The 62,820-nt window shown below is 44.9% G+C and overlaps 1 protein-coding gene across 1 annotated transcript; it reads right to left on the reverse strand.

Annotated features, from left to right (window-relative positions):
- Positions 1 to 11,358: 11,358 nt before the first annotated feature.
- bcas2 (BCAS2 pre-mRNA processing factor) lies at positions 11,359 to 27,911 on the reverse strand. Its single transcript, XM_056282008.1, has 7 exons — positions 27,681 to 27,911; positions 18,446 to 18,538; positions 18,215 to 18,285; positions 15,726 to 15,887; positions 15,539 to 15,589; positions 15,363 to 15,443; positions 11,359 to 12,389 (listed from the first exon to the last, which is right to left on the reverse strand). Exons 1-7 carry the CDS (start codon positions 27,771 to 27,773, stop codon positions 12,263 to 12,265), a joined length of 678 nt encoding a protein of 225 aa, XP_056137983.1. The 5' UTR covers positions 27,774 to 27,911; the 3' UTR covers positions 11,359 to 12,262.
- Positions 27,912 to 62,820: the final 34,909 nt, after the last annotated feature.

Raw genomic sequence — 62,820 nt, forward strand, 5'->3', positions numbered from 1 at the left:
TGGCAGCATCATTTCTCAAAGCAGCGCATCTAACTCGAACCAGGCATGCCCACCAGGTCACTGTCTTGACACTGCACAATCTACAGCAGGAGGCTTTCAGGCTTAGTGCAGGCCCCAAAGATGAAGAGTCTCTCCTGGCTTGGAGAAATTACATGCTGAAGAAGAGTCCTACTTTTATGTTCTGGGATCTGATACTGAAATATGAAACCCTCATCCTCATCTTCATCAGGGCACACAGAGAGAGGAATTCCTACTGTATATAGAAGTGCTTGAAGCACTGGTCCCTCTATTCTTTGCCTTGGACCATGTGAACTATTCAAGATGGATGTCTTGCAGAGAGCTCATCAGATGCTCATGTAAAGGGGATTGTAGCTCTTGCAAATGCAGCACTGGAAATTTGGACTGCTCACCTCTTTGCAAATGCAACTGTAACAGATAGACACAACAAACAGTAACTCACTTCTTCTACCCCATGTTTTCACATTAAGATGCATGTTCATTTGTATTCATCATTGCATTAAATGTGTTGTTGATAATACTTAATGTTTGGGGACTTTATTTCTGTAAAAGTTGGCCAACTTTATCACATTTGGAAATGATTTGATGATTTTATGATGCATATTGTCTGAAAAATACTAGGCGGATTTTCAGATACTTCATTGACATTGACAGTATTGCAATTTGATATTTTAAATTGAGATTTTCCAGGGGCTCCTACCCTAAAATCCAATAACTGACCCCATGGAACCATCCTACCAAAAATGGCGCTTTTATCCGCTCCGTAACGATCATTTCACTAAGCCACCGGACTACTAAGGGAACAACAGAGATCATAAAAAGGGTTAACTCCGCTGTTACAATCTGGTGCCACTAGAGGGCGAGATTGGAGAATTTCTTCTTGTGCTCAGGGGATTCTGGTCCCTTTTCCGGTTGAGTAAGCTGAGAGATGCAGGCGAAATGCATTCTGAGTCCATCTAATGAAATCCATGGGTGCAAATAGCGCGATGAATGTCGTGGAATGTACAGACTGTTTGAGGAAGTCCAAACGTGATTAGCAAGATATTAGGATTTTTGTACAAAGCCAGAAGCTCAACTTGGAGGTCCCTGTGAAGGGAAATGGAATTGATAAGCCCACGGCCGTATTTTGATTTGTGTTTGAGGTTTTTTTTTATTTGTTTGAAATCTTTCTGCCTAAACCATTCAATTTAGAGTGATAACACAAAAAAAATAAAGAACCCCAAAAGTAGTGATTGTGTCCTGTGTGGTACATATTTCCACGAGTTACATATAATTGTAACAGAATACATTTATAAACTAACTCTCCCAACTCTGATGTTCTTTTGACGATGTGCTGTTGTTTCTGCGCTAAACGCCTTTTGGAATTATAGCCAAAAAGTTCAACCTCTTATCAGACCATAACATTTTCACATGGTTTTGGGAGACTGGGTCTATCTTTTTTCAAAATGTAGCCAGGCTTGGATGTTGTGTTTGTCGCCCCCCCATGTGAAAATGCTTCAGTCTTGCCACCCTACCCCATGCTAAGACAGGTGAAGAAATTGTTGTCACACGTAGGGCGCAACTCCTGCAGCTCCTTTAGTGTTGCTGTAGCAGTCTCCCCGACCAGTTTTCTCCTTGTCGTCTCATCAATTTTGGAGGGACGTCCTGTTCTTGGTAATGTCACAGTTGTTTCATATTTTCTCCACTTGTTGATGGTAGTCCTCACTATTGTATTTTAAATCACGTCAGGACACAGCGCTGTCGCTCGACACAACCTCTCCGTGGCATTCTTTATTTCGACTGACCCAGCATCAAAGGCAGACCCGATCAAACAACCCAGAGCCCGCAGGCATCACCAATCGATCCCAGCACAATAGAACAGCACCAAATCAAATGCAGCACGGTCGATGTGTGCATACATAACATCCCCCCCCCCCCGGCAGGATTTCAAACATGAAAGGTTGACACAAAGTCCTCTAGGTGGCCAGGGCGTAAACGTGTGCGAACAGGTCGCGGGGCGGCCTGAGGCTGGGCAGGCCGAGGTGGGGAGGGAGATGGCAGGGGAAGCTGAGGCCCAGAAATGTCTGGGGCCCGTGTAGGAGCTGCATGAAGCCCCGGGGCGTCTCGCCATGCTGAGAGAATGGCTATGGTTGTGTCACCAGCTGTGTGTGGCGGAGCTGACACCTTCCGTAGACGACTGGAGTGCCACCGAGTGCCATCGCTGAGGAGGTAAGTGGCTGGGCCCAGCTGACGGGTGACTTGGAGAGGAGAGGACCAGTATGAAGCCATTTTATTGTCCCTGTGGGGCCTGCGGACCCTGACCCAGTCTGACACATTGATGTCTGGCACCCTGGTTCGTTTTGACTGGTCAAACCGTTGCTTCATCCGCATCTGCTGACGAGTGACTGAGGCTCTGACCCCAGAGGGAGGTGCCTGAGGTGTGGAGGGGCGGAGCCTGTCAAGGGGCATGCACAGTTCCCGGCCTAGCATGAGAGAGGCTGGGGAGACGCCTGTGGTCGAGTGCTGTGTGGCCCGATAGTGCAGCAGAGTGTGACGGATGGCCTGCGTGAAAGAGCACCCTTGGGCCATGTGTGCTCTGAGGCCGTTCTTCAGTGACTGGTGAAAACGTTCAACGCCGCCATTGGCCTGGGGTTGGTAGTACGCAGTGCGTATATGACGGATGCCCTTGCTTTCGAGATAAGCAGTGAACTCAGCAGAGACCAGCTGAGGGCCGTTGTCAGTGGTGATGGCCTTTGGGAGGCCCCAGCGAGAGAAAAGAGAGTCCAGGAAGTCGATGATGATCTGTGAGGTCACAGTGCCGGAAGTGGTGAGTTCCGGCCATTTTGAGTGTAGATCGTAGGCGACCACCATGAAGCGTTGGTGGTGGGGAACTCCATGGATCTCACCACAAATGTCCAACTGCAGGTGTTCTCAGGGCTGAGAGGGCCAGGCGAGAGGTTGCAGGGGTGGGGGAGCCTGGTGGCCAGTCTTGCCACTCACAAGGCAGGCAGAACAGTCCTTCACCAGAGCCTCAATATCTCTGTCTATCCCAGGCCACCACACCAGGTCTCGGCAGCGCTGTTTCAGTTTCACAATGCCCAGGTGGCCTTCATGCGCCGTATTCAAAACACGTGCATGGAGAGCAGCTGGAACCACTGTGCAAAACCATGTGCCACGCAGGTGTCGTTCCAGCAGGAGAGCTCCTGTCTGACTTGGGCGAACGCAGCCAGCTCCTCTGGGACCTTGTGAGGTCAGCCGTTCTGGATGTAGGTGCGGAGCTGGGAGAGGACAGGGTCCTGTTCGGAGGCTGCCCTCAGCTCCTGCAGAGAGACAGTGGCCTGGAGGGGTGTGTGTAGCATTTGGACAATGTCCTTTTCCACACAGTCAGTGTCCGTCTGTGGAGCTGGGGTGGAGACAGAGCGAGAGAGCAGGTCGGCGACAACATTGTCTCTGCCTGGGGTGAACTGCAGGCTGAAGTTGTACTGGTGGAGGCGGTCAGACAAGCGGTGCAGTCTCAGGGGTTTGTGGCCTGTCCCAGATGTGGACAGCAGCGCTGTCAGGGCCTGGTGATCTGTCCTGAGGGTGAAGGAGCGGCCATAGAGGTAGAGGTGCCACCTTTCACAAGCCCAGATACAGGCTAACGCCTCACGCTCACCCACGGAGTACCGCTGCTCGGTCAGGTTGAGGGCACGGGAGGCGAAGGCAATGGGCTTCTCCACACCGTTCTGGGTTTGAGACAGCACGGCCCCTATCGCTGTGGCTGATGCGTCACAGGTCACAAAGGTGGAGCTGGAGATGTCGAAGTGAGCCAACACTGGTGGTGAAGTCAGTTGAGTCTTGAGATCACGCGCAGCGTCACTGCATGCCTTTGACCACACCCATGGCTCGTCCTTACGCAGCAGCTGGCGCAGGGGGGCTGTGGTCGCAGAGTACTGGGGAAGAAACCTCGGGTAGTAACTTGTCATACCCAGGAAGGAGGCGACCTGGGCGGCCGAGCTGGGCTCAGGGATGGCCTGAATGGCGTCCACGTTGGATTGTAGTGGAGTTACACCGCTCGCTGACAGCCGGAACCCCACGAAGTCAATGGCTGGCACAGAGAGGACACATTTCTCAGCATTGAGAGTTAGCTTGTGCTTGGACAGGGCTGCGAAGACCATGTTAAGGCGCTTGTCGTGGATTTCACTGGTGGGCCCGTGTACCACTATATCGTCCAGATAAATGGCCACGCCCAGTATGCCAGCCAGCACGGAGACCATGATTTTCTGGAAGCAGCTAGGGGCGGAGCTGAGACCGAAAGGCATCCTGGTGTAGCGAAACACTCCTGCATGTGTCACAAAGGCTGTGAGGTTTCGGCTGCTGGGGTGGAGGGGCACCTGTAAGTACCCCTGTCTGAGGTCGAGCTTGGAGAACACCTCAGAGCCATAGAACTGAGCAGTGAGTTCTTCTGAGGTGGGCAGTGGATACTTATCAGGGACCACTGCCTTATTTACTGCACGTAGATCGACGCAGACACGCAGGCCCCCCGACTTCTTCTTAGCCACCACGAGGTTTGAGACCCAAGGTGACGCGTCCACCGGTTCAATGATGCCAGCTTCCAGCAGTTGTTGCAGCTCGGCGGAGACCCCATCACGGAGAGCCAACGGGATGCGGCGCAGTGGTTGGATGACAGATTTCACAGCAGGGTTGAGGAGAGGTTGATGGGTGAAGGCGGAGAGGCAGCCCAGCCCCATAAACAGCGATGGCCACTTCTGCTGCCAAGGTGTGGCGACAGTCAGGATTGCTGCCCCCCTTGTGTCTAAGAGGGAGAACCCCAGAGCGGAGAACAGGTCCAGGCCCATCAGGTTGGCCCCACGGCGTGCCACATGAAAAACTGCATTGGGCACCAGCTTGGTTCCATAGCGGACAGTCACTTGGAGAGAGCCAACCAGATCGATTTTGGAGTCACCATACCCACAGAGGACAGCTGAGGGTGCGGACAGTGGCAGTGAACCGAAAAATTGACTGTAGGTATCAACATTCAGGAGAGACACACTTGCACCGGTGTCCAACAGCAGGGGGATGCACACATCATTAATATTGACTGTGCATGATTTGAATGACACTGGCCCAGAGCTCACCTTGTGAATGACGGCGGTTGAAGACTGGGGGGTGTGGCCCTCTGACCCAGCCGGGGAAGATCGACAGACGTTGGCAAAGTGATTGTGCTTACCGCAGCTACGGCATGTCTGGCCACGGGCAGGGCAGTTCTGAGCCCTTGAAACATGAGACCGAGACCCACAGTTACCACAGGACTGTTGAGGGCGGGGCCGAGAACGCCGTCGTTGCAGTTGCAAGACGTCCCCAGTGGAGTCGGCGCCCGCCTCGCTCTAGTTGGGTTGCGTCCCGAGGGGCAGCCGTGAGTAGAGGGAGGAGTCGTTGGCAGCTTGACTGGAGGTGGCCACTTGCTGTGTATTTAGCATAGCAGCACACTCAGCTGCTCCCTCAACCTGTAGTGCGATGGTAATTGCTCTGGACAGCAGCAGATCGTCTTTTTCCAGCAGGAGAGTCTCACGCACCTTTGCGTTGTTGGTGTGTTCGATTAGCTGGTCGCGAACCATCTCGTCCTGAAGCGCCACAAACTTGCATGAGCTAGCTAGCCCTCGCAAATTAGCTACGTACTGCCGCACAGACTCACCAGGCAGTTGGTGTCGCTGACGGAATATAAATCGCCGAAGGAGGGCACTCTGTGGAGCAGCGAAATGGGTGCTCATAAGTCCCACAGCTTCGGCAAAGCTTGTGACGTTCCCCAGAGACCCGAGCACACGATGACCCTCTGCTCCCAAGCAGTGTAGCAACAGAGCCGTCTTCCTAGCCCGGCTCACGTCGTCGAGCCCTGAGGCGATGATGTAATTTTCAAAACTATGTAGCCAGCGAGTCCATGGTACCGGAGGCTCGCCAGGTAATGCCAGGAAGGGGGCAGGTGGTGGGAGAGAGATATATCCCATCCTCGTCGCCAATATTGTATTTTAAATCACGTCAGGACACAGCGCTGTCGCTCGACACAACCTCTCCGTGGCATTCTTTATTTCGACTGACCCAGCATCAAAGGCAGACCCGATCAAACAACCCAGAGCCCGCAGGCATCACCAATCGATCCCAGCACAATAGAACAGCACCATATCAAATGCAGCACTGTCGATGTGTGCATACATAACACTCACTGTGTTCCATGTTCCATCTAATGCCTTGGACATTCTTTACTACCCCTCTCCTAATCGACACCTTTCAACAATGAGCTCCCGTCCATGCTTTGTGAGCTCTGTGTGGACCATGGCTTTTGCAGTTGGATGCAACCAAGAAGATGTCAGGAAAATCCTACAGGAACAGCTCAACTTTATTTGGGGTTAATCACAGTCACTTTAATTGATGGCAGGTCTATATTTACTACTATTTAACATGGCTTTGAATGTGATTGGTTTATTCTGAACACAGCCACATCCCCAACGATAAAAGGGTGTGCACACTTATGCAACCAGGTTACTTAAGTTTTGTATTTTTTTCCCCTTGAAATGTTTTTCACTTTACTGTTATAGGTTGCAATTTTATATTAAGGGTGAAAAAAGTTCTGACCTGATTTGTCTTGATTTCATTTTTTACATAAAAACTTGTCATTTTAACAGGGGTGTGTCGACTATATATATTCACTGTATATATATTAATTTTTTGTGTTAAATCAACAGCACAAATACAAAAATATAAATGTATGAAAGCAAAAATTCCCACAAAACATTACCACAACAACATGGACATAACGTTCTAACCACATACAAAGCATAACATACCATCTTCCAAGTAATAGGAACTGTAATGAATGAAAGGTCACGTGTTTAACTTGACCTACTCACGGGTGTACGTGCAGTGCGCGTGACGTATACAGGAAGGGAGACGCGCATGTGATGAAGGTTGTATGTCGGATGAACGCTAGTAAAAGCTACACAGTTAAGAACCTACGAAGTCGGCTCGTTCTTGAATTATTCTTATGTCAGTAAGACAAGGCGTCTACGGACATTACATGGTGTCAGAATAGTCTGTGTATCGGAACACGAGCGGTCATGCCGAAGTTTAATCCGCCGAGTGAATTCAAGTTTGACTGCCCCGTTGAATGGCCGGAGTGGAGACAACGGTTTTCGCGCTTCAGGCTCGCGACAAAGCTGGATAAAGACGACGGGGAGATTCAAGTGAGTTCGCTGATTTATGCAATGGGCAGCGAGGCTGAAAAGATATTCAGCTCGTTTGACTTCGCGGCGGAGGGTGATAAAGTGGACTATGATATCGTACTGAAAAAGTTCGACGGCTACTTTATTCCCCGCCGTAACATCATACATGAGAGGGCGTGCTTCTATCAACGTAGCCAGCAGCCAGGAGAGACAGCGGAGATGTACATCCGGACATTGTATGAGCTGTCTGAACACTGTGAGTTTGGGGACAAGAGGGATGAACATATCAGAGATCGTCTGGTAGTGGGCATAAAAGATAAGGTGCTCTCCCGTCAGTTCCAGCTCACAGCGGACCTTACTCTGGTGAAAGTCATTGAACAAGTGCGCCAGGCGGAGGCAATAACAAAGCAGCTCAGCCTCCAAGCTAACCAACCAGAGGCCCTGCTGGCTAACGTCAATGTTGTCCGATGGCGGGACGAACGCCAAAACAAAAAGGGCGGACAGCGTCATGGTGGCGGCAGTCCGGCAACCAACAAAGTAGATGAATGCGGGAGGTGCGGCAAGACGCAGCACACCGATGAGCGGAAGTGTCCTGCAACGAACAGTAAGTGCAACAAGTGTCATAAAAAGGGACATTGGGAGCGTGTATGTCACTCTAAAGCGGTGAGAGAAGTCACTGAAGAGGTTAAACAGCTGTACTTTCTGGGAGAAGTTGGCAAAGAGAGCAGTCAGGAAGATTGGACTGTTAGTTTAACAATAAGTGATGTACCAATAACCTTTAAAATTGACACGGGGGCTGACGCTACTGTTATCAACCAAGGGACATTTAAAAAGCTGAAGCCAAACATAAAACTGGGACCTCCTGACACATGCTTCATAAGCCCAGGTGGAAACATCAGCTGCATAGGACAGTTTCAAGCCACAACCAACTACAAGGAGAAACAATACTCCTTTCCAGTGTATGTGATCAAGGGGAGAGGCAGCTGTCTGCTGAGTCGTCCAGAGGCAGTGGAGATGGGTCTAGTGAAGCGGATGAATGAGGTCAGTGGAGTTTTCGGTTCAAGTGGACTGCTGAAAACAGACCCAGTGAAGATAGCTCTGGTGGAGGGTGCCCAGCCATACGCGGTGCATACAGCCAGACGGATACCGCTGCCACTTGTACCACTGGTTAAGAAAGAACTGCAGCGCATGGAAAATGAGGGCATTATTGAAAAAGTGACTCAGCCCACAGAATGGTGCGCCGCTATGGTGCCGGTGCTGAAACCGAACAAGAAAGAGGTTCGCTGCTGCGCTGACCTCAGGAGGCTGAATCGAGCGGTGAAACGTGAGAAATACGTGCTGCCCACTATGGAGGAAATAATGCCAAGGCTCGCAGGGTCAAAGTTCTTCACAACGTTGGATGCAGCAAGTGGGTTTTACCAGATCCCCTTGCATGAAGACAGCAGGGGGCTCACCACTTTCATCACCCCATTTGGGAGGTATGCTTTCTGCCGCCTTCCATTTGGTATAACGAGTGCTCCAGAGATTTTCCAGAGAAAGATGGCGGAAACTCTGACCGGGCTAGAGGGCACAGAGGTGTACATGGATGACATCCTTATACATGGAGAGACTGAGGAGGTTCAGTGAGGATTATGATTTCATCCATGTGACTTCAAGCCCACACTACCCCCAGAGTAATGGACAGGCAGAGAGGGCTGTTCAGATAGCCAAAAGCATATTAAGGCAGGAAGACCCTCTCCTCGCCCTGTTGACATACAGAGCTACACCCTCTTCTTCCACTGGAGCCAGTCCAGCGGAATTGCTCATGGGTAGGAGACTCAGAACCACCTTACCCACATTGCAGCATAACCTGAAACCGGCCTGGCCTAAAGAGGAACTGATCAAAACCGCTGACGCCGCAGCCAAATCGAGGCAGGCTTTCTACTACAACCGCAGGAACGGCGTGCGGACACTGCGCCCACTGAACTCGGGTGACGCAGTACTCACCAAACCTGATGGACAGAAAACATGGACAATGCCAGCAGTTGTTCACAGTCAGAGCTCCACTCCCAGATCCTACATAGTGGAGACAGCTCAAGGTGAACATTACAGAAGGAACAGGCGCCACCTGTTGGCCACACCTAAAACACTCACCTTTGTCAGCAGGGATCCTGACCATGTCACTCCAGGGGAGAGTGGAAACACGGATGAGTCCCGAGCAGCAGAAAGGCCAACTTCCACACCATATGTTACTCGCTCTGGCAGGGTGAGCAAGCCAGCAATCCGGCTGGATTTGTGAGGCGTATGGACTTGTGTACTGTGGGGGATTTTTTATTTTTTTTTGTGAAAAGGGGGGTGATATACAGGTTAGAAAATCATCTTAGAGGGGGAGATGTAATGAATGAAAGGTCACGTGTTTAACTTGACCTACTCACGGGTGTACGTGCAGTGCGCGTGACGTATACAGGAAGGGAGACGCGCATGTGATGAAGGTTGTATGTCGGATGAACGCTAGTAAAAGCTACACAGTTAAGAACCTACGAAGTCGGCTCGTTCTTGAATTATTCTTATGTCAGTAAGACAAGGCGTCTACGGACATTACAGGAACCTAAAGCAATAATTTGAATTAAAAAAAATAAATGAAATTGATTTATATGGGATGGCAAAACCCCACGTATTCATAAGTCATTTCTACAAAGGCCGAAAAGGTTAGGAGGTATGGCCACGTCTCACTTTCTTCACTATTATTGGGCTATCAAAAACATTATAATGTGGGTCAGGGATGGTGCAGAAGCTCCAGTCTGGGTAGAATTGGAATCTTTTAAATTGAAACTCCCGTCCTTCATCTCAGCCCCTTTACCACTTAGTGCTGGCTCTTTTGAAAATCCTGTAGTTAACCATACATTAAAGATCTGGGTACACTTTTGCAAACATTTTGGGTTGCAGAATGCTTCCTTTGGGCTCCTATTTTTGCAAATCATCTTTTCACCCCCTCAATGTCAGACCTGGCTTTTCAGACCTGGCATGGGAATGTCATTAGAGTTGTTAAAGATTTATATATAAACGGAGTATTTGCATCATTTGAACAATTGTCAGAGAAGTATGCCTTGCCCCACTCCCATTTTTTTCAATACCTTCAGGTTAGGCACTTTGTACAAAAAGGCTATCACCCTTTCCCAGAGCAACCTCCAAGCACCCCCTTAGATGCTCTTTTAGGGTTTAATACTAGTCTCCAAGGGGCCATCTCCTGGATATATGATGTAATTAACACTATTAACCCACAATCTCTAAACAACTGAAGGACAAGACCAGTGGACTTTAATTCTCGACCTAGTACACTCCTCATCTCCTTGTGCTAAACACGGTCTAATACAATTCAAGAAAGTTCATCATCTTCATCTCACTAAGGAGAAACTGGCAAGGATATACCCAAACACTGATCCCACCTGTGATCGATGTAAGACTACTACTGCAAACTGGTTGCACATGTTTTGGTAATGCTCAAGCCTTCAGACTTTTTGGGAAAAGGTATTTGAATCCCTGAGTGACATGTATAATATGACAATTGTAGCTCAGACTATTATTGCCCTGTTTGGATTGAGGCCAGAGGATGCAGTGTGGTTGAGTGAAATGTGCAATGTGGTTGCCTTTCATATTCCGTTAAATCAACGTCTCATTCTCCTCAATTGGAAGATAGTGGTGCCACCATCCTGTACAAGATGGCTTAAAGAGATTTTTACCTGAAGCTTGAAAAAAAATCACATTTACATCGAAGGGGAATGCAAATAAATTTGAAAGAGTCTGGAGGCCTTTTCTTACCTACTATGATAACCTAACCCAAATAACAGACTGGGATAGTTCATAACCTAATCATTTCTTGGTTGGAGCAGAAATGTAACAGTATAATTAAGAATTAGTTTAAAAAGATAAAAATGAGTGTATTTTTTTTTCTTCCCTTGTCTGTTTATGTGAATGAGGTAATTGTATATCTGTCATATATCTATTTGTACTTGATGTCATTTCAGAGGATTGGGGGGGGGACGGTTGGAGACATGTTAGGGAGCAGGGGAGGAATGGGAATTATACTGGATTTAGTTCATGTTGAGTCTTTGATTTGTAAAATGCAAAATCCAATAAATATAAGTTTAAAAAAAATAAATGAAATCCACAATACCAAACTTTTTACTTAACATTTTATTAAAATAGCACGTCACTGCAGGCATTCCAATTTTGATATCTTACTCCTAAGCATGCACAATGCTCATATATGAACATGTTTGTATCTAAACCAAGTGTCTTCGAGAGATGTACAAGCAGAAAAGTGTTTCATACAGCTTAAGAGCCTCTGGATAAAAAATGTCTCTGCTTACATGAATTTTTGTTTTCAATTTTGAATGTTTGAAAGGGTGTTTGTTAACGAGTTTCTGGTGAGGTGCTCTTGTCTGTAGTTCCTGGCCAACTCCTTCAGTCTTCAGGGGCACTTAGTGAGATGAAGATTGAAAAATGCTGCAACTCTCTTGCCCGATATAGGTTACTCACCCCAACCTTTCCAGACTCACATTTAAAGCTGCATTAAGCAATATTTGATATTAAACGTGTATAAATGATACCCTGTAATGTTAAACGATTACTTGTACTTTCAACTGCAACGAGAATCGACGCCACAGTCTGAAGTTTTCCTTAACCAGAGACAGACTTCACCCTTCACCTTCAGCTCGTTGTTTAGATTACCCAGCCTGAAGATGGCACTGCTCTCCCAACCCCACTATGGAGGTGGGGGGAGGGGGGCAACTCCAGGCCGGCTATTGTCAACAAGATGAAAGTGTCGGCAAAGCCTCTCTCTGGTTAAGGAAAACTGTAGACTGTGATGTTAATTCTCGGTGCAATTGGCAGTACAAGCAATCCATGCACATTACCAAAGTCATTTGTTTCACTTACATCAAACATACTGCTTAATGCAGCTTTAAAATAAAGTTCAACATTCTCATTAGTTTCAGCTAAAGTGTCTATAAAAAATAGGATGTAGGGATGACTAAGAAGTGAATGCAGTCGACGCTGTACAGAGTGAGGCTCATGCTTGATGTGCTGCTCTAGAAGTCTTGATTGATGTTCTCCTTGTTCTCCTCCCCCTGCTGCTGCCTAAGCTGGCTCACCTCGTTCTCCATTTGCACAATAGCACGCTCAATCTCATAGTTCTTACTTACCAGGGATACCCAGCTATTGAGAGACAGATAAAAGGTGACATATAAAACTCTCTTATAATCATTACTGACATTTATCACAAAACTGTTGAGAACTGTTGCTCCACTGCTGTGTAAAAAGACACATGAATGGTATGTTAATCATCAAAGTACAGCAGTAAATGAATTACATTTTTTTCCAAGCTAATTTCAATTACCTGGCCTCCTATGCAGCTTTTAGAGTAGACAAGACGAAGCGAAGCCAAACTGGCTAGTTCCTTTGAAAAACCTCTAAGCAAAAGCTTGGATTTACCAGCAGTTGTATAGTGACCAGAGGCCTCATGTATAAAAACTGTGTACATAGCAAATGTTGCAATGCATATGCAATTTCCCACTCACCAATCGCAAGTGTAAAAAGTAAACTTGAATGCAGAATGTGTGTAATGCTAACTTTAATATGCACATTTTAGGCCCGCCTGCTGCCCAATGACTGCTAGGATAGGCTCTAGCATTCCCGCGACCCTGAGAGCAGGAGAAGCAGTTTGGATAATGGATGGATGGATGCATATTTTAGAGACAGGGGGAAACTGCAACTCCAACGGCAAAGTAATAAAATAAAGCTTAATGGCCTTTTCACTCAATACATTTCACTCCATCAAAATACTGTTTGTAAACAAGTCAAGTATCAGACAAAACTTATATACAGTCATAGCCTATAAGCAGTTTAAGGTGTTCCTTAGATGAAAAAAAAATTTTGCCATCCCAACTTGCAATGTTTGGACGCTTTTTAAAATTGTGTCTAAATTACCAGGCACAGTTACCACCGCATTTTATGTAAGGTGACCTTGAGTGTGATGAAAGGTGCCTTTAAATAAAATGTTTAGTCTTGATGCAGGCTCAATAATCCAGGTAAGAAAATCAATGAAGGTTGAATCAGTTCATCTGGACACAACGTTTATTGACAAAAATGTTTCATCACTCAACTAAGTGACATCTTCAGTCTAAACTGATTGCACGTACCCTCACCCTTTTATAACCAATACAGTTGCCTAACGACTGAAACCAACGACCAGTTTCATATGCAAATATGGTGCGACCATCTTACAATGCTGTGATTGCAACTATTCCCCAATCCTCTAGGAATAGTACACATGGCCATTGAAACTCTAGTTAATGGGCACACCCATATTTGCATATGAAACTGGTCGTTGGGTTCGGTCATTATGCAACTGTATTGTACTGTATTGTTTATAAGGGGTGGGGATACCTGCAGTCAGTTTAGGCTGAAGATGTCACTTAGTTGAGTGATAAAATGTATCTGTCAATAAACGTTGTATCCAGATGAACAGATTCAACCTTCTTTGAAAATGTTTTATTATCATTATTTATTATATAATTATACAAAACGGACGATCCGCTGTGGCGACCCCTAACGGGAGCAGCCAAAAGTAGTAGTAGATTATATAATTATACACCTATATGCTTAAAACGTATATGCATATGAGGTTTCCCCAACCTTGTATGCAACCATCCCGCTGTCTGCATTTTATGTTAATGTATTATTCATCCATGCTAAAAAATTCATCAACTGTGATGACAGTGGTGATACACTAATGAGCCAAAATAATATGACCACCTGCCTAATATGCTGATGGTCCTCTGTGTGTCACCAAAACAGCACTGACCCGCCAAGGCATGGACTCTACAAGACCCCTAAAGGTGTCCTGTGCTATCTGGCACCAAAACATTAGCAGCAGATTCTTCAAGTCCTATAAGTTGCAAGGTGGAGCTGCTGTGGATCAGACTTGAGCATGGGTAAAAGTGCTGAAAAAAATCACAATGACCTTTTCGCTAAACGCATTTCAAGGGAAAATTGTTTTTAAACAAATGTCAGATAAAGCCTACAACCAGATTTAGCCAATTGGCAGTTTATGATGTTCCTTCTATGAAAAGCATTATACTTCTGCCTTCCCAACATGCTTTGATGTGTGTCTGGGTAACATAGTGGTCTATTCCGTTGCCTACCAACACGGGGATTGGTGGTTCGAATCCCCGTGCTACCTTTGCTTTGTCGGGCGTCCCTACAGACACAATTGGCAGTGTCTGCGGGTGGGAAGTTGGATGTGTCCTGGTCGCTGCACTTGCGCCTCCTCTGGTCCGTCAGGGTGCCTGTTTTGGGGGGGGGACTGGGGGGAATAGCTTGATTCTCCCATGCGTTACATCCCCCTGGCGAATCTCCTCACTGTCAGGTGAAAAGAAGCGGCTGGCAGCTCCACATGTATCGGAGGAGGCATGTGGTAGTCTGCAGCTCTCCCCGGATTGGCAGAGGGGGTGGAGCAGTGACCAGGATGGGTCGGACGAGTGAGTAGTTGGCCGGGTACAATTGGAGAGAAAAAATGGGAAAAATTAAAAAAAGAAAAAAAAAACACCCATGTTTTCATTTTAACTCAACAGTGCAGGGTCGTTCAACACATTCCATTTTTGTTGATGACAAACCACCAACTAATTTTATATTAATTTTTCTACCAGCATGAACCAGCATGTCTGGGAAACTGTTTAGGTTTTTGTTCAAGCGTTCACTGAGAAACACAGGTAAATGATCTGGATTTAAAATACCCCCAAGAGTGTTTCAACATCTATTTATAGTTACTTTTTGGCAGTAACAGGGTGGAACAAGAGGCTCGTGTACATCTGCAAAATTCCAAGTTGCTTTGGGATTTATTTAAGGGAAACAGCTCAAGATCTGGTATATGTAAGATTTTATAACTAAGATTATTAGAATGTGTGTTTTCTTTTCTTCTTTTAAGCATACGCACCATTATACTATAAATCTATTTAAAATTTCATACATGAGGCCCCAGTTTTTTTTCATGATTTCTATTGTTACTTTTGGTGCTGCAAAGACCTAAATTCCCCTTGAGGATCAGTGAAGATCAATTTATTCTACCAAGGATATATTTCTACATATTAATGAACATATTTAACACAACATATAGTTTTAAAAACTTACTTTGACTCAAGCTCTCGCAGTTTGGCCCCTCCTGCTAACTGATCATTTTTACGTTGCCAATTTAAATCTTGAATTTGCTTCCTGTTTGCAAAAAGAGGTTTAATTAGTTTAATATAAACTGCAGCCTGATCATACAATACTAATTTGTATACAAAAAAAGGTTACAAATTGCTTACCTGAATTTCTGAAGTTCTTTTTGAGCCATCTCAATCATGAAGGCCAAGTTGCTAAAAGGAAAGGGATAAAAAAAAAAGCAATTTCAAAGGCTTTTTGAGGAGTGGCACCCAAAGGTCTTATTTCATTTAACTCAAACAGCGAGTCTTTTTTTGGCTGTCAGTAGGAAAAGTGTTTGTTGTAACATACTCATTGTAAACTTTCCATGCGTTACTGCCATACTGTGACATGAGCTCCAGATTCTCAATACGAACTGCCTGGTGTTCCAGCTGGGCCATAGAGTTGTTCACACATTCTTGCCACGCTGTGATGTCATTTTTCTGTCCTGATGACGGTGCTGGGAGCTCATATCTGTATAGAAAAAAAAAGAAGTAAATATAGCCACAAACGGCGATTTCGAGGTTCAAGCCAACACAAACTTTCCGAATTTGAAAGTGTCAACAAGCTTAATTAAAATATCCACCAAGGCTGATGTTTGGACAAATTGCAATTGATTTATGGCCAAATTTGCACCAGGCCCATGCACGTGTTTGGAACTGGTGGCATCCCCGATTGAGTGATATCAAAGTAGCTTTACACACGTGGTTTAACAATGTTATGAATCATATCCTGCGAGTTTTGTAATGATTGGACATATAACTTCTGATTTATAGTCTGATTTGTGTTTTGCAACACATTTTTTTTGCATTTGTGTAGTTGTGGGGTGGAGGAAGACCCCTCCTATTCCTGATTCACCATAAAGGATGTATGCAATAGTACACTTGTTGGAAATGAAAATAGAGACATTTACTTGCACAGGGAAAATTTTACAAGGTCATCATCATTGCTGAATCTATTTTCAATTTAAAAAAAAAAATATATATATATATATATATATATATATATATATATTACTTTGAAGGCTAAAGCAGTTGTGAATCAATAAGATGTGAACAGATCCTAAGAATGGGAAGTTTTGTGATTGTCATAACAGGAACTTTGTCCCTCATAATTCACACTCCTCACAGACCATCATGACCCCTCTTATTCCCATCTAAAGAAACAAAAACAAAACACTTGTGCAACACAACAAAAAATGGTGGGGTGTAATTGCATAGCGGTCGCTAATGCCCCATATTGCAGGTTCTGCATTTCGGGAACTTTTTAAAACCCACAGCATAAAACAGAAAAAAGGATGAATCAAAGATAAAATGAAGATCAGGTAAATGCAATCAAAAATTAATTTAAGACTTGGTAAGAGCAAACACTAACCCCAGAACAGTCCTTTTTTTTTTTTTTTTTTAGGAAATGTATATACGATGTGTTCTTCTGTGCAACCAGTGAAAGCGCAATGTTTAGGTACAATTTTTGTGAGACGAGAGGCAACAGACCTTCACTTTTTTGGGTTAAAGTGATGTGTGTCATTCCCTAGAAAAAAATCTGTCCCCTGAAAATTGGATATTTAGACAAGGGGGAAGGAACTCCCTTATCAGCAAAGGCTTTTGTGTTTTTTACAAGACTTGACTCTAAATATTTTCTGGCCACTTGTGAAAGCAAACATACACCATACCAATAAATTACATTACATTACAGTCATTTAGCCGACAATTTTATCCAAAGCGACTGACAATAAGTGCATTTAACGTAGGAAATCAGGAGAACTACTAGTCATCAGAGGTCATAAATGTATCTTCTCTCTAAACAAGCATCTAAGAGTATAACCAGTGCTAAAGTAAAAGCGCAACACACCATGACAGTCACAGTTTTTAAGACTGTCCTGACATCAGTGGGGAGTTCATTCCACCACTGTGGGGCAGAACAGAAAAGAGCCGTGACCGGGTCGATTTGCAACAGGGGCCTCTAAGCGACGGGGCAACCAGGCGTCCCGAGGCAGCTGAGTGAAGTGGTCGGCGGGAGTGTAGGGCTTGACCATGGCCTGGAGATAGGAAGGAGCTGTTCTTTTCACTGCCCTGTAGACTAGCACCAGAGTCTTAAACTGGATGCGAGCAGCCACTGGGAGCCAGTGTAGGGACATGAGAAGGGGAGTTGTGTGGGAGAACTTAGAGCGGTTGAACACCAGACGAGCTGCAGCTTTCTGAACAGGCTCCAGAGGTCTGATGGCTGACGCCAGGGCACCAGCAAGGAGGGAGCTGCTGTAATCCAGCCGGGAGATGACCAGAGCCTGGATGAGCACCTGTGCCATCTCGTCGGTGAGGAATGGGCGAATCCTCCTGATGTTATAGAGGAGAAATCTGCAGGAGCGAGCAACTGATGCAACATTTGCAGCAAACGACAGCTGGTCGTCCAAGATCAATAAATAATTCATAGACTTCAGCTTACCTACATATCTAGATTGAAACCAAGTAAGAAATGAAGGGGTGATAATTTTTTTCTGTACACAGCGCAAAAGAAGGAACCAAGTCACCAACAGGTCTACTAAACATTGGTTTAGTATTGCACTGGTATAAGTCTTTCTCTGAGTCATATCAGATGTTCTCAACGTCCTGTCAGTCAAGTTACCATTATCATATAAGATGGTAAGGTAAAATTTCATCCTTTCCTACAACTGTCCAAGTACTGAGTAGTAGTACAAAGATATGAGTGCTTAACCTGATTGAAAATATAAAAACAGGTTTATGCATGCATTTGCGTGTGTGTGTGTGCGTGCGTGTGAGTGTGTGTGTGTGAGAGAGACTTACCTCTTCATGCTGAGAAGTTCGAGGGGTTGTCGAGCTGCGAGCCTCTCAAATTCATTCCTTATAATTTCAGTCTGAAGGGTGATCAAATCAATTAAGTAAAACAATGCTGAGAGACAAATGTCACTACTGCATGAGCCAATTTTGTAAAACATGTGCTCAGGCTACAAAATTATGGCAGAAACTCTGGAGGAGGTTTTTAACCATGTGATAGATAGCCTAATGAGTTGTTACCTCAAAAGCAGAAAAGTCAGGTGTAGGTAGATAACTTAGGTAGTTCTTGGTTGGTCTGTATCTCCTTGTCTCCTCCTCCACCAATGCTGCAGCCTAAAGCAGAAAATCCAGTTAAGTAAATTTGATAAGAAAACTAATGCTAGGTTCACATTTAGGTGGCTTTCCAAAAGACTTTCCTAGCCTTCATTCGCATTACTATTTAATGTTTTAAAGACAGTCACAGTGCCTTCCTGTGACATAGTCATTTCAGAATCAGAATCAGTTTATTTGCTCAAGTATCTGTAGGCCTACACATACAAGTAATTTGACTCCGGTTCCTCCAGTGCTCTCCATGTACTTACACAGAATAGACATACAGCTAAAACAAAGACAACAAGGTACAGTGGTGCTTGACAGTTTGTGAACCCTTTAGAATTTTCTATATTTCTGCGTAAATATGACCTAGAACATCATCAGATTTTCACACAAGTCCTAAAAGTAGATAAAGAGAACCCAATTAAACAAATGAGACAAAAATATTATACCTGGTCTTTATTTATTGAGGAAAATGATCCAATATTACATATCTGTGATTAGCAAAAGTATGTGAACCTCTAGGATTAGCAGTTAATTTGACGGTGAAATTAGAGTCAGGTGTTTCCAATCAATGAGATGACAATCAGGTGTGTGGGCACCCAGTTTTATTTAAAGAACAGGGATCTATCAAAGTCTGATCATCACAGCACATGTTTGTGGAAGTGTATCATGGCAAGAACAAAGGAGATTTCTGAGGACCTCAGAAAAAGCGTTGTTGATGCTCATCAGGCTGGAAAAGGTTACAACACCATCTCTAAAGAGTTTGGACTCCACCAATCCACAGTTAGACAGATTGTGTACAAATGGAGGAAATTCAACACCATTGTTACCCTCCCCAGGAGTGGTCGACCATCAAAGATCACTCCTAGAAGAAGGCGTGTAATAGTCAGCCAGATCACAAAGGAACCCAGGGTAACTTCTAAGCAACTAAAGGCATCTCACACATTGGCTAATGTTCATGAGTCCACCATCAGGAGAACACTGAACAACAATGGTGTGCATAGCAGGGTTGCAAGGAGAAAGCCACTGCTCTCCAAAAAGAACATTGCTGCCTGTCTGCAGATGGCTAAAGATCACGTGGACAAGCCAGAAGGCTACTGGAAAAAAGTTTTGTGGACGGATGAGACCAAAATAGAACTTTTTGGTTTAAATGAGAAACGTTATGTTTGGAGAAAGGAAAACACTGCATTCCAGCATAAGAACCTTATCCCATCTGTGAAACATGGTGGTGGTAGTATCATGGTTTGGGCCTGTTTTGCTGCATCTGGGCCAGGACGGCTTCCTATCATTGGTGGAACAATGAATTCTGAATGATGCCAGCGAATTCTTAAGGAAAATGTCAGGACCTCCGTCCATGAACTGAATCTCAAGAGAACGTGGGTCATGCAGCAAGACAACGACCCTAGGCACACAAGTCGTTCTGCCAAAGAATGGTTAAAGAAGAATAAAGTTAATGTTTTGGAATGGAAGTCAAAGTCCGGACCTTAATCCAATCGAAATGTTGTGGAAGGATCTGAAGAGAGTAGTTCATGTGAGGAAACCCACCAACATCCCACAGTTGAAGTTGTTCTGTATGGAGGATTGGGCTAAAATTCCTCCAAGCTGATGTGCAGGACTGATCAACAGTTACCAGAAACGTTTAGTTGCAGTTATTGCTGCACAAGGCGGGGGGGGGGGTCACACCAGATACTGAAAGCAAAGGTTCACATACTTTTGCCACTCACAGATATGTAATATTGGATCATTTTCAATCAATCAATCAAGTTGCATTTTATATAGCGCTTTTCTAGCTGCAACAGCCACTCAAAACCCTTTACAAATAATACAAACACAAAACTTCAAATCACAATTACTGAAGGTTATTTTCCTCAATAAATAAATGACCAAGTATAATATTTTGCCTCATTTGTTTAACTGGGTTCTCTTTATCTACTTTTAGAACTTGTGTGAAAATCTGATGTTGTTTTAGGTCATATTTTTGCAGAAATATAGAAAAATTCTATATTTCTGCATAATTATAAGGAGAGTATGTGCTGCATAAACTGCACATACTCTCCTTGTATGTGCGGTTGTTTTTTTGTTTTTCTTGCCCATTTGTATCGGTAAGTCGGAGAGTACTGCTGGCGTCGTGTGTGGCTGCCACTTCTCCCTCTTGTAGCCCCCACCTTCCCATCCACCCCTGAATGTTTGTGCTATGTTTATCTGTTGTCTTGTTTCACCGCCATTTATTGTAAAGCAACTTTGAGTGTTAGATAAGCGCTATATAAGTTTAATTTATTATTATCATTATTATTAAAATTCTAAAGGGTTCACAAACTTTCAAGTACCACTGTAAACAAACATTTAACTACCATGTACAGATATACATGTATATAAATATGTATAAATGTATATATAAATAAAACAATGAAGTTATAACAGGAAGAAAGTACTGCAATGGTGCAGAGTGCAAAGATGCTGGAATAAATACGTAAACAGGTTACTTTATATACATGAGGTAAGTGGACATGACAGAATATGCATGTATTCAATATACAGTATGTACAAGCGTGCTTAGATTTATTTTTGATAATGATGTTAAAACTGTGTTTAAACTAATATATATATATATATATATATATATATATATATAGCTTTTTTTCGGAAACCATTAATGGTGTTGATAAAAGTATAATTTAGTACAAACCCCAATTCCAATGAAGTTGGGGGGACGTTGTGTAAAACGTAAATAAAAACAGACTACAATGATTTGCAAATCCTTTTCGACCTATATTCAATTGAATACACTACAAAGACAAGATATTTAATGTTCAAACTGGTAAACTTAATTGTTTCTTTTGCAAATATTCACTCATTTTGAATTTGATGCCTGCAACATGTTCCAAATAAGCTGGGACAGGGGCATGTTTACCACTGTGTTACATCACCTTTCCTTTTAACAACACTCAATAAGCATTTGGGAACTGAGGACACTAATTGTTGAAGCTTTGTAGGTGGAATTCTTTCCCATTCTTGCTTGATGTACAACTTCAGTTGCTCAACAGTCCGGGGTCGCCGTTGTCGTATTTTGTGCTTCATAATGCGCCAAACATTTTCAATGGGAGACAGGTCTGGACTGCAGACAGGCCAGTCTAGTACCCGCACTTTTACTACGAAGCCACGCTGTTGTAATATGTGCAGAATGTGGGTTGGCATTGTCTTGCTGAAATAAACAGGGACGTCCCTGAAAAAGAAGTCGCTTGGATGGCAGCATATGTTGCTCCAAAACCTGTATGTACCTTTCAGCATTAATGGTGCCTTCACAGATGTGCAAGTTACCCATGCCATGGGCACTAACACACCCTCATACCATCAAAGATGCTTGCTTTTGAACTTTGCGCTGATAACAATCTGGATGGTCCTTTTCCTCTTTAGCCCGGAGGACACAACATCCATGATTTACAAAAACAACGTGAAATGTGGACTTGTCAGACCACAGCACACTTTTCCACTTTGCGTCAGTCCATCTCAGATGAGCTCGGGCCCAGAGAAGCTGGCGGTGTTTCTGGGTGTTGTTGATATATGGCTTTCGCTTTGCATGGTAGAGTTTTAACTTGCACTTGTAGATGTAGCGACGAACTGTGTTAACTGACGATGGTTTTCCAAAGTGTTCCTGAGCCCACGTGGTAATATCCTTTACAGAATGATGTTGGTTTTTAATGCAGTGCCGCCTGAGGGATTGAAGGTCACAGGCATTCAATGTTGGTTTTCGGCCTTGCCGCTTACATGCAGAGATTTTCCGGATTCTCTGAATCTTTTGATGATATTATGGACTGTAGATGATGAAATCCCTAAATTCCTTGCAACTGTACGTTGAGAAACGTTGATGTTAAACTTTTGGTCTATTTGCTCATGCAGTTGTTCACAAAGTGGTGAACCTCGCCCCATCCTTGCTTGTGAATGACTGAGCCTTTCAGGGATGCTCCTTTTATACCCAATCATGACACTCACCTGTTTCCAATTAACCTGTTCACCCGTGGAATGTTCCAAACAGGTTTTTTTCTGAGCATTCCTCAACTTTCCCAGTCTTTTGTTGCCCCTGTCCCAGCTTCTTTGGAACGTGTTGCAGGCATCAAAATTCAAAATGAGTGAATATTTGAAAAAAAACAATAAGTTTATCAGTTTGAACATTAAATATCTTGTCTTTGTAGTGTATTCAATTCAATATAGGTCGAAAAGGATTTGCAAATCATTGTATTCTGTATTTATTCACGTTTTACACCATGTCCCAACTTCGTTGGAATTGGGGTTTGCATTTGTATGTACAGTTGATGTTCAATGTTACAGGTATATTGCACAGGGATTGTTTCTGACACTGTATGACTGTTGTAAGTGTTCATCAGCGTGATGGCCTGTGGAAAGAAACTGTTCTTGTGTCTGGTTGTTTTGGTGTACAGTGCTCTGTAGCGCCTACCAGAGGGGAGGAGTTGGAACAGGGTGTGATGGGTCTGCAGTGATGTTGCCTGCCTGTTTCCTGACTGTGGAAATGTATTAGTTCTGAATCGAAGCCAGGTTGGCACCAATGATTTTCTCTGCAGTCCTGACTGTCCGTTGTAGTTTATTCCTGTCCTGTTTGGTGGCTGAACCAAACTAGACAGGGATGAATGTACAGAGAACAGACTGGGAATATTGCACAGTAGAACTGAATCAGCAACTCCTGAGGGAGGTTGAACTTCCTGAACTGGCGCATTTAGTGTGACTACCCGGCCGACTAAGTTTTAGTGGTCTTAAAACCGTCTCAGACAGGTAAGCCAAAGATACTCTTGCCAGTCTCAGTGGCGGGCTGTGTTTCCATGACAGTCAACCGCCAATGAGCTCTCCAGTGGAAGTGAAATGTCAGTCAAATTATAATTTTTATTCTCAAATAAAAACCACTGCATAGCAAAAAGCAATGGTGGGCAAATCTGAGCATAAATGGATCCTCTTTTTTCAGTTGGCACAAACAACGACAAACTGCAGCAACAGTGAGTATTTGTGCTCTCTGTTATTTTGGTTTGCACTTTCACACATTGCTCCTTTCATACATGATGAGACTGATCTCAAATTCCAGGAACCCGTTTCTCTGTCCCACCAACTGGAAGGAACAGACTAGATGAAAGATTGGAGGAGCAATAGGCTCTCATATAATTTGCAGTTTTGATAAAAATTACCCAATATGGTAGATGTGCATCCAAGCCGGGATAAACGGGGAGGGTTGCATCAGGGAGGGCATCTGGCCTAAAATATTTGCCAAATCAAATATGCGGATCATAAATCAGGGGTGAAGGATGCTGAATATGGAGCTGCCAGGAAAGATGAAAAAAGGAAAGCCAAGGAGGAGGTTTATGGATGTGGTGAGAGAGGACATGCAGGTGGCTGATGTGACAGAGGAAGACGCAGAGAACTGGAAGAGATGGAAATGGATGATCCACTATGGCGATCCATGTTTGGCTACTCCCTAACGGGAGTAGCCAAACATAGTAGTAGTAGATGGTAGATGTGCATTTCCCTCATAGTTCAGCACAGAAAGAGAGATCTTCTGAAAGTTAGGGGTCGAATGGAAAGAGGACTGGGTCGCAGCAGGGTCGTGACAAGAATATGCCTGGTTTATAGGGTCTGTCATAGTTGCTATGGCAACCGTAAAAATGAAAAGTAAGATGTATGTTTGTGCCACATATTAGATAAATATACCTACATACCCCTACATACCAACTGTCTCAGAAAACCAAGAAATGTGTGTTTAGTCGCATAGGGAATATAAGGGCTTCATTTTGAGACACGTATATACACCAAAACATTAAAACCACTGACAGGTAAATGAATAATATTGATCATCTCATTACAATGGCACCTGTCAAGTGGTGGGACATATTAGGCAGCAAGTGAACAGTGCATTCTTGAAGTTGATATGTTGGGAGCAGGAAAAATGGGCAAGCGTAAGGATCTGAGCCACTTTGACAACGGCCAAATTGTGATGGCTAGAAGACTGGGTCAGAGCATCTCCAAAACAGCAGGTCTTGTGAGGTGTTCCCAGTATGCAGTGGTCAGTACCTACCAAAAGTGGTGCAAGCAAGGACAGACAGTGAACTGGTGGGGAGCAAAGGCTAGCCCATCTGGTCTGATCCCACAAAAGAGCTACTGAAGCTCAAACTGCTGAAAAAGTTCATGCTCTGACCAAGAGAACACAGTGCATTGCAGCTTGCTGCGTATGGGGCCGCGTAGCCGCAGACTGCTAAGAGTGCCCATGATGACCTCTGTCCACCGTCAAAAGCACATATAGTGGGCACGTGAGCATCAGAACTGGACCACGGAGCAGTGGCAGAAGGTTGTCTGGTCTGATGAATCACTTTTTTCTTTTGTATCATGTGGACGTCCAGGTACATTTACATCGTTTAGTTGGGGAAGAGATGGCACCAGGATGCACTATGGGAAAAAGGCAAGCCGGTAGAAGCAGTGTGATACTCTGGGCAATGTTCTGCTGGGAAACCTTGGGTCCTGGCATTTATCTGGATGTTGTTCTAATGAGTACCACCTACCTAAACATTGTTGCAGACCAGACAGACAGACAGACAGACCAGACATGGCAACGGTATTCCCTGGTGGCAGTGGCCTCTTTCAGCAGGATAAGGCACCCTGCCACACTGTAAAATTGTTCAGGAATGGTTTGAGGAACATGACAAAAGGTTCAAGGTGTTGCCTTGCCCTCCAAATTCCCCAGATCTCAATCCAATCGATCATCTGTGGGATGTGCTGGAAAATCATGTCCGATCCATGGAGGCCCAACCTCACAATTTGCAGGCATTAAAGGAATTACTGCAGGAATTACTGCTTTGGTCTTGGTGCCAGATACCAGAGGACACCTTCAGAGGTCTTGTGGAGTCCATGCCTTGACAGGTCAGAGCTATTTTGGCAGCACGAGGGGGACCTACACAATACAAGGTAGGTGGTTTTAATGTTGTAATTACCAGCTGTTCAGCTTATTTTTTTGGAGACTTTATCTCCGCACAGAGACACTCCATCCTGCTGAGGGTTGAGCACAGACATTGTTTTCGATTTCTTTGATTCTCTTTGTTAATAGGCTTTTCTTTGTTACATCAAGATGACTTATAATGGATTTTATATTTCTACAAATACATTTATATTTTCACATCAAGGTAGCGTAACAAAATGCTACATTTATTTTTATGATGGTTTATACAACACAAGCAACATTTGTTTGTTTCTAACAAACTTCATACAGATTTGTGGATGGTGGTAATTATCGATTTCTTTCTTCCACAGATTTGTCAATTGTGACACAGAATTCCCCACGTATAAACATTTTTACATTATCTGGTGATTTCTAAGGCAGATTTTCAGAGCGAATGTGGAGTCGTTCAGCGCAATAAGAGTAAGCAAAATTAAATATTTTGATTATTCATCCATTCCATTATCCGAACCGCTTATCCTTGCTCTCAGTGTCGCAGGGATGCTGGAGTCTATCCCAGCAGTCACTGGGTGGCAGGTGGGGAGACACCCTGGACAGGCCACCAGGCCATCACCTTAATTACCTTGGTTGTAAAATATTTTGTTTTAATTTCAAATGCATGAAAGAACCAAAACAGTCTGTTTAAATGGACTGTTTGTTCACAATGACTGGATTTAAACAGTGTTAGTATATGATTACTATAAGCGGTAACTAAATTAAACATCCTTATGTCTAAATCTGCAAGTAAGAAACTAAGCTTTCCCAGCCTCTGTTGATATCAACCAACACATTTCCACTGTAGCAGAATGTAATATCAAAAGGATGTTAAAACATACAACAAGGTGTTAATCTAATATGTGATTTTGTTCACCTCAGGCCTATTACAAATATTGGTTCAATTGATTCTGTTATTTAGACTGTTCGTAACACAGCCTATTGTCTTGTGATAAAGTTTGACTAAAAAAATTTCGACCGGAGGAGGTGAAGCAGCTTCTACTAAAGCAAAGAATGTAATCCTGACTGTCATACAGAAGGGAGAAAACAAAAGAACAAAAAAGGAAATTGCATAAATATTTGAGGCTCTTTCTAGGTGGAGAAAGCTGCAGTGGAAAAGGGGATTTTACATTTGTTTCAATTTCACTCAATTCAACAGCTGGTGGTGGTTAAGACATATATATGCACCAACAGAAAGAGAAGATGGCAAGCCGTAGTAAACAATGCAACTTTCAAAACATTCCAAACATAACTTTGCCAATGTTTTATGAGGTAGGAAATGCATTCAATGCATTCAAGAACACATGCATTGTACTTTTCAGAATCAGAATCAAGTTTATTGACCATGTAGGTTTGCAACCACATGGAATTTGACTCCGGTTTCGTGGCTCTCATTGTACTTAACATAGAATAAAAATACTACAACACAACAATCTTCAGATATATGCGCAAGGATTGACTATGTACAGGGGAAATAGGCAATAAAGTGCAATGGTGCAGAGAGATGCTGAAATAGATGTTAGCAGCTTACTTACATACATGCCTGAGGTAGATGGACATGACAGAGTGTACCATTATACGTACAATGTACAGTACAGTATATATAAAATTGTTGTATTTATTGAACAATGGGGGAAAATTGGACTATACATAATACCGGGTGATTTCCAAGGAAAACCCCATTAGATACCTTTTAATTTTTGGTCGTCATAAAATTTAGGGTTGCGATATTATTTCATCCACCATTGCAAGTTAGAATTTATAATGAGCCCATATAATTAAGATGTGTTAAGTACAGGAAGAAAGGCACACAAATTATGTTTTGATTGAAAAAGACTTATAAACTACCCTACCGATTTTGCACATAAATGCAAAGACAATTAGGAAGCTATTTTACACATTTCAGGACAGTCTATCAATCACAAAAAAGTATCCCGACATGCTTATTTTGCCTCGTGCATGTGCGTGGAACGTCTGACTTCCCTAACTAAAGTTGAAATATGAGGTTGCAGTTCGAAATGAAGTGATGAAACAGTTTAGTTTTTAACATATCTGTACATAGCCTAATATTACAACTTCTCCCATTTCCCACACTAGCATGTCATGCTAAGCAAACCAGTGAGTGACTAGGCTAACTACTGGTCCACATTCAATAAGAGCCAATTTGATAGCCTACATTACCGCTTCACGGACGCCAGCTGCATCATACCCTTGGTCAAAGTATGGAAGGGCATCAACGAAGACTTCACCCGCAACAGATGCCGTTCCAGCCATGTTCTCAATTAAAACTGGAATTTGTAATGGAAAAATTATTGCAGTACCAACGACAAAGGCTAGGTTTAATCAATCCAAAAATTGTTCCTAGCTCTTCCGCTAACATTTGCTGCCAGAGCAGATTGGCATAAGGGACGCTCTCGCTGAGATTGGTTGTTTTGCTGAAGGGGCAATGCTCTTCTTCTGCTGCTTCTTCTTCTTCGTGGTGTTTATTGAAGGTTGGCAAATAACGAATAGGTGCATTACCGCCATTACCTGGTCTGGAGTGTGGATCAGAACGTCTGTTAGTTACACTATCCCCCCCCCAAAAAACGAAACAAAACAAAACAAAACAAAACACAAATCTTCTCAATTACATTAGTTACGCTAGGATACTGAAATAAGATTTTATGACAGTTGAATTCTTCTAAATCAAATTGTACTTTATTGTACTTTTATTTTTCTGAGATTAAGTCGTACACTTTTTCTGCCTCTTATTTCTGACAATATATCATAACACGCTCTATTGTTTCTACTTGCCCACAGTAGTCACATCAGCCTGTATTGTGTTTGCCTATTTTGAAAAGTTTAGTCCAGTGTGTCTTGAAATTATTGTCTCATCTCTCCTGTTCCTTCCTGCACACCTCATTTCTCCCACTTTCCTTTGAACTCTGTAAAACCATCGTCCTTTCCTCTCTTCCTCCCATTGCTTTTGCCACCTTTCCTTCAATCTGTGCTTAATAATACTCTTTATTTCTGTCTTCCTTAAAGTAACTGTCAAATCGATGCGATTATGTTTTGTAGCTTTCTTTGCAACCTTATTTGCTATTTAATTTCCTTTAATGCCAATGTGTGCCGGTACCCATAAAAATTATACTGTAACACCCATCATTTGAATTCTATATATTTGTTGTACTGTAGCGGACACTAGGGGCTATGCCTCTCACCCAGCAGGACTGTGAGCTGGGGGCGTGGTTTACGTTCCCGGGCTCGCCGGTGCGCGATATTATGAACCCTACATAGGCCTCGCCAAAATCCCGTTTCTGGCTTTGTCACGTGTGCGCCACTGTAGCAACGCGAAAATATGTTGTTATGGGGTTAGCGCTCATCAAGGAAACGCTGTACACCCACAATTTAACCTGTCTAAGTTATCCACAATCAACATTAACGTTTTTAACTCAATCTTTGCTTGCTCCACGTTTGAGCATAGGATACTTCACCCCTTATCATGACTACAAACAAAACGAGCTCCTATATTGTAGTAATATGACTTTTACAAGTCTTACACATTAGCGCCACCTTCAGCTCTTGCACATTAGCGCCACCCTCAGGAAGATGACATATTTGACTCTGTCGTGATGTACTACTCAATGTAACCTTTTAGCTGGGGTTCATTCTGATTCTTTGTCTCATCAAGCCTCAAATGCATCACAATTATAATACCAATAACGTATCCAAGGAGCAGAGGCAGACCTTGTAACCTAAAATTGTTAGGTTAGTCAACTTAAGGCTATTCTTTCCCTCACAATCATAATTTCAACCCCATGGTTCACTTTTTAGACGATTCATAAGTTCAAATTGAAGGTAGCTAACGTTAGCTTTGCTTCGCACCGAGTTGATAGTTGATTGTTTCCTTAGCAACGCAGCGGAAATCCGGCGTCCGTTCGCGGAAATCCGGCGTCCGTTCGCGAGATTTGGGACAGGGTACGGGATTTTGGCGAGGGCTATGTAGGGTTCATAATATCGCCGCCGGCGCAGGGTTGTTCCTGCTGCAGTTGGTTTTTGGAGTTGAGGAATAAACATCAAACTCGCCTTGGTCTCCTGTGTTTTTCCTCATTCCTGCCACATTGGTGACCCCGAATTGAACATGTTTGGAGCAGAAGAGTGTTCTGTTCTGTTATTCCCACCTATATGCTTATTTAGGTGTCATTAATTATAAATGATTAGGCACACCGTTATTACACAATGCCTAACGTGGCTTACTTTTTTCCACCGTATTGCAAGACTGCCCGAATAATATTCCTCGCGCTTCTCCCCACATCAACAGGTGACGTCACATACATACGGGTGCCCTTACATGCCAAACCGGTACATGACGTCCCTCCTTTTCTGGGAAATAAACTTCAGGTTATTTCAATTCAAAAATATGAACCCATATACTGACAGTATCAAAACATTCCTAACCAAAACACATACCACATAATCTGTATGCTTTCACCTTAATTAGAACCATGTATTAATTCCCCATTAACACATATTCACTTATGAACAGTCTGTAAACATATAAGACCTTTTAACATGTTAATTTCACATTTGCATCATCAAACAACAATCGTCACTGAACTTGACCCAACAGTTTTTTTTTACATTTCTCCAGTCTATGTCATGTCATAATCTGCCAGCCTCGATGGCAAGCGTCTCTCTCTTGGAGGCCTGTCTGCCCCCGGGGTGTCATTGCTGGTGTTGCTCCGCTCTGCGTTTTGAGCACCCAGTGTCTCTCTGTTTAATGCGCAGTCATCGGCATCCTGTGATGCTTCTGCTCCGGCAGGTGTCTCCTGAGTACTGGTGTATCGCTTCACGAATGTTGTGTTCCGTGTGTATCTGGCTCCGGTTGGAGATTCGACGACAACTTGGTTTCCTGATTTGCTCACCACCTTTTGTGGCGTTGTGTTGAATAGTGTTGTCAATTTATCAGTCTTTTCTTGTCTCACCAGGACCGTGTCACCGACATTGACATCCGAGTACCTGGCGTGACGCCGTTCGTCTGCATAGATCTTTGATTGTCCTTTCTGTTCCGCGTCTCTGTCTCTTACCTCCAGATCAGCGTGTGCTGCTGTGATGCTTGGCAGCTTCCCCCTCATCTTTCTTTTGAAGAGCAACTCCGCGGGACTCTTCCCTGTGGTCGCGTGATCGATCCTCCGGTATACTGTCACATACTTTCTAAGTTCTCGCTTCCAATTGAGTCCATCTGAAACAGCGATGCGAATCCTCTTCATCAGCGAGGCGTTTTGACGTTCTACCTCGCCGTTCGCCTGCGCCCATCGTGGCGTTGTTTTCACATGCTTGATTCCGTTGGTGTTGTAACAATAGGAACTATTGTTAGGAACCATTGTTTAGTTCCTTGTTTACACAGGGGTCGGTTAGGTTGTTGCACCTGGAATAACGGACCGAGCATGATGCATAACCTTACGTGCCAAAGTTATTATTAAAGTTTATAGCCCCGTGGGGTTGAAACGAGTTGTAACGTCTCATTAGTTGAAGGTAACAACACACTTTAACATGGTGGCAGCGGCGGACGACTCGGTTTGAAGTTTGGTGCGGAAAAGTTTCTAGGAGCGGGAGAGCGGTTAGTGTTCCTAAGCAACGTTCAGTATATGTTAGCATTAGCTGCTAGCGTGAGACTGCCGTGTGACATGGATGGGCTTAAACCACCGCAAACGTTACGTCTGGACTCAAGCAACCTTTCGAAGACATGGAAGGCCTGGAGGGACGAGTTTGCTCTGTATGTGGATTTAGCCAGGGCTGACGCCGATGACAAACAGAAGGTGAAACTGTTCAGCTATCTTGTCGGGGAGAGCGGCAGGGAACTTATGGACACGTTACTGGGCGACACACCGAAGGATGCATGGACGTTAGATGACGTTATCGAGAAGTTTGATGATCACTGCGACCCCAGCGTTAACGAGACTGTGGAACGTTATCGTTTTTTTACAAAAAACCAGGGCACCAGTGAAAATATAGACCATTATGTCATGGAACTGAGAGTGTTGGCAAGAACATGCAACTTTGGGACAGTGAGAGACTCGCTCATTCGGGATCGGATTGTGTGTGGAGGTAACAACACAATCGTAAGAGAAAGACTGCTCCGAGAGAAAAACTTGACACTGGACACATGTTTGCAGCTGTGCAGAGCCGCTGAGCTCTCAAAGGACAATGTGAAAACCATCTCGGGATCGATGGTGGAAGAGGTACATGCAGTGCAAGGAGCACAGTATCGGAAACAGACGAGCAACACTGTGGAGTGCAGATATTGTGGAAAAACGCATGAGAAAAGTAAACAAAAGTGCCCAGCGTTTGGGAAGAAGTGCACAAAGTGTGGAAGAGAGAACCACTTTGCAGCAAAATGCAGAGTAAAACCGGAACTAAGGAAAAAGAAATATGTGAGTAAAATAACAACTGAATCTGAGAGTGATGAATATGAAGATATTATCACCTGTGTAAAAGAAACTGAGAAAACGAAGAAAACTCAGCTTCTCTATGCTGGCATGCTTCTAGGCAAGGACATGATCAAATTCCAAATAGACTGTGGTGCCAGTTGCAATATCATCCCAATTAACCTGCTGAATCCAGATGCCAAATTAGAACACACGAAGAGTGTACTAGTAATGTACAATAAAACCAAATTAAAACCACTGGGAAAATGTAAAGTGAAAATAAGAAACCCGAGAAACAACAAGCTATATCGCTTAGAGTTCCAGGTGGTGAATGCAGCTGGTACAGTGCCTCTGCTGGGTAGGAGAGCCAGTGAGGCCATGAAATTGATAAAAGTGCAATATAAAAACATCATGACAATAGACAGTATTGTCACAACAGAAACAACAACAGGACAGTGGATAATGGGACAAATTAAAGATGAGTATGCTGATGTGTTCATTGGCGATGGCTGCCTCGAGGGAAAATACAAAATAGAGGTGGACAGCACAGTGAAACCAGTACAGCTGCCAAAGAGGCGGGTCCCAGTCGCCATGATGAAACCACTGAAGGACGAGCTACAGGACCTACAGCAAAGAGGGATCATAACACCTGTGGAATGCAGTACAGATTGGATCAGTGCAATGGTGGTGGTACAGAAACCAAGTGGGAAACCAAGAGTGTGTATCGATCCCAAGCCTTTGAACAAAGCTCTAAAGCGCAGTCACTTCCCACTGCCAACCATTGAGGACATTTTACCGGACTTGTCAAAAGCAAAAGTGTTCACAGTGTGTGATGTCAAGAGTGGATTCTGGCATGTGCAGCTGGAGGAGGAGTCCAGCTATTTAACAACATTTGCCACTCCATTCGGACGTTACAGGTGGCTGAGGATGCCAATGGGGATAAGTCCGGCCCCAGAAATCTTTCAGAGAAAGCTCACACAAGCGCTGGACGGTGTACCGGGCTTGTACATTATAGCTGACGATGTACTGATCACAGGCCAAGGGGAAACACAGGAGGAAGCTGAGCGTGACCATGATGGAAAACTGAGACTGTTTCTTGAAAGATGCAGACAAAAGAACATCAAGCTGAACAAAGACAAATTCAAGCTGAGACAAAAGGAGACCACATACATTGGACACCGCCTGACGGCTGATGGACTCAGGGCGGATCCAGAGAAAGTGCTTGCCGTTGAGAAGATGCCGGCACCGACTGATGTGAAAGGAGTGCAAAGGCTGCTAGGTATGGTAAATTATCTAGCCAAGTTTTGTCCCCACCTCTCAGACCAGTGCATAGTGTTGAGAGATTTGACACACAAAAACAGGGAGTGGAACTGGACAGCACAGCATGAGGAGGCTTTCCTCAAATTGAAAGAGACTATAGCAAAGGTCCCAGTACTGAAATATTACAACCCAGATGAGGAACTCACAGTGCAGTGTGACGCTTCAGACACAGGTTTAGGCGCAGCGCTCATGCAGATGGGTAAGCCAATAGCATTTGCAAGCAGAGCACTCACTCAAACAGAGCGTGGGTATGCACAAATAGAAAAGGAGTTCTTAGCAATGGTTTTTAGCATGGAAAGATTTCACCAGTACACATACGGCCGAGAAGTGACGGTGCAAAGTGATCACAAGCCGTTGGAAACAATAGTGAGAAAACCTCTACTAAGTGCACCCAAAAGGCTGCAGGGAATGATGCTGCGCACACAAAAGTATGATCTAGATGTAGTATATGTGCCAGGTAGAGACATGCTGCTAGCAGACACTCTGAGCAGAGCTTATCTTCCTGAGAGTGCACCGGATGCAGAACTAGAGACTGTCAACATGGCACAACACTTACCTATCGCAGCAGACAGGCTACATGATATACGATCTGCCACAAAAGAGGATGAAACACTGCAGCTTCTCATCAAAATGATGCAGCAAGGATGGCCTGACGATAAGTCAAAAACACCAAGGGAAATCAAGCCCTACTTCTCATTCCAAGAGGAGTTAAGCCACCAAGATGGAATAGTGTTCAGGAGTGAGCGCGCTGTCATCCCTGATGCATTGAGGAAAGACATCACTTGCCGCCTACACGCATCACATCTGGGTGTGGAAGGATGCCTACGGAGGGCTAGGGAGTGTGTCTATTGGCAGGGCATGAATGACCAAATAAAATCATATATAGCAAAGTGTGACATCTGCAGATCAATGGACATTAAACAACAAAAAGAAACACTAATGTCACATGATGTGCCAAGCAGGCCGTGGGCAAAGGTGGGCACGGATCTGTTCATGTTTGAAAACAAAGACTACCTCATAATTGTTGATTTTTTCTCAAATTTTTGGGAAATAGATTACCTGGCAGATACCAAGTCAACCACAGTGATACGGAAGCTGAAAGCTCATTTTGCCCGCCAAGGTATCCCAGATATTGTAATCTCGGACAATGGCCCACAGTATTCGTCACAAGAATTCCAGAAGTTCAGTCGACTGTGGGGATTTCAACATAAATCCTCATCACCAGGTTACCCGCAAAGCAACGGCAAAGCTGAGTCAGCTGTTAAGACCGCAAAAAGACTCTTGCTCAAAGCCAAGGCTGCTGGACGGGATCCTTATCTCGCCCTTCTGGACCACCGCAACACACCATCACAGGGTGCTGATACCACACCAGCACAGCGGCTGCTCAGTCGCCGTACCAAAACACTACTGCCAACCAAGGCAAGCCTGTTACAGCCGAAAGTTGTGCAGGCTAAACAGGATTTACAAAATAACCAACAACGGCAGAGGGCATACTACGACAGGTCGGCTAAAGACTTGGACACGCTTGCCCCAGGTGAATGTGTGAGAGTTCAGCCTCTCGCACCCCACACTGGCTGGAGAGTGGGCAAGGTGCTGAGGCCGGTCGATAGAAGATCCTATGAGGTCCAGCTGCACACGGGTGGTGTCATCAGGAGAAATCGCAGACACCTCAGGCATGCACCAGGGGCAATCTTCACTGACACTATGGACATGGAGATCAGCAGCCCCAGTCAGCCAGAGAGTGTTGAACCTGGACATTCAGAGAGTGTTCCTTCTCGCAGTGTCTTAGCAGGAAACAAAACCAAGGACACTGGTGACAGGGCCAACCCTGTTACCACCAGATCAGGCCGCTCTGTTGTTCAGCCGCAGCGATACAAAGACTTTGTGACCTCACATAGATGAATGGATCTGTAACACTAATGGACTTTGGGGGGGGGGGGGCATGAATGAAAAAGAAAAAAAATTGAATCACAAATATTGTGCAAATGTATTAAAGGTTCTAAAAAAAAAAAGAAACTGAAAAGAGAAAGGATGTAACAATAGGAACTATTGTTAGGAACCATTGTTTAGTTCCTTGTTTACACAGGGGTCGGTTAGGTTGTTGCACCTGGAATAACGGACCGAGCATGATGCATAACCTTACGTGCCGAAGTTATTATTAAAGTTTATAGCCCCGTGGGGTTGAAACGAGTTGTAACGTCTCATTAGTAGAAGGTAACAACACACTTTAACAGGTGTCACAGTACTCACTGAACTCCTCTGATTTGAACTGAGGACCCTGGTCCGACCTCAGTGTGACGGGAAATCCATGTCGACTGAAGATTGTCTCTAGACTGTCTATCACTTTTGACGTGGTTGTGGACTTTAACACGTCATACTCATAGTAGCGGCTGTAGTAATCAACTACAACTAGAATCGAGTCACCTGTCGGCAGGGGTCCGAGTAAGTCAATGGCAATATCTTGCCAGGTCCCCTCTGGTAACTCTGTTGGTCTTAATGGTTCCGGTGCGTCTGGCCAAGCAACAACTTGGCATCCGTGGCATGACCTACAATGTCTCTCGGCTGCTCTGTCCATTGTTGGCCACCAGACTTTGCTCCTGAGGTGCTGTTTAGTTCCGACAATTCCTAAGTGTCCTTCGTGTGCTAGTGAGAGAGCGCGTGCCCGCAGTACTTGTGGCAGCACAATACGCGTTCCACGTAGAACCAACTGTCCTATTACACATAACTCACTAGCCACCGCAGCATATGCTGCGCACTTCTCAAAGTGTCCACTCTCAATAGCTTTACGCACCTCGATCAGCTCCTCGTCGTGGGCTGATGCATCCTCCACCTCGCGGGTTGTCAATGCTCTGGGTGTGGCACTCACTGCAACGAATCTCACGTACTCGTCGGATCCGTGTGCATGTTTCTTTTTCAGTGCGCTGTTCCCCAGCAGATGTGATAGTGGGTCTGCTATGTTCTTTTTGCCCGAGATACGTACTACCTTAAAATCATAAGGCTGTAACCTTAGGACCCATCGCTCTATACGAGCGCATGGTTTCGAGCGTGGGCTGTAGATAGATTCAAGAGGTTTGTGGTCTGTAACCAAGTCAAATCGTCTACCATAGATGTATGGGTGTAACCTTTCACACGCCCATACCAGACCTAAGGCCTCTTTCTCTGTCTGAGAATACCTACGTTCACAGTCGGTTAGACCACGACTGACATAACAAATGGGAACATTTTCTCCATTCTGGGTCTGTACTAACACTGCTCCTAATCCCACTGGACTAGCATCTGCAATGATTTTGGTCGGTTGATCTTTGTTAAAGTAGGCTAGTGTCCCTGCTTTGGCTAAGCCCTCTTTCAGCGCCTCAAACGCTTGTTTCTGTTCTGGACCGAATTCAAACGGAGTGTCTATTGTATTTTTAAATCACGTCAGGACACAGCGCTGTCGCTCGACACAACCTCTCCGTGGCATTCTTTATTTCGACTGACCCAGCATCAAAGGCAGACCCGATCAAACAACCCAGAGCCCGCAGGCATCACCAATCGATCCCAGCACAATAGAACAGCACCAAATCAAATGCAGCACTGTCGATGTGTGTATACATAACAGTGTCCGTTCTTGTCAGGCGTCGCAGCGGCTCTGACACTGTTGCAAACTGTGGAATGAATCTGCTGCTGTAACTTACGAGCCCGAGGAAGCTTCTCACCTCCGATGCGTTTTCCGGCTCTCTCGCCTCGCTCACGGCTCTCACTCTCTCCACTGTAGGACCGATTCCTTTTTCAGACAGCAGGATTCCCATGAAAATCAGTCGATCCATGTTGAACTGACACTTGGCAGGGTTTAGCATCAGTCCGCACTCCTCCAGTCTCCTCATGACTGTGTGTAGTCGCTCGTTGTGTGTCTCCTCATCCTTAGCGTGGTCTATGACATCATCTGAGATGTTCTCCACACCTTCTATACCAGCCAGTGCAGCGGCGATTTCATGCTGGTACTGTTCGCTGGCGGAAGACACGCCGAAGATGAGTCTCTTGTATCTGTAGACTCCGTTGTGGATGGCGAATGTGGTGATTCCGCGTGATTCTGGGGTCATTTCAAGTTGGTGGTAGCCCCACTTTAAGTCAAGTTTACTAAACACCACCGATCCATTCATCCCTTGTAGTAGCTCATCCACAGTGGGTATTGGATACCTCTCTCTGATGATGGCAAGGTTTGCCTGTCGCATGTCTAAACACACAGTCTTATTTCTGAGTTTGCCTTGGGCACGATGACCACTGGATTTACCCATGGTGTTGGTCCATCGACCGGTTCTATTATGTCTAGATCTAGGAGCTCTTTTATCTTGGCCTCCACAGGCGCCCGTAAGTTGAAGGGTATACGCCTGAGTGGCTGTGCTACTGGTGTCACCTCTGGGTCTATGTGTGGTGTTATCTGTTTTGTTTTCAGCTTCCCTACCCCCTGAAATACAGTCGGGTACTGCTGCTGAAGTGACTGGTTCATGTCTCTGACGGCTGATATGTTGGCACCTATTTTCAGTACACCTAGTTTCATAGCCAACTCTTTTCCTAGTAATGGTTCTCCATCACCTCTGATTACTATGAATTCTGCTTGTTCACAGCGTTCTCCTATTTTTACTTTGCATGTGAACGCCCCTTTAATGGGTAGAGGTTGGTTAGATGAATAAGAAAATAGTTTCCTTTCCGGCTTTGGGACATATGAGTGGCACCTAATTTTCTCTGACTTTAAACCCTCCCAGGTCTTTTCGTCTATAACATTGCAGGTAGCCCCGGAGTCGACAAGCATCTTCAAGCTAACTCCTCCCACATTTATGTTGAGCCTATCTGACTTGTTTGTATCACTCAATACAACGGCATAATCATGTTCTTCTATCTCTATTTTATGCACTTTTTCCTTTCCTGTTGCACCTTTTGTTTTGCATTGTTTTGCGAAATGGTCTCTACCATAGCATTTGCGACACGTTTGGCCACGCGCGGGACAATTGGGGTCTTTCCCAAAGTGGTCTGAATGTCCACATCTAAAACACGTTTTGTCCATTTTGTCCGTTTTTCCTCTATCCGCGCCCGGTCTCCCTTGTCCTCTCTTCTGATATTTCCCTCCTTTCTGTGAGACACGACTCACAGTCGCCTCTGCTTTCCCCTCCCTCACAGACATCTCCGCCATTTGTTCTTCAATTTGTTCACACTGTGCCGCCAACTCGAGTTCGGGCGTCGGTGAAGTTGGTCGGTTCCAAGTTCGTCTGGCCTGGCCTCCACAAGGATGTCAAGGGGTGGGCAGCTGCATGTGTAGCGTGCCAGCGCGCTATGGTCCACCAGCACCCTAAATCGCCCCTCGAACCGTTTCCGATCCCGGCCAGACGTTTCGACCACGTGCATGTGGACCTGGTGGGCCCTCTACCTTCTTCACAGGGTTTTACGCACCTGCTCACAATGGTAGATCGGACCACCAGGTGGCCAGAGGCTGTCCCTCTATCCTCCACAACATCCTCGGATGTTGCACGCGCTTTTCTTTCCTCCTGGGTCGCCCGTTTCGGCACTTCGTCAGATATCACCTCAGACAGGGGCCCCCAGTTCGTGTCAGAGCTCTGGTCGGCACTTGCGCGATCCTTGGGTGTGCAGGTATACCGCACTACCGCGTATCACCCTCAGGCTAACGGGTTTTGTGAACGTTTTCACCGGTCGCTCGAGGCAGCGCTGCGTGCTGCGCTCTCGGATGGTAACTGGGTGGATCGTTTACCTTGGGTTATGCTCGGGTTGCGTTCGGCTCCTAAGGAGGACCTCGACGCGTCACCCGCTGAGCTGGTGCTCGGTCAGCCGCTCCGCGTCCCTGGGGAATTTTTGCCTGGGAGTTCCGCTCCTCGACCCCGTCCGGCCGTTTATCCTTTTTTGTCCGACAGCACTCGGGTTCCAGGCCCCGTTCACTACTGTTTTCCGCGGTCGTTCGTGCCTGCGGGGCTCATGTCGGCTCGTTTTGTTTTTGTACGGCATGATGCTCACCGCTCGCCCCTCCAACCCCCATACGATGGCCCATTTCGGGTTCTTGAGACGGGTCCTAAGGGTTTTGTGCTGGATATGGGTGGGCGTAGGGAGCGTGTCACGCTTGATAGGCTTAAACCGGCGCATAGGGTGGCAGGCGAAGTTGTGTTTCCGGCCCAGGTTCCCCGTCGGGGTCGTCCTCCTTCCAGGACCCCGGCAGTGTCTTCACGGGTTCAGCGTTCTGCTTCTCAGCCGACTTTGGACAGTGTTTCACCTACTGTTTCGGCTGAGGGACGGCGCAGCCGTTATGGCAGGCTGCTTAAGCCTCCAGTGAGACACTAATTTTCTTTCCAGGAGTCCCTTCTGGGTGTTCGGGGGGGGGCTGTGTGGCGGACACTAGGGGCTATGCCTCTCACCCAGCAGGACTGTGAGCTGGGGGCGTGGTTTACATTCCCGGGCTCGCCGTTGCAGGGTTGTTCCTGCTGCAGTTGGTTTTTGGAGTTGAGGAATAAACATCAAACTCGCCTTGGTCTCCTGTGTTTTTCCTCATTCCTGCCACAGTACCTCTATTAAAATGTCTGGTCTGCTGTCTGAATGATTGTATTGTAAACTGGCTAGCAGTGAACTTGAGTCTGAACAAATAATTCCTCTCCATGGTCTTGTTTCTTCTATCCACTGCACTGCTAACAAGCATTTCTGCTGTGTATACGCCCCCCCCTCGTTCATCATTTTCTCTACTTTATTATGAAATTCTGGAACAATAAATACTACACCTAGTTTATTTACTGAACTCTTTGATGCATATGTATAAATCTGGACATAACTGTGGTAATTATCAATATAAGCCTGTATGGTATGTGAATCATAATTTAATTCCTTATCTTTATTCTTCTTTTCTAATAATGTGAAATCTACTCTGGCATCTGGACGTATCCAAGGTGGTATTGCTGGCAAAGACACCATTGGACTCGTGTTTAATTGATCTACTTCAAGTTCTATTGCTTTCTGTGTCATTGTCCATTCAAACCTTTTTGTTTCCCTCCTCTCCTTTTCCCAACAAGGGATTAAAGTGACTAGTGTTGGACGATCCTGACTATGGCCCTGTAAATTAACCCAGTAGTTCAGGTGTATCCTTCTCATTTCTTGTGGCATGTCTCCCATTTCCACCTCTAATGCTGCTGTTGGGGTTGTTTTAAAGGCATATGTGCATAATCTCAAAGCATAACACTGTATATGGCCTTCAAAACAGTTCTATCTACCCCCCCCTTCACTTCCAACTAAACGCCTCATTACATTTAGTACCATCTTACATTTGTCCATTACTTTCTGAATATGTATAAGCCATGTAATTCTTTTATCGAACCATATCCCTAAAAATTTAGTGTTTCACTCTTTCCAATTCTTGATTATATAATTTTAGTTTTACTTCATTGCCAATTATTTTCCTTGTAAAGAACATTGCCTTTGTCTAATCAACTGAAAATTTTAAATCAAATCAAATCAAATCAAATCAGTTTTATTTGTATAGCCCAATATCACAAATTACAAATTTGCCTCAGTGGGCTTAACAGCAACACAACATCTTGTCCTTAGACCCTCTGTTGAGATAATGACACCAGTGTATTTGTATGACTATGTGTTACTGTGTACTATTATTTTGTTTACGAATTTGTTTGTCCACAAGTGGGCGGTGTTGCGCTTGCATGCGCGGATTGATTACGTCACTGAGACGCCGTTCATTTTCTTCTTCTCCCAAAACTACCGAATAAACGAAGGCTGCATTTTTTTTCCCTCCAGCAGAAGTTCGGTAGTCAGTACGATTCTTTATAACGGTTTAATAATCCACTTCATCTGCGCAGAGATAGACATAAAGTATTAGTCTAGTCTTCTAACAGGTTATGGGCCCAGATAACGTTGGATTATTTAGTAGTTTGATAAAAGAAGTACACGAAGTGTGATAACCTCGGATGGCGGGATGCGCGCAGGTTAGCACGGAGTAGCAAATTAGCAAGTGTGAAGCTAGTTAGCATCGAGAGAGGCTATCGGGAAGCTAACGGAACGCTAAGCTAAGCTAACGCTACCTAGGGAGATGGAGCGGAAGAAGAGCAGGTGGCCCACATTCAACAGACAGGCCGATGAGTATGAACTGTGGGAAGAGCGAATGCTCTGTTGCATGCATGGTGTGGGGCTGAAAACCACCATTCTTACCGAGCCCGCGGGACCTTTGACAGCGGAAGAGCAGGCCCTAGACGAGGAGCAGAACGCGGACGCCTACTGCGCATTGGCGCCTTTATTGGACAACACAAGCTTGGGACTGATCTTCAGAGAAACGAAGACGGTAGAGAGAGTCTACGGGTGTTGCGGGAACATTACATTGGTAAGGACAGACCCCGGATTGTCACTCTGTATGTAACATTGACTGGGCTAAAGAAAGCTGATAATGAGATGATAACCGAATACATTATCCGAGCTGAACAAATCATTACGGCTCTCAAAGGGGCGGGAGAAGCACCGAGTGAGGGACTAATGATGGCCATGGTGATGACGGGGTTACCCGAGAGATATAAGCCTTTCACTCTAATGGTGACACATGGCGACAGTGAGTTGACATTGGGACAATTTAAGGTCAAATTGAGAAACTTTGAGGCGGCTGAAGATGTAGCTAATGCTACAAGAACGGACGAGACGTCCGAGAGGGTGATGAAGGCCCACGCAGTGCCTAAGAAAAAGCCAGTGAAACGCTGTGAGGGAGATGATGAACAAACGGTGTGCTAGCGATGCGGTGACAAAGGCCATCGGAAATCGGACTGTTCACGCAGCGTGTGGTGCAGCTTCTGCCGGGTCAAGGGTCACACGGACAAAGTGTGCAAGAAGAAGGACCGCGCTGATGGAGCCAGGTGTGCACGCGAGCAAGGTGGCGGCGGCGGTGGTGGTCACGGAGCAGGTCGAGGTCAGGGACCGGGGAATGCTGCGGAAGAAGAGAACTACATCTTCAGAGTGCAGGCTGGAGAGACCAGCTCAGCAGGACCAGGACGATGGCAACAGTTCAAACCAGGATTGATTGTGGACTGTGGGGCTTCTTCCCACATAGTCAATGATAAGAAGAAGTTCAAGAGCTTTGACAGCTTGTTCGAGCCAGAGAAACACTGCATGGAGCTGGCGGACGGTAAGCGCAGCTTTGGTGTGGTGCAGGGCAGGGGAGATGCTACGGTATGTCTGCTCGACAGTGAGGGGCGACGGTGTAGAGTGACACTGCGGAACGCACTATATATTCCATCGTACCCCCAAGAGCTCTTCTCTGTGAAGTCTGCGACAGCACACGGAGCCAGTGTGTTCTACGAAGAGGGCAGAGATGCCCTGATGTCACCGGATGGTACCAGGTTTGACATTTTTATACAGGGGAAAATGTACTATTTGCAAACTGAATGTGTTGTTGAAAAGTGCCATGTGAGCCATGATATAGAAACTTGGCATGAGATAATGGGCCACTGCAACTATGACGATATCATAAAGCTACAGGATATCACTGATGGTATGCATATAAAGGGTAAAGTGTGTAAACCTGACAAAGAGTGTGCAGTGTGCATAGAAGGGAAGTTTACCCAAAACAGGAACAGGAAATCTATAGACAAAGCCAAGACACCACTGGAGTTGGTAAACACTGATTTAGCCGGTCCTGTGGCAAACGAGTCCATTAATGGTTTCAGGTACATGCAATCATTTACAGATGTGTGCACAGGGGCTGTGTGTGTTTATTTCTTAAAAACAAAGAGTGACACAGTGCAAGCGACCGAGAAATTTCTGGCAGATGTAGCTCCCTATGGGACAGTGAAATGCATAAAGTCGGATAATGGAACTGAGTTTACAGGCAAGGAGTTTCAAACCCTGTTGAGACGGAACAAAATAAGACATGAGACGTCCTGCCCATACTCTCCCCATCAAAATGGCGTTGCAGAGAGAGAAGGACGCACACTATTCGAGATGGCAAGGTGTATGCTAATAGATAGTGGTCTACCAAAGAGCCTCTGGCATTATGCTGTACAGGAGGCAGCCCACACCAGAAACATGTAACGGGGGCAGTCCTATGCTGTTCTTTGCTGGTCAGCCTGCTGCACGCCCGTCACTCTCATCATTAGCTCTGCGTTGTGTTCTAGTTGGGTGGGGCCCCAGGTGTTGTGGGGGGCCCTCAGTCTCTCATCATCATCATCATCATCATCATGATCAAGGAAGGAGGGGGGACACACAGGACTCTATTTGGCCCACTTTGCCATTTATTTTGGTTTCAAACCCTTCGACAAACGTCCAGTCCTCCAGCGGGAGCGGTGTTTCTTACGGACGTGGGGGTCGAAGTTCAACCACTGCCCGGACTTCAGTCGTGTGCGTTAGAAGGAGAAATCGTCCACGGGACTCCGATGTAAGAAAGGATAAACAAGTATTTTATCCCACAGCTTGCAGTATCTTCTTACAGGGATACTCAAGGTTACGTTCTCCTCAACCAGCAAAACTGTCCTACGGTAAGAAACACGCGTGGCTCGGCTCGATCGCTGCTTGACACTCCCCCCACAAAACAAAAATGGCCTCTCCCGCGTTCCCTCTTCCATGTACCCACAAGACCTCTCTCTTAAAGCGACAGTACATGTATATGACGGTCGTTGTAAAACATACATAAAAGTAAATAATGACATAAAATAAAATGTAGTAAACACAAATAACAGCACACAGACAGGATTTGGTGATATTTCATACTCAAACAAAATAAAATAAAACATTAATTTTAACCTGGTTACAAACAGATGCTTCAACAAGCACATAGGCACTACGCCATACACGGCAATGACAGGAAAAAAGTGCAACATGGCTAGAATGCAAAAGTTCGGGACAGAATGCTATGCTTACCAGCAGGACAAGGAAAAGTTAGATTCTAGATGTGAGAGGGGGCGTTTTGTAGGACACGACAAGAACAGCCCGGCCTACCTAGTCTACTACCCTGACCAAGACAAAGTACAGAAACACAGACTAGTTAAGTTTGTACACAAGGCAACTAGTGAAAATGATACTCAGACACCAGGTCTGCACCCAGAAGACTGGGTAAGAGAGAGAAAGTCTGTTGAGACAGCTGCAACTCAGCCTAGAGTACAGAAAAATGTACAGACTGACGGTACACAGTCAGCACCCGAGGATGATGACGAGGAGCACCCAAGGGTGACGTCAAAAGCCTCAGCCAGTGGGAGGTACCCCCAAAGGGAACGCAACCCTCCAAGATATCTGATTGACTATAGTCAGGGCGACAGTGATGACAGCTCACTCACTACTATAGATTATGCATACAGGGCAGTGTGCAGTGTCCCTCTGACCTTTAAAGAGGCCATGGAATCGCCAGAATCAGAAAAGTGGTCCAGGGCAATGGACGAGGAAATGGAGTCTCTAAGAGACAACAAAACATTCACCCTTACGAAATTGACAGAGGGCAAGAAAACAGTGGGAGGAAGGTGGGTGTATGCGATAAAGTGAGATATAGATGGACACGACAAGTACAAGGCTAGATTTGTAGCAAAGGGATATAGCCAGAGAGCTGGGGTGGATTATGGGGAGACATTTTCGCCGACAGCCAACCTAACAAGTGTTCGAGTGCTTCTACAGAAGGCGGCTCAGTATGACTGATTTTACACCAGATGGATGTAAAGACGGCCTATCTTCATGCCCCCATAGACTATGACATATACATGGAACAACCTGAGGGTTATATTGAGAAGGGAGAAAAATTAGTGTGTAAACTAGAGAAGTCAATCTATGGCCTCAAGCAGTCTGGCCGCAATTGGAACTTACTGTTACACGAGTATTTGACAGGTGATGATTTTACACAAAACCAATCAGACCATTGTGTGTACTCCAAGGAGTCAAAGGAAAGGATGTCATTGGTGTATTGCCCTACAGACGAAATGGTTGCGGATGTAATGACGAAGCCCACATCCATGGTAAAACTGAAGACATTTGCTAAGGCAGTTTGGTGTGTGAAATGTGAGTGGTATGGGTTATACCAAGTTTTTTTTTATTATTTTGTTCTGTGAATATGAAACGGTATACACTAAGCTCATGATTCATAAGTGGGAGTGTTGAGATATGACACCAGTGTATTTGTATGACTATGTGTTACTGTGTACTATTATTTTGTTTACGACTTTGTTTATCCACAAGTGGGCGGTGTTGCGCTTGCATGCGCGGATTGATTACGTCACTGAGACACTGTTCATTTTCTTCTTCTCCCAAAACTACCGAATAAACGAAGGCTGCATTTTTTTCCCTCCAGCAGAAGTTCGGTAGTCAGTACGATTCTTTATAACGGTTTAATAATCCACTTCATCTGCGCAGAGATAGACATAAAGTATTAGTCTAGTCTTCTAACACCCTCTCATCAGATAAGGAACAACTCCCTTAAAAAAAACCCTTTAACAGGGAGAAAAAAAACCCATTTAAACCCCATTCTTCTACTTTCATAATGACCCCCTTTAGTTTCTTTATAATGAACTCCACATTTCTTCCCCTCTTCCAAATTGTCTTATCATCTGAAAAAAGCAAAAGGCCCATCTCATTCTCCATTCCCATAAATACATCATTTACCATTATGGAAAATTATAAAGGGCTTACTATGCTTCCTTGAGGTGTTCCATTTTCAGCAACAAAATTTGCAGAATATTTCTTTCCTATTTTTTTTAAGCAATATATTTATTGAATTTTGTTTGCAAATTACATCAAAACAAGTAATAGCACAGTACAGCAAACATTTTCACCCTACCCCCCCCCATAATCCCGTCCCTATTACAAGTAATACAATTCAAAGCAGGGTTAAAGAAGATAATAAAGATAAAAATTAAATTAATAAAAATAATAAAATAAAATAATAATAAAAATAATTTCTTTCACAGACTGATTAGAGGGTGTGGTTTTTTTTCCAGTTGCTTTTACGCATATAAACAATCAGATAGAGTTGTTCTACTCCCCCAGAGCTTGTTCTTGCTGAAGCAAGTTACCAACATTAGTATTACGTCTTAAGAAGTACAGAAACAATCTCCAGATTTATCAAAAACACTTTGTTTACATCTAACAATATACATTATCTTTTCCATTGACATGTTTGAAGCCATTTCTTTAACCCACATACAAATTCTTGGTCCATCAACACTTTTCCAATTAAGAGCAATTACACGTTTTGCTTGTAATATTCACATATCTATAAATCTGAACTCATTGCTACGTAAATGTGGGGTGGTAGGATATAAACCAAGAATAAAAAGCTTTGGACTCAATGGTAATTTCGTTGACAAAATTTGATCAATCATATCAACAACATCTTGCCAGAAGGTTTTCACTTCCACACATTCCCATATACAGTGAAACAGCGTCCCCCTTGCCTCACTACACTTAATACAGGTATCAGGAATATTGTCATTAAACTTGTGCAATTTAACAGGAGTTATATATGTACGCATCAGCCATTTATACTGTAGAAGCTTTAGGTTGCTGCTAACTGTCTGTCTCTGGGCCTCTTTACATGCCTCACTCCATTCTTCTAAAGATATTTCCTCTATATTTCCCTCCCATAATCTCAGTTTTGTCTCTGATGATTCATCAGATCCAGATACAAATAAGTCATACATAGTTGAAATTAAACCTTTATCATAACAGTGTTTTGTGACTGCAACTTCTAATATAGAAATGGTAGGAATGTCTAATGAATGGCTTTGACAGGATATAAAACTCCTTAGCTGAAGATATTTGAAAAAATGATTCCTTGGAATGTCATACTTGGTAGATATTTCCTCAAAGGACATGAATACTTCATCCTCCTCCCTGTACATGTCTTGCACTTTCCTTAACCCCTTTTCAGCCCATAATTTAAATCCCCTGTCATTTTGCCCTGGTTTGAAATTGGCATTACCCCAAATAGGACTGAAGCGTGACCGGGACATATTTATATTCAAATACTTACAAGCATCGAACCAAACATCAATCATATTCAATATTATAGGGTTGTCTGTATTTTTCTTCAGATATTTACGGTCTGCTGAATACAAATACAGGTGCAATGGTAAGCCCGGTTTAACAGAGCAGGCTTCCAGATCAATCCAAGCTGGGGGATTTCCAGATGAGAAGTAAAACATAATCGACCTTAATTGTGCTGCCCAGTAATACCATTGGATATTTGGACATTTCAGGCCTCCTCGATCATATGGTAGATAAAGTAAAGATAGACGTAATCTAGGACGTTTATTTTGCCAAATAAAGTTGGTAAACAGTTTCTTGATTTTCGTGAACAAAGATGAAGGGGGTAGGGGGATATTCTGGAACAAATAAAGAAATTTGGGAAGTATATTCATCTTTAGGATATTAATCCTGCCGATCACTGAAATAGGTAAGGATGTCCAACGCTCTATCGAAGCAATACTAGCGTCCAGGATGGGCTCATAATTTGACTGAGCAATCTTATTCACCTCAGGGACAATTTTTATTCCCAAATATGTAAATGTGTCTGTTGGGTTGAAGGTAGAAGCATAAACAAGACCATTCTTCCTCTCTGTTTCATTCAGTAACATTATAGATGATTTGGAGTAATTAACTTTATAACCGGATATTTTCCCAAATGTTTCAATAAGGCTTAGGAGCGCTGGGATAGATTTATGCAGATTTTTAAGCATTAATATCACATCATCGGCGAAGAGTGCTACCCTGTGCTCCAGATGTCCCTCTCGAATTCCATAAATATCGCTGGGTGTCCTCACCGCTATAGCAAATGGTTCTATCGCTAGGATAAAAAGTAAAGGCGATAAAGGGCTCCCTTGAGGGCAACTTCTACAAATGTTAAAAGGTTTAGAAACCTTACTATTCATCAAAACTTCTGCAGTAAGCCCTGTACAAAGCAATCTTACCCATTTGATAAATGTATCCCCAAGGCCAAATCGTGTTAACACCTCAAACAAATAAGGCCATTCAACACAGTCGAAGGCCTTTTCTGCATCAAGTGAAAGTAAGGCCGTGTCAGGCGCCTCCCTCTGACTGTATAAAATATTGAGCACTCGTCTAACGTTATGAAAACCCTTTCTACCTTGAATGAATCCGTTCTGGTCTTCCCCCACTACTCTAGGTAGAAGATCCTCCAATCTTCTTGCAAGAATTTTACAGAGTATTTTTGTATCAGAATTTAGGAGACTAATTGGACGCATATTTTCACATTTTGTATTTGGTTTCCCCGGTTTTGGGAGTAAAGTGATTAGGGCGCCCCTCATAGATGTAGGGAGAAGACCATTCTCAAAGGATTCCTGAAACATCTCCAAGAGGGGTGGTATTAATTTGGTTTGAAATTTTTTATAAATGTCTATAGGGATGCCATCTGGACCCGCTGATTTTCCAGCCTGCATACACACAATTGCTTCTGCAATTTCCAACGCAGTTACATCTTGATCTAATACTCTACATTCCTCTTCCGAAATTTTAGGAATATTAAGATTGTCTAGGAATTGTGTTTGCGTGTCCAGATTAGGAGAGCACTCAGAGCTGTATAATTTCCCATAGAAGTCTCTAAAGGCTTCATTAATCTCTGTCGGGTCCACTATAGTTCTACCACTTGGGACTTCAATACAATTAATGGACTTTTCTGTTTGTTGTTGTTTAATGCGCCATGCTAGACGTTTTCCGGGCTTTTCCCCCTGATCATAGTAGGACTGTTTGAGTCTCATTAAATCAGCAGTCACTTTATTAGCTGCCAATTCATTGTACTGTGATCTAAGCAGTAGCAGTCTTGCATGGACATCTGTAGGTATATTTCTATTATTATATATTTCTGTTTCCAGTTTTTTAATTTCCTCATCTAATGTCTTCATTTCAAGTCGTGTAGCCTTTTTCTTGGAACTAGTGAAGGAAATGATTTGGCCCCTAATAAAGGCTTTGAAAGCCTCCCACCTTGTGCTAGCAGAAGTCTGGGACTTGTTACATTCAAAATACAGGTCAATCTGCTTATCTAAGAAATCTATGAATGTAGGATCCGCAAGCCACCCGGGTTGAAAACGCCATCTCGGGGGGTCGCACACTAAGTTATTATCTTCATAGGTCAAGGATACTGCAGCGTGGTCAGACAGAACTATACTACTATAATGACATTCATATATTTTGGAGACAAGTAGTGCTGAAACCAAAAAGTAGTCTATGCGTGAGTGAGTTCTGTGAGTACCGGAATAGCAGGAATATTCTACTGTGTTCGGTTTACCATGCCTCCAAACATCAAACAGATTCAATTCCTTCATAAAATGGTGTATCGTCTTTCTGGACTTACTGTGGGTATCATCTAAACAAGTTGACCTGTCTTTTGAAGGATCTAACGTACAGTTAAAGTCACCAGCTATTATATATTTCCCAGGATGATTTGAAGCAGTCAAAAACAGACTATTATAGAATTTAGAGTCATCTTCATTGGGGCCGTAAACATTTATCAAAGTTAAGGTTTCAGATAATAACCTACCCTGGACTATAATATACCTCCCTGCACGGTCCTTAACTACATGCTGTACCCGTAATGGAACCGATTTATGAATTAGTATCATAACCCCTCTAGCATGAGTGGTGTAAGGAGCAGACAACACTTGACCCTGCCATCGTCTTGCTATTTTGGGAACGTCCTCATCCACCATGTGTGTTTCTGGTAAAAAAACGATTTTTGATTTCAAGGATTTTATCCTGCTCATTACCTGCTTCACCTTTGTGAGTTTGATCAAACCCCTACAATTCCAATAAGTAAATGTTACGTTGCAACTCTCTGACATTGATTCCGGTATGTTATATTAGGAACCGTAGTGAAAAAGTACTTTGACAAACCACACCCACTGATGAAAGAATAAATAATAAAATGAAACCACAAAAACCCACCCTCAACCCCATACGAACCTAAAGTCCACGAACTCTGGACATCCCCTCCCATCCCACGTTTAACTACCGCTAAAACGAGTTTCTCTACCTTTTCTTTTCTTGTCGCTCCAGCTCGCTATCTTACTTTTCCTAAATACTAATCACACATAACATCAGTAATGAACTGTTCAATGCTTACAACATGTAGGCATATATAACATTAACCACCCGAACAAATACACAAGCCTGGAACCCGTGCATGCAGACTGGAAGACGAGGAGAGGGAAAAGTCTGTAGCCTGGTCACAAGAGTCCGCGATGCATTGGGCCTTCCTTCCTCCGACAGGCACATAAACCGATGATGACTCTGTCCCTTAGGCCTAGGCCTACTTGGATGTGCCCATGTCATTTCGGCTGGTGCTTGGACATTGTCTCTCATTCAGGGTTAAGGGCATTCCACAAAAGCTGAATAGTCTAGCTATAAACGAGACTCCGTCCTGTCCAGGTAGAAAAATAAAGCCTAAACAAAAACAAAATGGCGACAGCCCGAACACGTAGCTACATCTTTCGTGTAAATGGAAATAAAATAAAATAAAGTGGGCTTAATAGGCTACTGCGTCAGTCCTTATCTGAGGGATTGAATCAACCTCTCCACTTCTGCTGGGGTTTGAAAGGTGTGGGGTCTCTCGTCGTGTGTTACCAGGAGCTGGGCTGGAAAGATGATTCTGTGCTTGTGGATCCCCCTGTCTCTCAGCTTCTTCCGGACCTGATCGTAGTCGCGCTGCATCTTGTGCACCCCGGCAGAGAGGTCGATGTGAAAACGGACCGGCGTGTTCTTGTAAAGGACCTGTCCCTTGGTTTTGGCTGCCTTTAGTACTCGCTCCCTGTCCTTAAAGTTCATGAACCTCATTATCAATGTCCTTGGACGACCCGTGCGAGAGTCTATCGGCGCGCCGATTCTATGAGCTCGCTCCACTACCAAGCCCTCCCGCGGATCCATGTTCAGAGCCTCCGGCAACCACTTCTCCAAAAATGCAGGTGCATCCTGGCCCTCTTCTTTCTCCGGTAGGCCCACCAACCTTACGTTATGTCACCGACTCCTGCATTCCAAGTCATCCACTTTGTCAGTAAGGCTTTTGACGGTGCTTTCCAGCGTGCTAACTCGGGGTGTTAGCTTCTTAACGTCGTCCTCCACGTCAGAAATCCGATGTTCAGCCTGTTCCATGCGACCCATGCATTCCTGTATTTGTTTCTTTACATCCGCAATTGTCGCTTGCGCTCCATCAATTTTCTTGTAAAGTCCACTTTTCAAAGACTGTATGGCTTTCATGATATCTTGGTTGCTATTCTTATCTGTGTCTAACAGTTCGTCATCGTCTTCCTCATGGTCGTCTTCTTCGTTAGCCATATTTTCAACCTGCATGGCGTCGCTAGCCTTCTCAGCCTCTTCCTCGTGTCGCGATTTCCTTTTCTCCTTCTTTCTCTCTCTTTGCCTTTTCTTTCGGGTTTTCCCTGACATTTTAGTTCTGGGTACTCTTATACACGTATTGCGTGACTTTGGACAAGATTCGGATTAGTATTGTAGGATTAATTTACACGGTAGCCGCAGAGCTTGAGATGTGCGACCTCCTAGTCCGTCGCCATAACTGGAAGTCCATTTCTTTCCTATTCTAACTTGTATTGATATTCCTTGCAAAAAGTTCTTAATCCATCTACTATATATTCCACCTTTGATACCTAATTTAAAAAGTATGATTAATAATCCTCCTCCCACATCATATTGTATGTCTTCTCCATATAAATATAAGACAGCCACTACACTTTCTGTTTACCTGTGCTTTTCTTTCTTTTTTTTTTTAAGTTTTTTTTCCCCCCTTTTTTTTCCAATTTTCTCCCCAATTTGTATCCGGCCAATTACCCAGCTCCTCTTGAGCCGTCCCGTTCGCTGCTCCACCTCCTCTCCGCCGATCCGGGGGCGCCCCGACCGACCAGAGGAGGCGCCAGTGCAGCGACCAGGACACATACCCACATCCGACTTCCCACCCGCAGACACGGCCAATTGTGTCTGTAGGGACGCCCGACCAAGCCGGAGGTAACACGGGGATTCGACCCTGCGATCCCGCGTTGGTAGGCAACGGAATAGACCGCTACGCTACCCGGGCGCCTACCTGTGCTTTTCTAATTTTATATTCTAAACATACAGCTGGTTTTATGGTATTTCTTCCTCTCCTGAAGCCACTCTGGTATTTAGATACATGACCTTTAATTTCTATATATTTTAACCTTTCCTTTATCATTTTCACCATTATTTTGCATATATTTGATGTTAAAGCAATTGGTCTTTAATTCTCTGGGTTTGTAGAATCCTTTCTGGTTTACATATTGGAATTACAACAGCCTCCTTCCAGCTTTGTGGCAATTTCCCACCCTCCCAAACATCATTATATAATTCCAATAAAATATCCTTCGACGGTTCACTAAGATGGTTTATCTAAATAACAAATCTGATCTTTTCCTGGTGCTGACATCTTGGTTTTCTTGAGAGAGTGGTTCAGTTCTGCCTTTGTAAATCACTTGTTTAGTAGATCATTGGAGTCTTCTTCTTGCTGTAATAGCGCTTCATTCTCTGCTATTGTATTTTCCCTTCCCTTTTTCCCCCTTCTTCACTAATATTGTTTGAACTGGGAATTTTAACAAAAGTTTTTGCCAGCATCTCTGCCTTCCCTTCATCTCTCACTACTGTTACTTCACCATCATTGAATACTGGATACCCATATTCTCTTTAATCCCATTCAATCTTTTTATCACTCTCCAAATTGTATCAATTTCTGTTTCTCTTCCCACTTACTTACAAAATGATCTACAAAATTAATTCTTTGCATTTTTATGATTCTTCTTACATTTGCTTGTATCCCTTTATATTCAATAAGATTCTGAAAACTGTGATTCCTTTTCAACATTTTAAAAGCTTTATTTCTAGACTTAATTGCTCATCACATTACTTTGTCCACCATGGTACATCCATCCATCCATCCATCCATCCATTGTCTTAACCGCTTATCCTGCTCTCAGTGTCGCAGGGATTCTGGAGCCTATTCCAGCAGTCATTGGGCAGCAGGCGGGGAGACACCCTGGACCGTTTGCCAGGGCATCACAGGGCCCACACACACACACACGCACGCACACACACACACACACACACACACACACACACACACACACACACACACACACACACACACACACACACACACACACACACACACACACACCCATTCATTCCTAGGGACAATTTAGTACTGCCAATTCACCTGACTTACATGTCTTTGGACTGTGGGAGGAAACCAGAGCCCCCAGAAGAAACCCATGCAGACACGGGGAGAACATGCAAACGCCACACAGAGGACGACCCGGGATGACCCATGAAGGTTGAACTACCCCGGGGCTCGAACCCAGGACCTTCTTGCTGTGAGGCGACCGCGCTAACCACTGCGCCACCATGCCACCCCACCATGGTACAATCTTCATTTTGTGCTTACCTCCCTTCATCTGAATGGACTTCTTTGCAGCCTCTAGAATTGCTTTACAAACTGAAACATTTAAATTATCAACATCTTCATTAACATCAATTGTTTGCATTTATTGTTCACTGATATATATAAATTCCTACCAATCCGCACCAATGACAGACCATTTCTGTAACCCATCAGTACCATGTTCTTCCAAACTCAATCCTAGCTCAATCACTGTAGATAGTGGTCACTTCCTACAGTCGTTCCTCTAATTACTTCCCATGAGCAAACACCTGCCAATGAATCTGACACTAGTGTAAGATCTAATACTGATTCTGTGCCTGTTCTAATATTAATTCTTGTATCACTTCCGTGATTTAGGCACACTAGGTTTTTATTCTCCATTAACTCTTCAATCACCATTCCATTGTCATCATTACCATTACCTCATAACATGCAATGGGCATTAAAATCACAACAACATATCACTTTCCCTCATAAAAGTACAGTGATCTCTTCCATTAATTCTATTGAAAGCTTCTTACATTTATTGTAAAAGTTAACAACTTTAACGTTTCCCTCTCTTGTGCAAACTTCCATTGCTAAATACTCCAACTCTGTTCCTTTCCCCAAAACGCTATATTACATCCCTTACTTCAAAAATATAATACACCCTCCTTCTTTGCCTCCCCTGCCTCCCTGCAAACTCCACGTATGAATCCCATCCACCTCCTGATCAGTATGTGTGTTCACAACGCATACTGATGCTCAAAACCAATGCTATCCTAAACAGACTTCGGAGGCGTCGGGACGGCCGCACGGGAAACAGACTTCAGAGGCAGTGGAAGGGCCGCTCGTGATACAGACTTTGGAGGCAGTGAAAGGGCCGCTCGTGAAACAGACTTCAGAGGCGGTGGAAGGGCCGCTCGGACCCTAGACTTCAGAGGCAGCAGAAGGGCCACGTGGGACCCAGGCTTCGAGGGGGTGAAAGGGCAACTCGGGGACCAGACTTCAGATACAGTGGAAGGGCCGCTCAGGAACCAGACTTTGGAGGCAGCGGAAGGGCTGCTCGAGGACCAGACTTCAGAGGCGGCGGAAGGATCGCTCAGGGACCAGGCTTCAGAGGCGGCGGAAGGGCCACTGAAAGACCAGACTTTGGAGGAGGCGGAAGGGCTGCTCGGGGACCAGACTTCAGAGGCGGCGGAAGGGCCGCTTAGAAGGGCCGCCCAGTGACCAGGCTTCAGAAGCGGCGGAAGGGCGGCTCAGGGACCAGGCTTCGGAGGCGGCGGAAGGGCCGCTCGGGGACCAGGCTTCAGAGGTGGCGGAGGGCTGCCACTCGGGGGACAAGCTGCGGCGGAAGGGCCACTCGTGAAACAGACTTCAGAGGCAGTGGAAGGGCTGCTCGGAACCCACACTTTGGAGGGGACGGAAGGGCCGCTCGGGGACCAGACTTTAGAGGCAGCGGAAGGATTGCTCGGGGACAAGACTTTGGGGGCGGCGGAAGGGCCGCTCGGGGACCAGGCTTCGGAGGTGGCGGAAGGGCTGCTCGGGGACCAGGCTTCGGAGGCAGCAGAAGGGCTGCTCGGGGACCAGGCTTTGGAAGCAGCAGAGCGGCCTCTCGGGGACCATGTTTCGGAGGTGGCAGAAGGGCTACTTGGGGACCAGGCTTCGGAGGCAGTGGAAGGGCCCCTCGGGGACCAGGTTTCGGACTTGGCGGAAGGGCCATCACTCGGGGACCAGGCTTTGGAGGCAGCGGAACGGCTGCTGCTCAGGGGACAAACTTCGGAGGCAGCGGCGCAGCCACTCGGGTAGCAGGCTTCGGAGGCAGCGGGGTAGCCGCTCGGGGAGCAGGCTTCAGAGGCGGCGGGGCAGCTGGTTGGGGAGAAGGCTTCGGAGGCAGGCAGCCGATGGCTTAAGAACAAACCGCAAGTTGGCAAAGACGTCCAACGGCAAAGGAACATACTGCCCATCAGCAAAGACGGCCGATGGCACAGGAACAGACATCACGTCAGCAAGGCCAGCTGGCAGCACAGGAGCAGACTACACGTCAGCAAGTATGGCCAGCAGCACAGGAACATACCGCATGTCGGTAAGGATAGCCGGTGGCACAGGAACAGACCACACACTGGCCACGGTGGCTGGCAGCACAAGAACAGACAGACCATTCGGGAACCCAGGGACACTGGGCAGCTGAGGCTCAGGGGTGCTGGACAGCTGAAACTCTGGGACACTGGGCAGCTGAGGGTCTGGGACGCTAGACAGCTGATGCTTCGGGACACTGGAAAGCTGAGGTTTTGCGATGCTGGGCAGCTGAGGCTCAGGGACGCTGGGAGGCTGAGATCCAGGGATGCTGGGCAGGTGAGACTCAGGTGCGCTGGGCAGCTTAGGCTCGGGGGCGCTGGACAGCTGAGGCTCGGGGGCGCTGTGCAGCTTAGGCTTGGGGGTGCTGGGCAACTTAGGCTCAGGGGCGCTGGGCAGTTTATGCTCCGGGGCACTGGGTAGCTTAGGCTCGGGGGCGCTGGGCAGCTTAGGCTCGGGGGCTCTGGGCAGCTTAGACGCTGTCGTGCAGGGCTTGGGAGGAACTGGATTCAGCCGGATTATGGTGAGAAGCTCAACACACCAAAATCCTCACATGTATAAGGCAGGCTGAGCAGGTCATCTGGGTCCATATTTGGTCGATTCATTCTGTCATGGCGAGAGCAGGAGAGAACCCAAATGCAGACAGCAAGGAAAGGCTGGACTTGAACAAAACTTTAATAATACAAATACTTATAAACAGCAGGAACAGAAGGCAGGTACAGACAGCGGGAAAGCTCACAAAATGACATGGCAATCCGGTGACCAAGAGTCTCTGCAAGTGTCTCTGTGAGTGTGTGAGATGAACCGATAAAGAGCCCGAGCAACCAAGGGGCATATCTACCCCGGGGGGGGGGGGCAATCAGGGAGATCGGGCGCAGTTGCGCAGGACCCGTACAGCCAATCGGAGAAAGGAGAGAGAGATTAGGCGCAGGTGCGCAGGACAGGGCAGGAACCGGACAGCCAATCGGAGAAAGGGGAGGGAGATCGGGTGCAGGTGCGCAGGAACCATACAGCCAATTGGAGAAGGGAACAGGTGAGTGAAGCAGGGAAATCAGGGTCACTCAGGCACATGGGCGCAGGTGAACTGAAACACCAATCAGGGAATGGGAGAGCCCCGATGACCCAGATCACCCACTCATGACAAGCAGGAGGACAATGAGAATCCATGCAGTTCAATAGAGCAGATGACTACTCAGCTTAAAGCTCATATAGAGCATACTGAAGCTTTAACAAATGAAAGGGACAGTCTGCAAAGAGATACTGACACAATTCTAAATCCATCTCTGAGAAAGTCCTAAGAATTGAACAGCTAGGTGAAGAAAACAAAACTATCTCAGAAAACCTTCAGACAAATATGTTGCATATTAATAACCTGGAAAGCATCGTGAATAACTTCAAAACCCAGTTAGCAGGAAAGGTAGAGGAGAAGAACGAAGCCATAACTTTGTTGAACCAGCAGTATAAGGAGGAGAAACAAAAGGCTATTGCTCAAATGGAGGAGACAATTGAGAGATTGGAGCAAGAGAGAAAGTCTACAGTGGAGCAGGTTGACGTATGCAGGAAAAGTCTGTCGGAGTTTGAGAATAAGACAGAGTCCAAGTTCACTCAAAACCAAAATACTGTCATCTCTCTGCAAATCAGGCTTGAAGACGCGGAGTGAGAAATCTCAGAAAAGAACGAAATTTTGCAGAGGCTGACAGCTAGTATCGACAATCAGTCAATCAGGAAGTCTGAAATGGACCAGGCGCTGAGTGAGAAAGAGCAGAAAGTCAGTGCACTTACCTTAGTGCTTGAGAGCTGCAATGATCGACTCGGTGAGCTTCAGGATTGGTTGGCTTTAAAGACAAAGGAGTGCGAACAACTCGCAGCTGACCTAAAACAGCAGCACACCATCAGGGAAGATGAGAAGAGAGAGTTCACTGAGCTGCTGCAGCAAACGCAGAAGCAGTACACTCAGAATTATAATGTGGTTCGCGAGACTGAGGAAAAACTACATTCCGTGGAGAAAGAAAACCAAACTTGTAAAGTAAAGGTTAAAAGTCAAAGGGAGAAATTTGAAAAGGTGAAAAATGAAATTCTAAAGAGCAAGGAGGAGAGTCTGACAGCAACAGAGAAGAGGCTGTCAACAGAAAGTGCCAGGAAAGTATCAGAATTTAAAAAGAAAGCAGAGCAGAAACTTGTTCAGATTAAAAAAACAGTTTTTGTCACAGATTGAGGAGAAAGATCAGATCATCAAAGATCTTTAGACTAGCTTAAAAGAAATCAGGGATAGTGAAGCATCCAATAAACATCACATGGAAACCCTCGAAGAGAAACGAAAAACACTTGAGGATGCTGTTGCTAAGCTCAAAGAGGAGCAGGAGAAACATCTCTAACAGATTCAGACCAATGAGAAATTTGAGAAAGAAAAGTCTTTGGGACAGAGGAGCTGCCATTCAAAATGAATCCTTGGCTCTCCTTTCCCTTCAGTTCCGTCCGGCTCTGACCGAGTGTTACAATTAAACATTAAACAGCACTCTCTGGGTTGTGTGGTGTATGGGACACAAAAGTTGCGAATAAGAGATTTCTATTTCTCCATTCTTCCACGCTGGCTCACCACAATACTGTACGGTAGCTAGATTTATTATTATTACTGCATTATTATATTTATGATGTTTCAGGTAAAATAAATACTCTACACTAAGACAAACATTTGACTAATTGATGCTAGATGTGAACTGTACGTTACTGCTCTGACTTACATACATATTCGACAGAAGAACAGACAGAATTCGTTCGCAACCCGGGACCTGTAGTGAGATTTTCAACAGTGTCTTTCTCTACAATGAAAGGAGCAAAGACTTCTGGCAGCTGCTGGTCAAATGCAGCTACGGTGGATGGACCAATGTGGTGAGTGGCCTGATAAAGCAGATGTGGCAGGCAAAAAAATCAGATCGCAAAAGGGCTTGTTACTGCTCTCGAGTGAAGACCAGAGACCAGTGTAGCGAAACCCAAAGGCAGACAGACACAGAGTACTGAGAAACCCGCAGGCAATTTTAATGCAATTTTAACTACCACAGAATAATAACAGAGGAATCTAAGGTGGGGGAATGTATGGGGCGGATAGTGGGGTCTGTTTGTGAGATGTGTGCTATACTATGTGTGTGTAATGAAAGCTGGTGTCTAACTTGCAAAATCTTACCTACGTCTAATAATGGAAATATGTTTGGGGGGGGGGGGGTTGTGACAATGTGTGTGCGCCTGGCTACCAAAGTCCAAATCCGTTGAGTGAGGGGTTGTCCAAGGAAGTCCGAGCCCGTGATCCAGGAAGTCAAATCTGAAGGGAGGGGTCCAGGGAGAGAGACGCGGAGGGAGATCGCTGGAGGGTGTCCAGGGAAACGTGATGGTCGCTTAGGATGAGGAGCGACGGAGATGCAGGGAGCCATGGAAGTCGTGGAGGGAGGGTTGGAATAGGCTTGTCAGAGCTTTTACCGCAGTGTTCAGTACATCGAAGCATGGAGAGGTGTTCTGGGAGATTTCTTGTAGACAGCTGCCTGATTGCCGCAGATGTGCCTGATGGATGATGGCAAACACCTGGTGCAGTGCAGCGCTCATCTCCTCGGAGCACAAACCGATTGCTCAGATGTTCCTGGCGCGTCCGAACTGGAGGAGTGGCTCGAACGTGCCGGCAAGGCAGCTCGGGGCGGTGAAACAAGACCCCCCCCCCCTACGGGAGACACCGGGCGACCGTCCGAGGCATCAGGGTGGACCTGATAGAACTCCTCCAGGAGTGCAGGGTCGGCCAGGTAGGATCGGGGCACCCAGCTGCAGTTCTCAGGCCCGTAACCAACCCAGTCCACCAGGTATTGGTAACCCCGGCCCTTGCGGGGAACAGCGAGCAGTCAGTTGACATCCCAGACCAAATCACCACTGTCGAGGACCCTGGGAGGCAGAGGAGCTTGGACAGGGGGAGACAGAGGGCTGGAGGCTACTGGTTTGAGGTGGGAGACATGAAACACAGGACGGATCTTGAGTGAGGCAGGGAGGAGGAGACGTATCGCGAAGGGGTTGATGATGCGGTCAATGGTGTAGGGACCAATGTAGCGAGGGGCCAGCTTCCGGGAGAGAGTCGGGAGGGGCAGGTCCCGGGCAAGTAGCCACACCCTCTGGCCAGGACAATAGGCCGGGGCTGGCACTCTCCGCAGGTTGGTGCTGCGCCAGGACCACTCTGTGGCCTGCAACATAGCGGCCCGGGCTGTATTCCAGATGCGATGGCACTGGTAGAGATGGGCCCTGGTGGATGGGACTGCCACCTCCACCTCCTGACAGAGGGGGTTAGTAACCCACGTCTTAACAGAAAATCTATCCCACTGAACTTACTAAATATTTTAGAAGGAATATTAAACCAGAATCCATTATTATTTTGTATGAATTGTTATAACCATTTCAGTTTTATCATTCCTTACATTGCGTCATAGTCAATCACATTTAAGCCCCCTTCTTCTAGTGGCGCCATAAGTGGGTATAATGTTATGAAGATTGTAAGGGCGCCAGACTAGAGGGGGCGCCACAACAGTGCTCAAAAAAATATTGAAAAGAAAAATAAATAAATCAGTTTTGAAAAATCATTAATTTTTCAAAAGTGTTATTAAAATGACATAATGATTTAAAACGTACATTGAAATGGTTTGTTTGAAAAAAAATCCAGTTGACAGCACCTGTTTTGAACCCTCCCTCCCCCTAAATGGTTTAGTCCATGTCTCAGTTTTCCACTAACACTTGAGTTCATCATCATCATTCAGTGCGATCCGCCTGCTGTGTGCAAGCTGTCATTGTGCTGCGCATCATGTTTTCTAGAAAAAAAATCAGGGTGCCAAAATAGAAAATTGAAAAAGGAAAGAGAGGAGAGAGTAAGGAGAGGGCGACAGACATTGGCTAATTTTTTTCTAAAGAAAGGTGGATTTATATGAAATAATCGCCAATTCCACGGTATTCACAAACAACAACACATTGCCTTAACGTAATTCAACACAATACGATAGCTAGCACAAGGTAGCTAGCTGTGAAAAGTACGATCTATTGAAAAGCAAGTTTATGCCCCACAGAAAATTGCAACTACTACCTGGTTACCCAAATATTATTTATTTACATCAGTTCATATGAACAATTGGCGATTTTTTTGTCTTTTGTTCAAGCCTACGACTAGCTAACAATACGCTAACCAGCTAGAACGTTTTGCTGGGACTAGATAGCTGTCAACAGTCTGACAGATGCTGTGTCCCAATTCAGGGTCTGCATCCTTCGGAGGGTGCATTCTTCGGCCGATTACGTCATAGCGCTGCGCGAAGGCTGTCCCAATTCGCAGGCTCCGTCAGATGCAGCCCACAAATGCGGCCTCTTTTCCCTCTTTTCGAAGGATGCACTGCTACTATCTTTCGCGGACTTCCATATCCCAAGATTCTTTGCGCGCTGCTGCTCTGACCGTTCTCCCCAAACACAAAAAAAATTTCAAAAAAATAATGGACGGTGGACGAATATCTTTTTAAAGCACCGAGCAAGATTTCACTTATAAATGTAAGTATTGGCTTTCTACTCATTTGAACATCTAACGCCAAATATGTTAAACTTCCGGGGACCTTAAAACCTCAAAATTTCTGTTAAAATATGTGGCGTTAGATGGAGAGGCTCTTCCCCCTGCTGTTGGATGGAGAGGCTCTTTTCCCTACTCGAGAGGATGATAGAGAGGCGTTGATTTATTTTTGTTTTTGTGTGTGTATTAATTGTTATGAATAAGTTTATTGTGCAAAATGTTTGATGTTTTATAAATTAAAATATTGTTACTTTGTTATACGTGTTATCTATTCTTTTTACTATTTACAACTAAAGTACAACCATTTATAAAAGGGTTAACAAACATTTCACGTACAACAAAGGACTAATTTTGTTCTTTTATTATAATTAATAATTAAGCGACAGTTAAAATGTCCAACTATTTATAAATTTGAGAAAAAAATGCTATTTACAAATTACATATTTAAAATTACATATACTTAACATGATTATCTGAGCATGAGTCCCTGGCGGTGCTGCTGGGCTGGATGGAATGCCACAAGAAAGACTCTGGAGTCTTCTAGCTGCCAGTGGGACTCATCAAGGGCGGTCCTCAGAGTTTGTTTGGGGGTGCATGTCTCCACTGTCCACCACATCATCCATTTACCTATCTAATAATAACATTAAATAACATTACCATAGGTTAAAATAATAGGTTTACCTCTCCACGGTCCTCTCTCAGCCGGATATAAATCAGCCGCCGGCTATGACGGCGGCGCATCTCCTTTTCCTCCAGCATGACACGCAAATTTAAAAAAATCAAAAGCGGCAGCTCTGGCTCCATAATTTTTCAGTAGTAACTTCCAAGAGTAATCGTGACGTAAGGATAAGGTGACGCAACCAGGAAATCCACCGAAGGCTAGACCGTCCCATTTAACAACCGTTGACGCGGTATACGGAGGAGCCTCCGGAGGATTCGGCTTCGTAGACCGCGAAGGCTGCACCCTCCGAAGGATGCAGACCCTGAATTGGGACACAGCTAGGACCCCGTATTCTCCAAAGATGGCGCAACCATCCCAGAATGCTTTGCAATTCCCATTCATCCTACGCTAGCAGGAATGTCAACTTTGTTAGCTGCAATGCTGCATAGCTAGCTAGCTAACTATATGAGTCTTAGCCATTAGAGTCCGTTTTCCAAACTGGGCAATGCATAATGTGTGACTGTGAGCACGCAACTCTCTCACCCTTCATCGCCAATGATAAGTGAATGGCTGGCGATGAAGGTGGGGTGTACGGAGTGTGCCAATTGGTTTGGAAAATGACAGTCGGCGTGCAGTGCAGATGTATTTTGGGTGTCAGTGACTCGGCGCTGCACTGATGATGGCGAAATTTGGTTTAAAATATCGCCATCAAACATGTATAATAAGTTACACATCGCAGTACTGTACATTTATTTTGCATTTATAAATCAACAACGTAGCTAATTCTGAATTAATGTAAAATATATTTGATTAAGAGGACAGCTCCTCTTCAGCTCATTTGAATTGGAATTGATTAGAATGTCAAAATGTAGCCTTAGACTAAATAGATGTCCCTGGTGACA

This window comes from Lampris incognitus, chromosome 6, assembly GCF_029633865.1.
Source record: "Lampris incognitus isolate fLamInc1 chromosome 6, fLamInc1.hap2, whole genome shotgun sequence".
In the NCBI taxonomy this organism is placed as follows: Eukaryota; Metazoa; Chordata; class Actinopteri; order Lampriformes; family Lampridae; genus Lampris; species Lampris incognitus.

Coding starts and splice junctions, on each gene's coding strand:
- bcas2 (XM_056282008.1), bottom strand. CDS start 27,773: ATGGCTGGAACGGCATCTGTTGCGGGTGAAGTCTTCGTTGATGCCCTT. Junction 18,539..27,680: donor CAGCTGGCGTCCGTGAAGCG/GTAATGTAGGCT, acceptor TTTCTGCTTTAG/GCTGCAGCATTGGTGGAGGA. Junction 15,590..15,725: donor GCATGGAAAGTTTACAATGA/GTATGTTACAAC, acceptor CTTTCCTTTTAG/CAACTTGGCCTTCATGATTG.